Source organism: Terrapene carolina, unplaced genomic scaffold (genome assembly GCF_002925995.2).
Source record: "Terrapene carolina triunguis isolate 2854851 unplaced genomic scaffold, T_m_triunguis-2.0 Scaffold130, whole genome shotgun sequence".
NCBI classification, from domain to species: Eukaryota; Metazoa; Chordata; order Testudines; family Emydidae; genus Terrapene; species Terrapene triunguis.
The window spans coordinates 39,969,164-40,041,252 of NW_020664481.1; the positions used below are offsets into that span (position 1 = coordinate 39,969,164).

Consider the following 72,089-nt stretch of genomic DNA (forward strand, 5'->3'; position numbering starts at 1 on the left):
CTGCCTCCACAAGCCTCAGGTAATACACTCGAGCATGACATAAAAAGTGAGCCTAGCAGGCTATAACAGCATGATGTTTGCTAGCTTGGAAGAGTCTGTGTTCTTCTGAGTTCACTGTCAGGGTATGAAACAGACTGCAGTGTTAACCATTATCTAAATAAAATATCATGTGAGCTATAATAACAAAACTGCAAAGAGCAGGTGCCTTATGCTGCTGTAGCATGGCCCAATAGCTAGGAGAGAAAGCAGATTTCTGATTGCATTGTTCTGCACAACATATTTTGAAATGTAATTATGTTTTTCTCCCATGGTATTGCTGGAATTGAGTGCCACCAGGTGTTCATTGATGAGTATGACACAAAAATGCTGATTACATTTAGTGGCCTGTACTGTAACTTCACCAGCTTCACTGGCGTTAGATCAAGGTGAATTTGGCTCACTGCCTCATCTTGCTTAACATCTGTAGCATGGAACATATTGCTAGTATTGTGGAGGAGGAGTGGTAGCCACACCATAGTTAAAAATAAAGATAGCTTACCATTATAGCCCCGTTTACAATCCCACAGCCCACCCAACCTCCTTTAAAAAGAAATCAGTCCTGAAATTTTGCATGCTATATCTCATCTTAGGGGTGACTCCCTTGCTGGGAAGTTTTCAGGGAAAAAACAGAATAGGAGATTTAAAGTGATGGGGTCAGACTCATGGCATGATCCCTCTCTGGCTTCTTTAGGCCACTCCAGTAGTACAAAGGGAACACAAACTAGTCAGATCTCACTCCAGTTATACCCTCAGTTATACCCTCAGTGTAAGGAGGGTGTCATAAGAGCAGCTGGAATGGTTACATGCTGCCCCCACTTGAAACCTTTAGTGCAGAGGGCGTCAGTGATGTAGGGGACATTGTAGGTCATGGCCAGACCATTCTGGCAGCCAAGAATAGCCAAAAGGGTGAGCCAATTAGTTCATTTTATCATTTAATTGTGTTGTTAACTCACATGTTATTTCATATGTAATCAATGTGTGATGAATAGCTAAGTAGGATAGGATTATAGCAGTAGAAGACTGACAAGTATTTAGGAATGACAAGTGTGTATTAAGGATATAAGTAAGGTAAAGCTGTAATGCAAGGCCTACAAGCGGATGTCTGTAAGATTTTTTTTTTTTTGTAGCTACACTAGGCCACAGGCTTACGGAGACTTGATATGGGTGGGTAACCTAACACTGACCCTCTGCCAATAAGATAGGGTGACCAGACAGCAAGTGTGAAAAATCGGGGGGAAAAGGGTGGGGGGTAAGAGGAGCCTATATAAGAAAAAGCTCCAAATATCGGGACTGTCCCTATAAAATCGGGACATCTGGTCACCCTACAATAAGATCACAAAATTACTGTAAAAGGTGTGCCAAAAAGGTGACACTTCAGAAAAATAGACTGCATGATACCTTATTGTAACATCATGGGAAGTTCTGTTCTGACCCTCTGGAAACAGGTTGACATAAATATTAATAAGATGCTAATAAGGAAAAGGGGGAACGAAGAGAACAACCTATGGCAAGTAGGACACCCCAACCTTTATGGGGTGTGGAAGTACAGATAAGGAAAAAGAGCTTGGAACCCTCATGCATAGGAATAAGGTGTTTAGGCATGGTCAAAACAACAATATAATAGAGGTTCCCTGGTTGGGTAAAAATGGGAAGACCCCAGCAGGAACCACCTGACTATTGATGACCATCTGTTGAGAGATCCACCAGACTCTAATATCTTTGGGGATGTGAGTATGAATACAGCATTGGCTATGGCTTGGGCTCTGTCAGGTTGGGTAGATGTGTATGTGAGTATGACATATAACTTATAATACAAACAAGACTGTTTACTTGTAACTGTATTCAGTCTTCATGTGCTCCTAAGAGTCTCCCAGCCTAAGAGTAAAGGGTAACTTTTGATTTGGAAACTGTAGCAACAGGAGCCGAGCCCATTGTAGGTTAACACAGAATGATGAATTCAATTCAAATAAAGAGGCTACAGGGTCCCCTGGGGAGCTGCTGTAGCCCGTCTCTCATTGACTTTTTGAAACCTGTCCCATTTATCTGGCTTATTTGCTTCCCTCTCCCTCTTTCTGCTTTGCTTCCCCCTCCCTGCTAAACCCAGGGTTGTGAGTTCAGTCCTTGAGGGGGCCACTTAGGGGGATCTGGGGCAAAATCAGTACTTGGTCCTGCTAGTGAAGGCAGGGGGCTGGACTCAATGACCTTTTGAGGTCCCTTCCAGTTCTATGAGATAGGTGTATCTTCATATATTATATTATTATTTCTGACACAAACCAAAGCTATTCCTTTGTTTGCTCATTATTTGGACCAGATTGAAGAAAGTCCCAGTCTTTGCTCTCTGTATGTTGGATCATAAACTGGTCATTGAATAAAGAAAACATAATGGAGCTGACGCTGTAGCCCTATGTATAACACCACCAAATTCTGTTCACATTTACTTTGGTGTAGATCCAGAGTAATTCCCTTGACGTTAGCATAGTTGCTCTGGATTTATGCATGTGTAACTGAGAACAGCATTTGAAATGTAATCTGTAAAGCACCTTGAGGTACTTCTGGATAAAAGGTACTGTATAAATTGAGGGGTTATCATCACTAGCAGGTGCTTTTCTTGGGAAGGGAGGTTTTCTTAGACTTTTCTTCTTGGCAAGGCAGGATCATAACAAAAGCTTTAGATCTCTGAAATTTGACAGTGAATTCGCCTGTCCATGTGCCTATGATTCAACACAAGATCAAGTGATACAGTGAGCTGTATGCGCTCTCTGACTTGCAGCTGTAACTCTTTGCATCATGAACACACAAGAAGAGACTATAACACAAGTTATTGTTAGCACCTCAAAGCCTGGTCCTGACAAAGTGGCCTATAATATTTTTTTGTTTTGCTTTGTGCATGGCAGATATTAGATGGGGCAGTTTTATTTGTCCCTTTAAAAAGATTCAACTAAGGCGTTAAAAAGTCAGAAGGAATCCAGTTAGCCCTTCTCACTCAGACTTCAGATCTCCTCCTATATGCTGGGTTTAAATTGCTGTTTGGGTTATTTTTAGAGCTAAATTTAAATAGGCTGACGCAGGTTGGTCATACATTCATACGTTCTACTTGTTGAACTACAACATGCATTGTTTGGATGTTGATTTATAAATAGTACATAGTTGCAAGTGTAACCCACATCCGGTCTTGCCCTCTTGTAGTGGCTGGGCCATGTACAGAGATCAAGAAGCCCGCTACAGTGTTGGATGACAGAGCTAGGTCTTCTAGCTCAGGCAGTAGAGGATCGTGCTTTAAGACCCAGAAGTCCTGGTTTGATCCCTGTTGCCAATGATCTACCCAGAGACTTGTACTACAGCATTAGAATGATGAAAGCTGGAGTTTGTTTTTGTCAACATCCTGTTTCATTTACATAGCTCTCTTGTTGAGCATGATGCTTTGCAGGGGAAGGAGAAGGCAAAGTCCTTGGTCCAAGGAGCTTACAATCTAAATAGGACAGACATGACCAGCACAAAAGATGACAACAGGCAGGTGAAATGCAGGGGGTAGGCAACAGAAAATGGGTTGGAGGAAACTGTTCTTAGAAAAATCTTATTTCTACAGAATAAATAGAATGACACCATGACCTAATGGATAAGATGTGGATCTAGTGGGCAGGATAGATGGGTTAGGAGGGATAACATGTCTAATCTGAAGTGGTATAACATTCAGGAAGAGGTTCCTGATTGGCAGGTGGAAATGTGGGATTTTGGGGAAGGGCAAAGATTCAGCACAGATGCAGATTTAATTGTTACAGTTTCATCAGTGTCAGGTATTAATGCCTGACCCTGAAAGAGATCTGATTGCTTCAGAATGCAGTGACTTGCCTGCTCCCCAACACAAGCTGCAAGTGTCCATCTCCACAGTCCTTTGCTTGCTGCACTGGCTCCCCACACAGAGATCAAAGCTTCCACTTTTTACATTCAAAGCCTTCTGTGGGATTGGCCTGAGCCATTTCAGAGGCTATCTTGATCTCTCACAACGGCGATGATTCACCAGAACAACACCACCCTGCCTTGAGCATGGCAGACAAGCTTCCTTGGCAGCTGGCCCATCAGTGTGAAACTTCTGAGATGAGAATGAGCCTTGGTGCATTCGGAACAAACTGTAAAACTCACATCTTTGGCCTAAACCAAAGAGGACAATTCTATTCCACAGGGATGAGGTGGAAAGGAACATAAGGGCCCTGACTTCCCAGTGCCTTGCACCATCATCTACTTCTGCACATTGGGAGTAAAATGCTGTAAACAAAATGGCAGCTTTTTATCCTCACTTTGCACAGGTGTAAATAATGTGAATGAAGTGAGGCAGATTTTGGTCTAAAATCTTTTGAAAATGTAATCTTGTAAGTCACTCAAATACCATTGATGTGCATAACATACATGTGTGGATAGACTGAGGATAGATTTGTGAGCCATGAAACATCTGTGTGCGTACTGCTAGCCATTCACCACTAGACAGCATTACATAGCATGTGCAAGATGTAAGTGTCAGAAGGGGAAAATATGAGATGGGTTTAGGGAGGGTTCTTGGATCAAAGCACTAAACTCCAAAGGAGACCCTGTTGCTCTTCATGACTCAGGCATCACAACTAGGGCTGACCAGAAAACAACAACCCATTTGATATAAAATTTCAAGTTTTTGAAATTTGTTTTGGTTGCAATGTGTGGGTGCTCTCCCTCTCTCTCTCTCTCTAGGTATTCCGTCATGAATCCACAAAACCTTCCAGATGCATTTTTCATTGAAATTGATACATTTCCATGAAACATTTTGGTTTTGATGAAATGACATTTCAGCTCTAATAACAATGTTGACTGGACCCCTTCTAGAATTAATTTGTATTGCTGCCGGGGAGGTAAGAAGAGAATCCATTAACAAGGGAAAAAAAAACCCCCAAGAACAGTTAAATGCTTTTTTTCCTTCTCATTTCTCGTTTTATGTCCTCTTTCCTGGCTTTTATGTGTTTTTATATTTCTCCCTCAGGTTACAATAGCTGTGCTGAATGCTAATAACATAATACTTGATGCAACTACAGGGTTCATTTTTGAATTATTCTTTCCCTTGAATATTGAAAACTCATCTGAAATATTTGGAGTAGTCGCGGGGTCAATTCACCAGATTATTTTGGCATACAGAGGGGTTCAATAAATGTTGTTATTTTAACAGGTATTCCTTGCTAATTTGTTTAGCAAGGATTTCAAGCATAAATGACTATTTCAAAAAGGATCCCGAATGGGCGGCCATATAAAAATCTTTATTAAATGCATTAGTCCCCTGGCATGACCTTTTATTACATAAAAATAATACAATAAAAATTCATGATAGACTAAGAATAAAAGTCAAATGTATGTTTTAATTAAATAAATAACACTTAAAATATTGGGTAAAAGCAAAATTATCGCAGATAGATATTTAATTGATCTTTCTTTGGAAAAATACATTTCATTGTAACTTAACTGACATATGTATTGTGCTTTTAATGCAATGCATGCTAAATTTGCGTAATCTGAAACTTTTATATTATTCTGCTCCTGACAGCTCTGAAAGCACTGACAGTTTTCATTTGATTTATATTTGTATAAATGTCAACAGACTGGGCAAGTCTCTTAAAAAAAAGTTTTGGCATGAACTTTCTTTGAGAGTGAACAAAGAAAAAAGATGATAAAGGACTGTTGTCTAAAACCCTGAATTTAAGGTTCTTAGACTGTGAGACTTAAGTATTCACAGATGGTTAGTTGCAATTTATAGTGCAATTTAAAACAGTTACTACTAACTTCTGCAAACATAGCTTTCTCTCCTGAGTTGGTCCTTCCCTTTCTGCTATGACTGTCTACTCATCTGTTGTGTGCTAACCCTTAAATCCAGGGTTAAGGGCAATGTGGGGAAATGACTATCTGTGTTGTTTTGTACAGTGCTATGCACCCCTGCTCAGTCCTTTGATTCTGGTGTGGCAGGACTAGAAATATTAGGGAGACATTGGGCCATGCCATTGCTGAGGGGTGATGGGGAAGAGTGCTTTGCATTGCTTGAAGGGATGAAGATATTACTAGGGAGTAATGGTGTTGAGTGCAGAGGAAGTTGGGATAGGTGCATTCTGGCTGGCAGTTAAGTCATACACACACGACATGAGGGATAGGAGTTGGGACTTTCATCTCCAAAACCAAAGCCCCCTATCAACTGAAATAAGAATTTCTCCTCTAACTGTTGTTAATGCCTCAAACAGTTATGCAAAATTCCCTGTAATCTCAATCAAATTCATATCCCCAGCTATCTGTTAATTACACTGAAAATGCCCTCCATTTGGTCATCTAAAATTACCAGGGGACACACTGAACACATTTGATAACTGAGGATGGAACTGTTCTAGTGGTAGCTAATGGAGACTCCCCTTTAGTTCAAACAACAGAAGATTGTGTTTTTGGGTGGGAAGGTCCTGATTCCTGTGCTCCATCCTGAATGTGTGGGATCTGACTGATACTATAACAGTATTCTCTGTATATTTGTATCTCCCTCTAGAACCGCATAGATTCTATAGGCAAACTTTCAAAAGATTTCCACACCCCCAATTGGGGGTGAGTTCTCTTGAAAATCTGCCCCACGTGACAAGAAAACCGGTGTGTTGCACAGCTCTGATTTGCCTGGAAAAGGGTCTCTGTGAAATCAGACGTCTGAGAAGGGAAGATTCTGTGGGAAGAAGGTTTTAGAGCAGGGGTTCCCAAGCTTCATTGCACTGCGACTCCCTTCTGACAACAAAAGTTACTACATGACCCCAGGAGGGAGGACTGAAGCCTGAACCCACCCCATCCCTGCCTCCCTGCATGGAGAGGCCAAAGCACCACTCCCCTGGGCGAGGGGGCAAAACCAAAGCCCAAGGGCTTCAGCCCCAGGCAGGGGGCCTGTAATCTCAGCCCCACTGCCCAAGGTGGAAGCCCTCAGGCTTTGGCCCCAGACAGTAGGGCTTGGGCTTTGGCGCCTGGCCCCAGCAAGACTAAGCCAGCCCTGGCGACCCCATTAAAATGGGGTCATGACCCACAGTCTGAGAACCACTGTCTTAGAGTATAGCTTCCCGAGTGCGTGAAAAAAATCATTTTTACACAGAGCTCCTCCATGAACCCATGTCTACTGTTCTCTGGGTTTGGTGACTTCCTATTCCCTTCGCTAACAGATTCCAGCATTCTGTTGACTGAATTCATTGCAGCAAGTTCACCCAAAAGCCTATTATTGTCTTATGCATGCAGCTTATTAATTCACAGAGAAATAACACTACATTTGAATTTGGCTTTTATGTAAGTAAAAACAAAACAAGTACAGCAATATTAAAAGAAAATATCCAGTGCAAACATCTTTGATGTATAGTAGAGATCAGTACAATGTTCCTTAGAATAATGTTATAACGCAGACTGCAAAACCCCCCACAGTGATTATAGAAAATGTTATCTGGATGTTGTTTACAGAAGACTCTTTAGCTATGGCACTGAATAATTCTATACCTAATCTTTCCTGTTGAATAGCAACACCTTATTACACATGAAAATCTTAAAATATAAGTATTAGTAAGAATTCTTTATAACACAATCATCAGTAGAACCTCACTAACTTGCATTGAGGACTGGATTTGCAAATTAATGATTAAGTGGACAAACACAATTTAAAAAAAAAGTACATTATTTATAAAGGGCCTGATCCAACCACCAATGGGAAGACTCCCAATGGGCTTGGATCAGGCCCATATTTGGAAAGTGTACTAGAATTTGAATAAATGATGAAAGTGTCCTACTAAATGTTGTATAGTGTATCTTGAAAAAATAGTGAAATACTAATAATGAGACCACCCTGCAGATTTAATACCCTTGCTATTAAATCTTTGCTGAAAAAGGATGCTGGTTTTTGTGTATCAGCTATGGATGGCTTAGTGAAATGCAAATCAGTGAAATTCCACTACACTGGTTTAAAAAAGACGACTTTAGTATTTGGATTCGCGACTATAATATAAAATCCAATCTTAAATCAAGAGATCAGCTAAACTAATTCCTACAGATCCTGCAAAACTGGGTATCTCATTGGCAGGACCCTGCTCCCATTAAAATCAATGGGAGTCTTACATCAGTGGGAGCAGGAGCCAGCCCATTGTCATCACTTGCCTAGATCCTGAAAAACATACATGTTTGTTTGACTTGATGCACTGTGTGCACTGGCATTCAGCTGAATGGGATGACTCCCCGCTGTGCGTGAAGTTAAGTATGTGCATGTGTCTTGCAGGATCAGGGATGTAGTGGAGGTGGCACCCAAAACCTCGCTTATGCTCATGCCTTGGGCTTCCAGACAGACAGTAGAGTACACAGATACAATAGTCTGGTCTGGAAGTCCCCAATACTTTCCTAGGTGGAAAATACCCATTTTACAGTACCTGTTTAAAAACAAAATTCACAGTAATGAGACCCTTGAATTTTTTTTCCTGAAATAGCTGAATACCTTCAACTATGTTAAAAAGAAAACTCCTAGAAAAACCCACACCAGCTTAGCCTGTAATGTTGCAATCCAGTGAGACCTACAGTTCTGGAGCCTTAATATTCCACCTGATCTGCAGGTTTCCTGCCCAGCAGGGTATATTCCATTGAATAGCACCAAGATCCTAGTTAAGAAAGGAAAATCTTTTTTTCTGAGGATAAAGAGAGATTTTAATACTCCAGGACTGTGCCAGAAATCCCCACAGTCAAGCTTTTCAAAAATGACCAGTTAAAACCACTCTGGTGGTCTTCTAAAAATTCCAAAAAGTTCTGCTATCTTCCTGCAGTAGCCCATTTTTGGAGTGGAAAGGTAACTAGTGAATTGGGAAGAAGGGAGAAATCATGCTTCTCTTTGAACATAACGGAATCATCTTTAATATTAAATGATGATCCTCCCCTTTGCTTCGGAAGCAAAGGCATGGATTATTCATGCAAGATGGTACTGGAGGCAAGGCAGACTTGAGGGGGAGGTGGCTACAGGTGCCTCCATAATATGTTCCTTCCCAGAGTCGCTAGACTCCTCTGTTCTTAATTTCACATTGATAAAAGGGTGTGACACCACATGGAATGGGGAAGAAATTGGGGGCATGCTGCAGTAGGCATCAGCATATATATATGGAAAACTTTCACAGGTGCTGGGCAGTAATGACTCAAAAGACATGCTCTGTGGAGCCCACATGTGGGTCCTAGAGAACTAGTGTCAGTGGAGGAGCCAGTGTGCTAGCTGGGCTACCCATGCTGGGGGAATGGGACAAGAACAATGTCATTAATTTAAAAAAAAAAAGATTTCATTGTAATTTTTTAACCCAAAATGCTTTGAGTTTTTGATGTCTAGAATCATAGTTACAACCTGCGCTGCTTGTGTAAAGATCTGTTGATCCTCCTTTTGCATACTGGTTGCATCTTGGCTTTACTATCTGTCTCTATGGGGAAAAAACTAAACATAATTGATTTGAACTTAATACACAAAGTCTTCATTTGGCTCCAATCCGTAAAGCTCAGCTAACATTTTAAATCTGGGACCCCAGTCATTTAGAAAGTCATAGTCGATATCTGAATCAGAGGATCCTGACTCCAAAGAACTAAGAGATTCTGCAATGGACTCAGCACCTTCATAGCCATAAATGTGAAGAGTGTCATATGGCAGCAAATCCCCATCATTATCAGCTTCATCCTTCTTCACCTCAATCATAATTTCCATTTCCCCTGTGCCAGAATTTCCTTTTCCTGTTGGCTTCCGGACCTGTGCATACAGGCAGGGCCCAGGCTCCAGGTTCATGCCATTCTTGCGGACAGAGTTGAGCACAGACACATCGTAGCTGGTGGTGTCCATTTCACCACCACCTTCTTCATCATAGGTGACAAGCTGCTCATGAATCTCTGCCACATGCTTCCTGAGTACAGTCAGCTCTTTCTTGTGCCTCTTTCTCAGAATGATCAGCAACGTGATTACTGCAGAGAAAACATATCCCAGCAGTTGTAAATAAAGGCAAATATAGGGAATTGTAGTAAACCAAACTCAGTGTAGTTAAAATTGAACATAATCTGAAGTTCTTTCGCAGGAAAAATGCTATTAAATTCTTTTTTGAATGTTATCTAAAACATTCCTAATGTAGGACTGATGTGTTCACAAAAGGGGCCTGTTTTTGCATTCTATCAATCTGCTTTAGTGTTGATTTCTTCATCTCCTTAGAACTTTATTTTTACAGCACCAGACTGTTAGTCCTGGAGCCTGAAGTCCTATATTCATGAACAGAGAACAGGCAACAGCATGCAAACTTTCCCTATGCTGCCCTACCAATATGCCTGAGCCCTGCCCTGGAGGGTCTATCTCTAGCAGAGAGACCATAGTTCATTCTCCATAATCAGCTGGCGTTTGACCTCTTTTGCTGAGGCGGACTTATGGGTGTGGCGTTGTGATGTGGACCCTTGTCCACTAGGAACTGAGCTTGGACCATCCAATCATTTAACATCTAGGCTACCAAACAATACCCACTTTCACACTTACCAGTTCATGTTAAACTCAAACTGATGACCTAGAGGTGAACAGCTCCATCACCCAACCAATCCCCACATGTCAGCCAGTTCACGTTAAGTGCTATATTAATATTTTTTTAACATTATGTGTTCTTATGGCACCCAAGTTACAATCCTGGATACCAGCTTTCCATTCACAAAAGCTTCAATATCCATACATCAAGTACAGCAGCCTATTGTCACACCATTAATGTATTATGTAATATCATTTCTATTGGTGTCTTATTGCATTGTTACATGTTGTGCCCACGTGAATTCAGCCTTTTGAGATAGGGGCCCTATTATTTCTCTGGCTCAGATCTCAGGTACAGTTATATTATGCCTAATGGTGCTAAATAATATTAATACTTGGTGAAATTACAACTGCTCCTTAGTTACAATAAGACAACTATTCTAATAGGCCAAAAAGAAAGTAAATGCAAGAGTTTACTGAATGTGACTGACTCTCTTTAAAATGTTCCTGTCGTCTTGATCCTGGATAAGCACAAAGCTTCAGGTACCTCAATTAGAAAGAACATGTCAAGAGCAGAGTATGCTTGAAATATCAGATATTTACCAAGGATTGTGAGGATGCAGATAAAAATTGCCACCAGTGCCTGAATGCTAACTCCAACTTGCTTAGCTGCTTCTTCGCAAAAAGTGAATTCTCCTTTCTCATCACACTTGCAGACACTGATGGAAAGTGTGTTTGTGCTGCTTAGCTCTGGCGTGCCATTGTCTGAGATGATGACAGGTAGGTAGTGGATTTTCACCAGCTCACGATTAAACTGTCCATATTTGACGGTGACATTAGCTGTGTTATCTGGAAAAGGTAATGACATCTAATTAAGTGATGGTTCAACCTCTGACTTTCTTTATAGATTATCAATCATCTGACACAATCCCCTGAGGCTAACTGAGCCTTTAAGGAACCCCACAAATAGTTGGGTGGGCATGAACAACACTTTATCTGCTGAAAAAGCCTTAACTTGTTTATAAATTACAATAGCCCACTTGGACCCATCAGAGATTATCTCTGTAGCTTTCACCTCATGTTTCCTGGTGCCTCTCTTTTGCTATCTACTGACATCTACTGAGGGGATACACTACCGTGATTGTCAACCAATGTGAAGTTGCTATCTTCCGTGGTCAGGGAATATTTGAAGTTAACGCCAGGCAACATTTCATCCTTGTCAGTAGCTGAAATCCTGATTATTACCTATAAAGATTCCAAAGTTCAAATTTCAGGTATGCAGTGCACAGTGGTAAAAACACTCATTATGTAATGCAATAGCTTTGTGCTGGTCCTTTCATGGACCATCTGCAGTAAGAGGTCGTGTGAAGCTGCATCGCTCCAGAGGGAGCCCCTAGAGAGGTGCAGTGCCTCCTGGGGCCTCCTATCCTTCTCAGTGCAATAGGAGTAATTTGAGTATAGCCCTCTTCAAAGGACTGCTTCCTTTCCCCATTGCCTGACTAGTCAGACCCACTGGCTGGTGTGGAGGGAGAATCAGAAAGATGGGTGTGCCTATTCCCTGCTTGCTTACTTTCTATGGAGAGCAACTGGTGCAGAGCCTCTATACTCCCCCACAGTAGCAGGTGCTAAGAGCCAGGTAGCTTGAATCCTGCCACACAAAGAGGAAAGGGCTTCTCTGTCCTACTCCGCTGTGTGGCTGTGTCATGGCTTGTAATTAACCATAAAGAGAATAAACTAATGTTCATTTAAATATCTTAGGTGGAGTTTTTCTAAAGTGCCTAATGGATTTAAGAGCACTAATAACACTGAATGTCTGACTTCTGCTCCTAAATTCCTTGCTTGCTTTTGAAAATCCCCCCCAAATACCCAAAACACACAATACAGCTACTGCATGTATGGCAGATGAATAATATATATGACATCAATAAATAATATACCAAAAGTATTTCAAAATCAAGTTAAAGGTCAAATACTACCCCTGGGTCTGTACACACAGCTCCCAGGTAGAATCTGGCTTGAAGACTGTAAATTAATGAATATAAATAAAAAAAACTTACATGTAAAGGCTGCAGCTGAGGAACCCATGACATCTAAAAATACCAACTCTATTTGTTGGCACACAAATTGGGTGCTGATGAAATTTGCAATCTTAATATTTACTCATGTTTTCTCCTGCCTATTTTACATAGCTCAGGTTTTGCATGTATGAATATTAGGTAGATAAAAATGAATTGCTGGTGATAACTGCCACCTTGTAGGGTTAACTGAACTGTAATGTAATGGCTAATGTGCATACATTCTGCTGACCTTCTGCTTGATGGGAGGGAGAGGGACTGAGGAGAGCGATGCAATGTGTGTGTGTCAAGTGATAGAGGTCTGTATTGTAGCTGCAAAAAGACCGAAGCAGAAAAGTCCTGAGTGCTGACAGCTCGGAGATCAATGCAATCATGGAGTAGTCACTGGAAGCACACGCAGATCAGTATTTAGGATTAGCAAACATGATAACTCTTATCAAAAGAGTTGTGGTTTAAATTGTGGTTGAAGGTATATGGTTAAGTATAAATGGAAACAACCCTCTCATGTATTACCTACCTTTCCCGGTGCAGCATTTTCACACACTTTGGGCTCATAAGGATAAGCAAATTCTGGAGCGTTGTCATTTTCATCAAGAACCTGGATATAAACTTGTGTATGTGATTCTATGTCAGACAGTCTATCTGAAACGATAACCATAAAATAATGGATGATTTATCATTCAATTGGCTACAGACTGAGCCCCATACAGAACTCTTGTCCTGTGCTTTGTGTCATTCATGGAACTTCTTCATAATGAGCATGAATAGTACAACATATCACACTTTGACAAATTTACGCTCATCTTACTTTTACTTATTAGATGTGAATTTAGGCCCAGATTTGTTCCTGCACGGAGATCTGCTAGACGGGGTGGAATGGGATGGGGGGGAGCTGGTTATGGCTCCACGAGTCACTGTGCTGGATTCTGTGTAGGTTATAACAACCATGGGGCTGCTCTAAACTGTGCCAGCTGTCTATAACCCCAAAGGAATGTATGTCAGTTGAAGATTGCCAAAGTGTAACAAGCTTTGGCTATCCCTCCTTCCCACTTGCTCCTTGGCTCTTATGGCAGGACTTAGAGCTGTTGAAGGGTCTGGCCTAGGAAGTGGTTACGATGGCTCTACATACTTCACCTTTTAATGCTCACCAACCAGTGTTCTTGAGTATCATTAAAGTGCCATATTGACAGTTACATTCAGCAAATCCAGTAGGATGTAGGTAATGTGGAATTTTTCCTCTCCATCTCCTTCCCCCTTCAGTTTTACTAGTACTTTGAACTAAGAGGAAATTATTAGAGGTGAAATTGCCTCTGATGGAGGACTGGGACAAGGGCACTTTAGAGTGACGCTATGCAGGGTTGCTGCTGTCCCAGCAGTTGTGTAGTGGGATTCTGCCACCTTGCATGCTTTGGGGGGGGGCTCTGTGCCCTTCCTGCAATAAGTAGGTGTGAATGACGATGATGTGGCAGGCTCTGGGGATGTCTCTGGGCAAATCCATTTGCCTTAACATCCTGGGGGAATAGTTCCTATTCCAGACTGCTTGTTGAGTGTCAGCCATGCACTGGCTCAAAGGTATATCTAGCTCAATGGTTCTCAAACTGTGGGTCGGGACCCCAAAGTGGGTCATAACCCCATTTTAATGGGGTCACCAGGGCTGGCGTTACACTTGCTGGGGCCCGGGACTGAAGCCAAAGCCTGAGCCCCACCACCCAGGGCTGAAGCCGAAGCTCGAGGGCTTCAGCCCTGGGCAGCGGGGCTCAAACTTCAGCCATGGGTGGCAGGGCTCAGGCTACAGGACCCCTGCCTGGGCTGAAGCTCTTGGGCTTTGACTTTGCCCCTCCCCCCACCTGGGGGAGGAGACTGGGGCTTTAGCTTTGGCCCCCCCAGCTGGGGTGGTAGGGCTTGGGCAGGCTCAGTCTTTGGTCCTCCCTCTTGGGGTCATGTAATAATTTTTATTGTCAGAAGGGGGTCGCAATGCAATGGAGTTTGAGAACCCTTGACTAGCTTAAGAGGGAGAGAGAGAAACAAGGTATATTCTGGTTAATGAGCTGAGCGAATTTGCATAATAGTAATAGGCCAAATTCCAAAAAAAGGATACTCTGCTCACTTGCTGAAGTAGACATTTGTTGGATTTGAACATTTGCAATGCAAAATCATTCTAAGGCAAACATAGGCACTTTGATCAAAGGGGTGCATTAGCTTGTGTCAAATGTTGGCAGGTGGGTGTTTTGTTTTTTTGGGGCTTTTCTTTCTCTTTTAAATTACGACAATTCAGAAGAAACATAGTGATTTTTTTTTCCCCTCAATAAAACAGGTTTCTAGTTAACACTTACTGTCTGCCATGATTTCTTGGGCTGCCACGGTTAGGTTATGCCAGGCGCTGGCTTCTCTGTCCAGATGCTTTGAGATGAAGATATCTCCACTATTGGATACTTTGACATAGTCCCCACTAGGGCTGGATCTTCGGAGGGTATATCTGTGTTTTGTTTAAAAAGGATAATCCTCAACAAAACAAGAATAGTAATACAGTGTGTAGGATTTCAGTGATTCATAGCAGAAGGTCTGGAAGTTGTTCAAAGTTGTATGATAAACTGCAGATCTGATCATTTGCATTTACCAGGAGCTTTGGTAACTGTTCTCCTCTAGGACTAACATTTTTAAAAGCTTCAAACACATGGCAAAGAACTATTTTCTTCTCTTCCAGTCCTCCTCACCGGATAGAATTTCCCCCCAAAATTACCTGGGCCAGAATAGAGTAAATAGCCTAATATAGCTTACGTCAGCTAGAAAACTTTCCCAAATTTGCTGTTATATAAATTTATTTATTTATTACTCCTTTGCTGACTTTAAATTAGTTCACTTTGTTTTAATTTTGGAGCCTATACATGCCAAGGCAATAGTTGCAATATAAAAAATTGCAACAATAATTGTACATAAACATGAAGTAAGATGTACAGAATTGTGCATTTTCACTTGTCTGCTAATCTGTGTAGGAATAATGCGCATGTGCTATCATAGTGACCGTATGTGGTAATTACACGTGCAAATGCCCAGATGCTTTACTTTTGTGCAGTTATTGCACGTGTGTGTGTGTGACTGCACATGCAGATCATGCATTTTTGCATATACAGTTCTGAAAATTTGGCCAACTTCCTTATGTCCTTAAAATGTTGAGAATTTAACAATGTTGTTTGCTAGAGCTAGTTTAGTATCCAGGCTCATTTACCTAATTTTCCGTTTTGCTGCATCAGGATCTACTGCCAAAACTCTGCCAAGTGGGTTTTTTGTGAGGTAGTTTTCTTTTACTTCATAAACATAGGATGGCTGAGAGAAGATGGGAGGCTCGTCAACATCAACAACTTCAATGGTAACGGTCGCAATGCTCTTTTGCTCACCGGGCTTGAAGAAACGCATATTAACCGTTGGATCAGTTGCTTCAATGTCAAACTTGTACTCTTTTATTTTTTCATAGTCCAATGGCTAAATGAAAAGAGAAACATTCTCAGTCAGTAGTAAAAATGCTTTATATGCAAACTAAAGCATTGTACTGGAACGTGTGATTTGGAAATGCTAGTATGTTGTAACAGAACTACATTATCAGGGAATCATTTATTCAGTGAATTTCTCCCTTTTTCTGTGCATTTATTACTTGAGCAGCTTATGACTTTTTTCACAAATCCAGTCTTTATTCAAAATTCAGCACATAAATCTCAGTCTGTAATTTTATGTCTACAGTTCTGTGGCTGCAAGCTTCAGTCAGAGCCAGCTATCTCTGACCATAGGCAGGATAGCTAGCCTAGGGTGATCTGACCTAGCTCCTTTCTTTGAAGGTGAGACTGAAATCCACATCTCTGCCCTTGCCAACTACATTTCTCCACATTCATTGAGGGCAGGAGATGGGGCTTTCTTGCCTGAGAGCCAAGACCCTTAACTGTAAACTACAACCAGCAATCCAGCCAATAGTAGCATGCCCAAGGTCTGTTGGTGCTCTGCCTACCAAGCTCGCTGGCCATGATGGGCCTCTCAGCCAAACTTGTTCAGTGTATGCAGAGTAGATTGCAGTGTTAGTGCTACATGTGTGAGAGCAATTGAACTCAGGAGAGATTTGGACATTTTGCCACAAGTTTGGAGTGGTGCAATATTATCAGTGCTTTAATGTAGCCAGAAATGCCTGGAAGTCAGCATGTCCAAGAGAAAACAATTTAATCTACAATGAAATAAGAATCTGGTATAGTTTGTTTTTTGCGGGGGGACAGAATTGCTTTTCTGTGTACTATTAGCACCATACCTTCAAGTGCTGTTTTTTTTATTTTTGCTTTTTTAAAAGCTGCATATTTAGGGCAGTAGGAATGCTGCAAATTTCATCTCATGCCTTGCTGTAACTCAAACTCACTAAGGCTATAAAGTATGTATATTCAGGATTCCTACTGAAAAGCTGCTTCAGTCTGGAGGGACAGTTGAGAACCATACTGATAGTTTGAGTGATTAGATGTGGGCCTGAATCAAAAAAGCTTGGATCTGACTTGAACTTCGGAGAGAGATTTCACAGCCTGCCCAGGATTCAAGAAAATAAAACACCACCTCCAAACAGCTCTGAACGTTGAGATGCTCATAATCTGAGTTGGTATTCTGTCCCAAGCATTCAAAAACCATCTAACAAGTCATCAGAATCATGAGATTTTGATAAGTAAAAAATGTGGGTATATTTCTTTGTGTTCTCATTTTGTTTTTAGGGTTCACATTTTCTTTTTTTCCCTCTTCAACCATAAATGCTAGAAATCTATTTTTTTAATGAAATCTGAGATTCTCCTGCAATCACATTACTCTAAGAGCTGGGGCTTTAAGGAAAACACCAACCATCCCTAATTTCGCAGGTTGAGTCCATCTCCACCTTGTAGATAGTGTAGGTGTAGACCCAGAGGTGTGCAAACTACGGCCCGCGGGCCACATCCGGCCTACAGGACGGTCCTGCCCGGCCCCTGAGCTCCTGGCTGGGCAGCTAGCCCCCGACCCCTCTGCTGCTGTCCCCCCTCCCCCGCACCCACTCCGCCAGCGCTCTGGGTGGCGGGGCTGCACGCTCATGCAGTGTGTTTGGCTCTGGCCGGGAGGCGTGGCTCCAGACATGCTGCTCTGAGTGGCATGGTAAGGGGGCCGGGGCCAGGGGCTTGGATATGGGGCAGGGAGTCCTAGGGGGCAGTCAGGGAGCAGGAGGCAGTTGGATGGGGCAGAGGTTGTGGGGGATGGGGAACAGGGGGATTGGATAGGGGGTGTGGATAGGGGTCGGGGCAGTCAGGGGACAGGGAGATGGGGGGGTTGGATGGGGGTGGGGTCCTGGGGTGGGGTTAGGGGCAGGGGTCCCGGGAGGGGGTGGTCAGGGGACAAGGAGTTGGATGGGTGGGGGGTTCTGAGGGGGGCAGTCAGAGGGCGGAAAGTGGGAGGGGTCGGATAGGGGGTGGGGGCCAGGCTGTTTGGGGGGCACAGCCTTCCCTACCCGGCCCGCCATACGGTTTCGCACCCCAATGTGGCCCTCGGGCCAAAAAGTTTGCCCACCCCTGGTGTAGACAGCAGTGCTTGAGATACCCCGTTATTCCTTATGTAATACACTAATCTGAAACATGCTAATTAAATAGTGATAAAGGTGTTAAACTTATGACTGGACATAGTGGCAGAGACAATAACCTTGAAACTGTTACATAAGCATTGACGTTTTGCCTTAGATGACAGAGTAAACTTATCTCTGAGACATAAACATGGGGACAAATTCATTCTTCTGGAAACTCCACCAATTCCAGTGAAATCGCACCATGGATGACTCTTGTCCATTATGTGCTTCAAACAATGAACTGAGCCTTTAAGTAGTTCAAGTCCTGACTCCTCTTTTCCCCCACCTTCTTGTAGATCATGTGCTAGAGCAGGTGAGGAAGAGCCATGCCTGCTTTGTAATAAGCAGCAGCCTTTTCCCCACTATGGGAGAGGTCTGCAGGGAGTAGGAGATGCTGAGAGACCTGGGGAAGAGCACCAGTTTGGTGGAGGTGTGCTGGGAATTGCAGTACTAGCGGCTGTGCCTTTAAGGGCACCTGGGTGGGGCATTATGAAGCTCGTGTTATGTTCAGCCAATTGGAAACAGACTCAGAATAAATCACAATAAATCTTGCAAGCACTTGCCACTTTCAGCACTGTGGGATCACTGAACACTACAGGAAGAGGCCATGGATGAGGCTTAGTGACAAGGCCAATGTTACCAGCTCTTATGATTTTTATGAAGTCTGTCTGTGTTTAAGCCCCTGATGCTGAAATAGAGGGATCTGAGAATCTAGGCTTCACTTAAAAATTAAAAAAAAAAAAGCTTCTAGTCCTGTTGATGACACAGAAAAGCTTGAAAACATGAAGCGAGTATACTCGAACAGCTCAGGAACCAGGAGGCCAATAAAAACTAAACCAAATTTATAATTTAAAGTAGTATCATGATTTGGGGGGGGGTGTCTGAGTCATGATTCTTGGGGTTGGTAGTGTTGGAACTAATGAGGAAATGTCCCTGGGACCAGTGATGCTGGTTTGGGAGCTTGAAGGCAGGTAAGGTTATGGAGAAGGCCCAGGCTCCTGGAGCCCCTACCACAGTACCTGGAGGTAGTATGGAAACCTCCTGTTTGCAGGGGAAGGGATGGGAGAGGCAGTGAAGGTTCAGGGAGGCTGTAAAACCTTAGAGAAGGGAGAAGTAAAGAGATTAACTGGAAGATTTTGAATTTTTCATTTCATTTGGACTTTGACTCCAGAAGGGGGTCCGGAAAGTCAAAACATTAAAATCACTGGCCCACCAAGCTATCCAAATACCTAAGGACAGGGGAAACTAAGACACCAAGCTGAGGGGCGTCTGAGGTGTGCAACCTGACATCTGATCAGGTAAATCTCAGTTATACACTGTGGGAAAATGAGTTTTTATCCTAGTAATAATACTGAATCAATTCACTTAATATATATCTGTTACCTTGAAACTAAAAAAAAAGAATAATTGGATTTTTCTGTTCCATACTGTTTTTAGAGTATAGCTAGCTTAGATATCAATTGTCAACACGACAAACAACACTTTTCTTTGTCACTAGGAATTGTACCTTCTTTGGCTTAATTATTCCTTCATTGGTGAATGCATTTGGTATAATTTCAAAGGTATCTCTATAGTCTCCTCTGACAAAATTGTACTTTGTATTTCTGTTTTGTGGCTCATCAATGTCTTCTACTTTCAATCTGCCGACGTCACTTCCTACTCGAACGTTTTCATGGACTTTAAAGTGGAACGATTCTGTTTAAAAAAACAAACACAGCCCCCCCAACACCACACATGAAAGTGAGAATTCTGTTAATTGTTCATCTCAATTTATGTTTAGTAACAAGAACATAATTTCACAGAGAATACTGAGATACTTTGTCTGCAGAGACAAATAACATTTTTTTTTAAAATTTAAAAACAGCATTGATGCTCAAAAATGTCAAGATGCAGTACAGAATGAGCGAGATACCATAGAATGGATTTATTCTGCCCTAGCTGTGCATCATAGCTTCATTGCAAAATTCAGGGACTTTAATCAAACTTATGTATATACAGTGCTGGGTGGGTGGAGGGGAATGGGGAACCGGGAAGGGAGGAAGTTCTGTTCAATTCAAGTGATATTTTAGCAATTTTTATAAAGCAATACATACATCTTGATTGGATAAACTCTGATGAAACCATTTGGTTTTAATCATACCTGTTCATGCCTTTCAAACAAAAATTCACTCTCACAACTTACGCTGTTTAAATGTTGGGAAGTTGTCATTGATGTCAGACAAAGTAATGATGACTGTAGCAGTGCTTGAATCCCCACCGTGAAGCCCTGGAGAATCTTTTGCTTTAACCACAATTTCATATGTAGACTGACTCTCTCTGTCTAAATCAGCTGTGGCTGTAGAAATCACTCCTTTAAAAAACACATTAAAAAGGATCAGTTTGTGACATTACGCCCCATATTTTTCATAGAAATATTGTTATGAGATGAATATGGCATAACTAAGATATATTTTACGCAAGATGGGTCATGTGAGGTATATTGGAAAGGTTATGATTTACTGAATGTGATTATCCAATTTGTATGAATGTATCATTTCTGTATCTGAAGTTAGAAATACTGACTATGTAATAATTACAACTGTGTTTTCACCTGGGGAATGCCCACCAGACAGTATGCAAACAGCCTGGATGGGCCATTAGGAAGGACAATAAGACTTTCAAGATGCTAATCTAGCCTCCTTCCTGAGAAGTTTCCTGGGATGCTGTTTTAACACTGCAGGGTCAGGTGATCATGTCACCTGGTACTGGACATCATTTTGGACTTCTGCTATTTTTCCACTAGAAGGGGTGGGGGTCAAACTAGGAAACAAAGAATTCCTGCCATGTGTAAATCCTATTTAAGGCTGAGGAATAAGTTAATCTTGGCTCTTCTCCACTGCCTTCCTCCCCAAGAAGGAAGACTGCTGAAGAAACAAAGGAACTAAGCTGGGCAGGGGAGCCCAGGCAAGAAAGGTCAGCCTGTGAAGGGTATACCTGGAGATTTAAGCTGAAAGCAGTGCAGTTTACCTTCAAGAAACTCTACAACCTGCATAAAACATTTAAGGTGAGAAATTACTATTTGTAGCTAATTTCTTTAATGCATTAAGCCTAGTTTGCACGTTTGTTTTTATTTGCTCAGTAATCTGCTTTAATATGTTTTCTATCGCTTATAATCACTTAAAATCTACCTTTTGAAGTTGTTAAACTTATTTTTTGTTTATTCTAAAACCCAGTTTGTGCGATTCATAACTGGGGGTGGGGGAAGCGGATTTCATGAGCTTACGCTGCATAGATCTCCATACAGCACAAGACAATATCATTTTGGGTTTGGACTCCAGAAGGTGTGTGCACTAGAGTGCTGGGCAATTCCCTGAGCTGAGTCTTTCCACACACAGCTGATTGCAGACTCTGTGTGAATCTACAGCTGGGTGTGTCCCTACGTGTGTGTGCGTGTGTGCATGTGTGTGTGCGCGCAGCTGCAGCAGGACAGGGTGAGGGAGCCTCGGCTGGTGGAACTGGTGGGCTCAATGGGACCCCAATACATCAGGTGGCACCCTGAAGTGGGGGGGGGTCCAACCTGCCACACATTTATTCTAGCATATTTCCTTCACGGCAATCATCTGTTAGATGTCCCTGTGTGTACTTTTGCTGTTGGCTTTAACTAGCATTTTGGCTATTGCTTCTAATGCTGTGGTTAGAAATCTGATTTCTAGATGATGGAATATTTTGGATGTTTTGTATATCTCCATGCACTATTTGGAATTTTTGAATATTTTGATTATAAATCCACAAACACTGGCTAAATAGAATAATACTATTATAAATATCCTTTGTAGAGGTACTGCAGCTGGAAAAAGTAATGGATCCTTGCATAGTGTACTGCTGGCAATAATGTTACTGGTTTAAACATGTACATCTAATACCCATATTTATTGTATGATGAATGAATCAGGAAACAAATGTAGAGGCCAGATGGTCAGGTATTTGGGATTAAGGGTAAAACCCCTTAAAGCGTGTACAGGTACTCTGTAGAAGCAGTGTTTTATGTGCATCTGAATATAATCAAGCTCATGCACTTCCCCCTATTTCTACTTAGTATGGGAATAATCTGAAGTGTGGCTGGACACAGAGAAATTTGGCAGATCAAGCACATTCACGTGTAACAATAGCTCCCCAAAGGTCCGAGAGGGCCTGCAGAGCAAGGTCTCCATGAATTTATTGGAGAAGTCAAGTTTTAGTGCTATGTTGCATGCGTGTACATCCAGCCAAACTATGGTGCCATGGCTTTGTACGTGAATGCATCTAATGTAACAATGGAAGTCATATGGCAGTCAACAAATGATGCATCCTTTTTCTTTAGTGACGATCAGTTGACTGTGGGTGGTGAAAAAATGCACACTATACACTGTCTCAAAGGGTGTCCGGAAAAGCTGTCACACTTCCTTTTAGTTAATCTATAGACAAAACCTCAGCTTGATGCTATTATTTTTATGCATAGATATTCTGGGAAATGGTAAAGTTTATTTACATAATTCAAATAATGTATTTCTATAGTTTGAATATTTATAGGACCCCTTCTGCTGTACTATATCATCAAAAAGGTGACAATTGCAAGAAAGAGAAGAAAACTTATTGGAAAGATTAGTGAATCTATGCCTTGTTATTGGTATGAAGACGTGGGAGATAACTCTTTGCCCCATATAGCAGACAGCATGATGGTAGTCATAAAATAGACAGAGGTAAATACAGTATTTATATATACAAAAAAATAGTTAACTACAATCCTGGGTGGTTTTATGAATCTCCAGGAAGGCAGATAATGACTAAATCAATTGCCAGTACTTAAGGGACGAATCAATTGCTGGAAGTCTACCTCTTATTCCCCTCCCAGTGAGATGCATAAACTGGATTAGTTAGGTTCAGGGGTCCCAGGACAAAGACACTTTGACACAGATAAAAGGATTGCCTCTCTATGAGCTCTGTGGGGGGAGACGACGAAAGTCAGACTGAAATGGGGGCAGAGGCTGGAGAGGTGCAGACTGTCTCGTCCTGGGCCAAACTTGCACGTTTAGGCAAGTCAAGGTTTACGTGAGATAACAAAAGCCTATATGCATACTGTTTTAACCTTTTCCCTCCGTTATGTTCCTATGAATAAATTATTAATACTTTTGTTTTGAAGAGGCTGTTCTGTGTCACTGCGTTTACCAGCTGGTCATAGCTGCCAAAGGGAAATCTGTAGCAGAGGACTCATGGGTAGCGAACAGGGATACTGTGACATGAGGACCCCATCTAAAAGTGGGGTTATTTTTGGGATTCCATCCTGGGAGAAATACAGGCATGGGCCTGTCACTTAGTGGTGCCCATGGAGAGATTGAGTGAAGGGTCTAGGATACAGCCGCATCTTGCCCTATAACAGGTTTAAGAATTTCAGTGATGTACAATGTTTCTGTGCTATCTTGTTCTTATTCCTGGTCAGTGGCATGAATGATATCTCACTCGAAACTGAAGTTGTTGGCTAAATTCAGCTCAAACTCATTTGCAAATTATAGCCTTTAACTATTGTGCCTTCACTGCACCTGCCTTCACCAGAGGGAAATGCACTCCTTTACCCTCCCCGCTCCAGCATTTAGCACACAAATGCCTTTTGGTTTTTCAGTTCACTTTCACATTCCTAAATAATATAGACAGTGTCACCACAACAAAACCTCTCTGTAAATACATTCTTGCTGATAACTAAACGTCCAACTCATTCTCCGGCTTGGCTAGAATGATAAAGGCTTAAACGTGTGACATTTTGTAAAGTATATGGTAAAAGCTGAAAAGTGTGTGTCATGCCTACCAGATTGATCAACTGTGAAATAGCGCTCTCCTTGAATAACTTGGTATATGACTGTGGCATGACCTGCAACTGTTGGGTCATCAGCATCCACTGCTGTCACTTTGGTGACTGAAGTTCCTAGAGAAGGAATTATCAAATGATACATTTACTAAAAATTCCCTCTGTTAAACAGAAACATAAGGAGAAATGAGTAGTCAAAGAACTTGCCTACTGGTGACATTTCTGGGACAGAACCATTGAACACTTTTTGTACAAACACAGGAACATTATCATTAACATCATAGACTTTGATGATAAATCTGGATGGTGGCTCCAGTGATTTGTTGGTTGTTCTGTCAATAAAGAGAGCTGTCAGCTCATACTCTGATTTCTTTTCTCGGTCCAGCCTCTCAAATGCATACACATCTCCGGTGTCTTCACGGACTTTAAAGATGGTGTTGGCATATTCCCCCTCAAGAACATACATAGCATTTTTATTCCTTGAACTTGATGTGATCTAGAAAGCATAATTGAGGGAGTTAAAACTGAGTTTTAAAATCTGAAAACAGAACACTTTCTGAATGACGATGTACATAATATTCATACAGATAAATTCAACAACTAGCTAAAGCCATTACTTTAGTTCAGTGGTTCCCAAACTAGAGGCGCGACTTGTTCAGGGTAAGCCCTCGGCCTGCGCCACTTCCTGCAGCTCCCATTGGCTGAGAACAGCAAACTGTGGCCACTGGAAGCTGCGATCGGCCGAACCTGCGGACGCGGCAGGTAAACAAACCGGCCTGGCCCGCCAGGGGCTTACCCTGAACAAGCCGTGCCTCTAGTTTGGGAATCACTGCTTTAGTTCATCTATAAATAATTTGCAATTGCTAGTTTGCACAAATCAAGTATAAATTAGGGAATTCCTGCCTCATTTCCCCTTTAAAGCATAGGCAGTTATCCAATTTGCTATCAGAACTGTGTGTATAAAATCTCACCTAAGTGCACCACCAAACTTTACAGTTGGGTTTTTGAGGCCATTTGATGCCTATATCACCTTTCCACTATCACCTCTTCCTAGCTACTCTTTTCATAAATTCAATCCAACTATTAGCAATATACATTGTCCCACTGAAGATGGCCTAAATTTTCAGACCTAAATCCTGAGACTGGAAACACTCACTAGTTTTGTTTTTCCAATAATGTTGTCTTATCCCAAGACTTTCAAAAGTGACTAATGACTTTCTGATTTCCAGAAAGTGCCCAGCACCTACCCTCTGAAAGTTTGGCCCTCTCTAATACGGTTTCCTAAGCTATCATCCGAAATCACTAGTTAATTTTGAAGATCTGGGCTTAAGTTTCTTGGTTTTAATGCCATTTTTGTAAGCCTTACCCAAATGTCACCTACTTGCTCTGTATCAAAGGGGTAGCCATGTTAGTCTGGATCTGTAAAAGCAGCAAAGAGTCCTGTGGCACCTTATAGACTAACAGACGTATAGGAGCATGAGCTTTCATGGGTGAATACCCACTTCTTCGGATGCTCATGCTCCTATACGTCTGTTAGTCTATAAGGTGCCACAGGACTCTTTGCTGCTTCTACTTGCTCTGGTTCAACATTTCAACTGAATAAATAAATGGACTTGATGAAACAGTTGAGGATTTTTATAATTTCTGTAATGGAAATCTTATGCAAAGACTTAATTTGGGATTGCTATGATCATCAGGCAAGTGTTCCACTTATCACAGATTTTGAATCATGGGGTCAAATCCTGACCCCAGTGAAGTCAATAGCAAAACGCCCAACGAGGTCAGGATGTCACCCATGGAATCCAGGGCCTCTTGGAGTGGTGGATCATCTGTCACACCCTGGTGGTGGTGGTTTTTATTTTATTTTTCTTCCTTCCTTCCTTCTACTGCTATTTGGGTTATAGTAGTAACCTCAATGTGCTAGGCACTTTCAAAGCATGTAATAAGAGTCAGTAGTTTACAATTTAAGAAGATGAATAACATAAGAATGGGGGAAAAGGGATAAAATATACAATCAACTTTTAAAAATACTGAATTCACTCTCCCTACTGGTTCTGTACATTATTATTAACCTGGAGGTAACTTTGATTCTTCTATTTCGACATCTTATCTCCCGATTCCTGATAGGAGATTTAAACCACTTAAAATAACATTTATTGTATAAAGATATCTGCACTCGATAGATTAGCACTCTTATTCCATTTATTGCAGTTGGCCACTCACCAGCAGTCCCTATAATTAATCAAGAATTTCCAGTCCTACATTTCTGATGTTATCAGAGGTTGCATTTGCTTTTGTGTTTAGCATTTCTGCTTTATCTTGCTGATGGTCAGGCTATTGCTGTTAAACAGTTTTTTGTTTACATCTGTCCTTTTTGTCGTATGTCATGGAATTCTTCTTCTTCCTTTAGTCCACATTTTACGTCACGTTTTTTGTGGCTTCCTGGTCCTGGGGCTGCTGAGGAGTGACGTAGAACTCCTGAGATGCAACTGAGGGCAGCTTGAATTGTGCTGGCTGACAGTGATCCCCAGAGGTCATTCTGGTAGCCAAGGCTTCTCAGGTTGTCAGGATGCCGCAGCACATCCCCTGCACCAGGGGCCATACTGGTGTGGCCCAGAGCCTTTACACCAGCTCTGCACCACCTATATATTTCCTTACTGAAGAGAGATGCTTATGATGACTTTAAAACTATTCCGATTTAAAAAAAAAACCCTTCAATAAGTAGATCCTATGCAGGTATTTGTATATTTCAACACGTTCCTTAGAAGTTTATTTTATGATTGGGTTTGTGGGAAGAAAGTTCTCTTCACTGAAGGGCTTCCTAACTTCGTAAAGTGGTCTTAGGCCTAGGGTGCTATGATTTTGATATTAAAGCCTAGCTAAAGCGGGAGAGAGATTGTAAATTTTGGTGGTTCTAACACTTTAACTTTTCATTAGCTGTTACTTTTCTCACTGGTAGAATCTACCCAGATAGATCATGGTCTGATTAGTGGAAAAAGCTTGTTAGATTGGCTAGTCCATCCCCACAGGGACTGATGCCGGATTGTTCCCTATAGCAGTCTTATTTTAAATGCGTCAGAAAAATTAGGCTTTTTTCATATTGCTGTGGGTGTTTTCTAGCTCCCAAGCAGATGCCTGAATATTATTTCTTCATAGGATAAGTGCTTCTTCACTGAGGTTTTTTCTTTGGATCATCCCTTTCCCCTTGTAATGCTCCAAGGAAGTGCCCTCTCTTGATATGTTTGCAGGTGACTGATAAGACAGTCTCACAGGATTTTGGCTAGCATCCCATTGCTGTGTGCATTCCTACTACAAGTGAGCTGCAGAGAATAGAAGATTCTCTGCTTTACTGTATGAATTCTTTTCTTATTATACTTATACTTGGTGATGTAAATAATTTGCCTATTTCCCATCCCACTGTTGTCCTAGTAGTACATGGAAAAAACTCCCACCACATATTAAAGGTGGGAGCATATGCTGTGTCTTCTCTCTCAATCTCTATTTTACTGATTCAATGTAAAGCACAGAGACTTCCAAAATTGCCTTTGTTAAGTCCGTGGGGATGAACCTACAGAGAAAGCATCCTGGGTCATAAAAAATAAAGTAAAACTATATGACCATATTCCTGCTGCTGTCACTCAATTCTACATGCCTGCTGCTGTGGCCTTTATTTAAAGACTTATCAAGTGTTCAATCCTGCCAATCCAATGCATTGCATGCAGACTTTGCAAAAGTAATCAAAAGCATTCCATTGCTGGAAGACCACAGAGCACCATACAAAGTGAATTATTCTCTTATTTAGGACAGCACCAGGAATAGAAGTGTTCTCCTCAATCTCCTATTGAATTGGTCTGAAATGAAGCAGAAATGCCCCATGTTAGCTGAGAATACCCTGTGGCCTCTTTCTGTCTCTCGCTGTCCGCCAGTAAACAGCGCTGATCCAGAAAAGTCTGTTTCATTTTACCAAGGCAGGCTGACAGATGCTGATTGTCGTACTTGGGAAGAAAACGTACAGCTGCATTTATCAGAAAAGTGTCAAACTTGTTCAGATTGAAAGACTACATTTGAAGAACTTTGCCAGGGTGATGTGCAGTTAATCATAGGATTTCATGAGCAATGCCCTATAGAAAATGAGTTTGCAAGTAGGTCAATGCTCATTTTTTTTAAACAGTTAATTTTTTACTAAATTGTGAAAAAACCTGAGGGCTACAACATTTCCAACTACAGCCCCCCTGTTTCGATCTAATCTGAGAACTATAGGCTTTCTTTTAAAAGAAACAGAACCAAACAAGTCAATACCATAACTGCATCTAAGGCGGTATTATCAACTCACTGAGTGCTGGTATAACTCTTCTGCCTTTTAAAGTCCATGGTAAACTTTTACATTAAGTCTAATGAGAGTGTATACCTAAAGGGAACCTTTCAAATTATGTTCACTCTTGCAGTATATAGCAGGTATGTCAGGTTTAGCTGCCAAATTTTCATGGTTCTAGTTTGATGGCTCGATGAATAAAAGAATAAAACAAAACACAAAAATTGACAACCTGTTTGAGATTAGCCATGAACACAGCATGCCTGGAGAATGGCTGACAGGTTAGAATTGTATCCCTTTAGTATATTTAATTCATCTAGTGTTCATGAGACATTTTATATGTCATGGTGACTGATTTTTCTTATTACAGAGACTTGAAGTCAACACAGTTGTTTAATTAGAATATGCAAATTTGCCATGCACACAGAAGTAAGTTGATTGAGTGCTGATAATGACACTAGTCTAAATACAGTATAACTTAGGCAGCCTGCAGATATAAGTGGTAGGACTTAAACTCTTCTGAGACTATTAGAAGCTGAAGATCTGATAATATATTTTTGGAAAGGTAGTTTTCCCCTGGATTTGCAGTAAAATTGTAGATCTGACCTATGACTTTGAAATTAGGACCTATTAATGAAATCCATAAAGCAATAAGCAGAAAGAACTCTCTTCAGATTTGCTACAATTGTATTTTGGGCCCAATACAACACAGATTGAAATCAATGGAAAGACTCCTATTGATTTCACTGAGCTTTGAATCAGATGCTTGGTGAGGGTAAAATCTATTAATAAACTCATTAACTTCTGAATTCTGATTTATTTACACTGACTATATCCATTCCTTACCTATGTTGCTCTATTAGCTGTTTATAATTCATGTGTGCACAAATAACAAATCATCAAATTAAATGAGCACACAACACAAGAGTTTTGTTTTTGTATCAAATATACTCTGTGCATCTTGACTTTTGGCATAATTAAAAAAAAGATGTGCACAAATAAAGCATCTCATTCAAATTACTCTTCATTTTTTGATCTGCACAGATTGGTATCTACAGTTAATAATGAAATGCAGACGCATGAAGCTACAATTACACATATTAAGCATATCAGAGCTTTATTGTCAATTTAAAAATGAAGCACAAGTTCAGTAATGTCATATGTGATTTTTAGGGGGCAACCATGGAGTAATTAGAATATGCACTTCTGCTGCACAATGAACAGATTAAATCTATTTTCAGTAAAACTGGATTCTCAATATAGACATGTTGCTTGTTGGTGGATCAACTGTTGTCTCAAAATGCTCTGTAGGATAATTTCGTGACTGCCACATAAATCTATCAAACTTGCAGATTATAGGTTGTTTTAGCAGAATTGACTTCGGAGAGTCAGAGTAGAGGGTAAATAAGATTAGCATAGTTTGATACTTAAATTTAAATGAGTGATTTTTGTGTGTGTGTGTGTGTGTGTGTGTGTGTGTGAGAGAGAGTGTGTGCGTGATTTATTAAATAGTCTTGTAAAACTATCCATGCTTACGGCAGGCATTTTCAACTAACTCTACAATTCCCAAAGCAGTCTGTAAATTGGGTTCCTAACTCTCACTAAATAACCAGATACTAATGTACAGTCATTGGGGGATGAGAAGTAGTAACATGTATCCAGAGAGAGAGACTGACATGCTAAACTACCTAATCATTTCTCTCTTGTCTATAGAATTATACAGTTTCTCTGGTAATCAAGTTTTGTCTCTGATACTGAACCACCCACAACCACTTCCTCATGCTCACTTTCCCTCTAAAAGGAGAACAGCAGTCAGAATTTATGAATATTGTAACAAAAGCACAAGTTCACTTCTCAATACGTTTATTTAGAACCTAGAAACATGAGCTAGATCCATAGCTGGAGTAAACTGGTGTAGCTGCACTGAAGTTAACAGAGCTGGGCCAATTTACACCAGCAGAAGATATGGCCCTTAAAAGACAGAATTCTGGCCTGTGCTTCAGGAAGAAGATAAACTGAGATGCGGGAAAATGGTAGTGTAATATTAGTGCAACTAATTTACCATTCATCCCATTACACCTGTATGCCACCAAAATACTCCCCAGTTGCACAGATGCCCAACCAATCTATAAAACCTATTTGTATTTTACAAATAAAGTAGATTTTCTTTTTGTAATATTATTCTTGGTTTACTATAAGTCTTCAAATTGTTACCATTACCCCTATCCTGTAGTTTGGGATTAAAACCACATTACAATTCTTCTTTCTTCTATCACACCTACAGTGTCAAAAAGTAACGCTGTTCATCATGCTCTTGCATGGTATTAATTCACCCTAGTTAGTAACTGCTGACTGATTGCTAATACATTGTTAATTACCTTCCCAACATGATGTGGTAATGGTGAATTAATCTCTTCCATGATATGCAGTTGATTCCAGATCCATTCTCTCTTAAATCGTTTATGACTGTTATTGCTTGGTGAAAGATTTAGTTTTGTCTTGAAATCTTCTGTGTAAACAGAGGCTGGAGCCAAGATCAGGGAGAAAAGGAGAATAAGCTTTTCCATCTTCTTTTGCAACCTAGAAAACATTGTAAAATATGAACAGTAGGGAATATAGAACAGAGATTTCTTCAGCAATGGTAAATTGCTGCTAGAGAGAGCCAAACTCATGAAGGCTCAGAATTGGCTCTGGCTCAGCTCAACATCCAAGCCAATAAACCTACAGAGCCTACATTTGTTCCCACACCAATATAGGTCACAATTAACTCCACTGAAGTTACTGGATTTACCCTACAGTATCAGGCCAATTAATTACAGTACAACTAAAGCTGATCAAAAAACGGAATTTCCATCAGTAGTATATACCTTGATAGCATTCATCACCATGTATTTTTGATAGGTTTCCACACCCCATTTAGGGCTTATATCCCATCCTCTGTCCCCGTTTCCATTGGCGTCAAAGTTTGGCGCTGATGGCCATTTTGATTTTTGTTGTTGTTGATTATTTTTTATGTTTGAATAGGGGGTATGTTGCGTGCTTGTGCTTAGATACATTTGACTGTTTGTTTAGAGAAAAGGGTTGAAAGAATAGAGTGAGAGAGCATAAAGATTAAAAAAAGAAAGATTTGGTAAGGTTTAGAAGAAAAAAGGAAAGAAAGGTTGTTTGGTGAGGTTGAGTAAGGAGAGATGAAGTGGGCCAAGGGAGGTGCTGGCTGCCACTTCCTGCAGCCCCCATTGGCCTGGAATGGTGAACCGTGGCCAGTGGGAGCTGCAATGGACCAAATCTGTGGATGCTGCAGGTAAACAAACCTGGCCCAGCCCACCAGTGGCTTTCCCTGACCCATTCACCTCTATGGGCTGTGCTTCCTTGCCAGACTACATCTCCTGTGATGCACAGAGCTTCCCCTTGTGTCTAAGCAGTTGCTCCCATGATGAACTGAGGCAGCTCACGTGTATAAAGAGTAATATCAGCTGAACAAAACCAAATAGGAAGTTTTGATTCATGAATGTTGAAACGTTCTTATGAACAGTATCAAAACAATGTTCTAACAGAAATTTAACAAAAACAGCATCTGTGAGTTATTGGATCAGAGATAAGAAGGCTGCTTCTTCGCCTGCTTTTCAACAAATACAAGTGAAAGTTGTATTAAGTTTTTTGTAAAGGAATAATCACTTGAAAAGGCAAACCTATATGAAGAAACAGCCCTTTATTTAGCACTTTTGCATGTGTTGTAATAAAAAATGTATAATGTCTCTTCATGAGAGGCTTGACTGCAAGTGTTGGCCAGGGCCTTCTAGGTGCAGCCATATTTAATCATCAGACCTGTTTAAATAGAAGCTCCTCCTTACTTAGGGGAATATAAACTGGCTGTTACTAAGGCCCTGTGGTTTTAAACCTGGGGTGTTTCTGCTCTATTTTATTGAAACACACCTATAAAAATGTTAAATGAAGGGATGTGTCTTCATATAGGCTTGTCTTTTCAAGTGTTTATTCCTTTACAAGACTTAATATAACTTTCACCTCTATTTGTTAAAAAGTGGAGGAAGAAGAAATCTTCTTCTCTCTGATCCACTGGCTTTCAAAGGCTGTTTTTGCTGAAAAAGCACGCTGCTTCAAATCGTCTCATTAAAAAGTAACCAATGTTAGTCTAAAACATAGGGGGAAACTTTTAAAAATTGTTTGTTACTAGGGGCTTATGGTTTTTAAACAAGAGCCATCTCTCCTCCCCCCCCCCCACCTTTAACTGCCTTATTCTTATCTAAAAACACAGACCCCAAGCATTTTCCCCGCCAGGTAGCACTTTTACATAGGGGCTTTAATAAAAGTTAAAACCATAAACCCCTAGTAACAAACAATTTTTAAAAGTTTCCCCTATGTTTTAGACTAACATTGGTTCAGGAAAATGAATTCTATGACACTACTGTAGAACAACATCTGATTGGGCCAATCCAAAGGTGGTGATAACAAGCCTGAGGGGCTGTGAACCTGGGAAGTTGTCTCTTTCCGCAGAAACACTTGGAAGGGTAAGATCTCTCTCTCTGACTCAACCACGTGCTGTCTATATTTGCCCTTTGCAAAGGGGCTTTCTTTTCCCTTTTCTTGCCCTGTTCTCTCTTTTAACCTATCTTTATATGTTTCTCTTTTATTTAACTCTTATTAAATGCTCTTTTCTTAACCTATCCTTGTATTTAATAGTTTAAATGCTTTACTATTAACCTCCCTTTATACTTTTTACCATGTGCTTACTAAACAGTCTCTGCTTTAGTAAATGCCCTTTTTTTGCCACGTGTGTTCTTTTTAAATCTATTTTTCAATCTTATTTAATATTTTTAAATGCTTTTTTCTTAACCTACCCTTATATTTAATAGTTTAAATCAGGTATTGGCAACCTTTAGCATGCGGTCCGTCAGGGAAAGCTGCTGGCGGGCCGGGCTGGTTTGTTTACCTGCAGCATCCACAGGTTCGGCCGATCATAACTCCCAATTGCCACGGTTTGCCGTTCCAGGCCAATGGGCCTTCCTTGGCCCACGCCGCTTCCCGCAGCCCCCATTGGTCTGGAACGGTGAACCGTGACCAGTGGGAGCTGCGATTGGCCGAACCTGTGAAAGCTGCAGGTAAACAAACTGGCCTGGCCCGCCAGCGGCTTTCCCTGACGGGCCGCGTACCAAAGGTTGCCGATCCCTGGTTTAAATGTTTCTTTCTTAACCTGCCTTTATATTTTTTACCATGTGCTTACTAAACAGTCTCTGCTTTAGTAAATGTCCTTTTTTCGCCATGTGTGTTCTTTTTAAACCTATTTTTCAATATTATTTAATGTTTTTAAATACTCTTTTCTGAACCTACCCTTATATTTAACATTTTAAACGTTTCTTTCTTAACCAACCTTTATATTTTTACCATATACTTACTAAACAGTTTCCTTTATATGTTTCTCTTTTATTTAACTCTTTTTAAATGCTCCTTTCTTAACCGACCCTGATATTTAATACACCTTTTGCATTTATCTCAGTTTTTTTTATTCTTTAATAACATACCAAACTAGTCCTTTAAAATCATCTCACCTTACTAAACCTCACCAAAAATCTCTTTTCTTTAATAACTCGCCTCTATTCTTTCAAATGAACCCTTTAAAAACAAATTTTTAAAGTTCTCTCTTTGTAGTCTTTAATAAAATGCCAAACTAGGCCTTTACTCACCCTCACCAAACAACCTTTCTTTCCTTCTTTCCTCTAAACCTTACCAAAGCTTTCTTTTTTAAATTTTTATGCTCTCACTCTATTTCAACCTTTCTCTAAACAAACAAGAAAACGTATCAAAGCACAAGCACGCAACATACCCCCTATTCAAACATAAAAAAAAATCAATTTTTTAAAAAAAAAAAAGGCCGACGGCGCCAAACTTTGACGGAAACGGGGACAGAGGGTGGGATATAAGCCCTAAATGGGGCATGGAAACCTGTCAAAAAATACATGGTGATGAATGCTATCTAGGTATATAGTACTTTCATCCCATAGGAAATTCTGAAATTTTGACTTTCATTTTCATCCAAATCAGAAAAATATATGAAATATCAAAACTTTTCATGAAAGAAAAAAATTTCTGTTATGAACAGTATCAAAACAATGTTCTAAGAACTTTTCAACATTTATGAATCAAAACTTCCCATTTGGTTTTGTTCAGCTGATATTACTCTGCATCCACCTGAGCTGCCTCAGTTCATCATGGGAGCAACTGCTTAGACACAAGGGGAAGCTCTGTGCATTACAGGCGATGTAGTCTGGCAAGGAAGCACAGCCCATAGGAGTGAATGGGGGTTTGAGGCAATACGACAGTTCAGGCAGATGCAAAGATTAACGTCAACCCAACCCGAAACAAAATGTTCTGACTCGATGAAATGAAATGTTTTGATTTTCCCGACAGTAAATTCTGCTGAAATCAGTATTTTCACATGGAAAATATTGACTTAGACAAAACCCCATCTTTTGAATGAAAAAATGTTTCACGTGAAATGTTTCAACCAGCTCTGAGTACAACACAGGAACAAATGAGCCAGCTCAGAGAAATCTTTAGGTATTGCTTCAGTTCCCTGTATTTGGAAAAGTTTAAAACCAAACACTCAGTCCCCTCTGTCTTTTTATTCTTAAATTGTACAAAGTATAGAGTTGATGTTTCTGAAGCTGTTCTCTAGAAAAATATTTAAATCACGTTATTACTAGCTAACTTTAGACCTGACTTTCATATCAGATTGAGAAGTTTGTATCATGTAGCAAAGCTGCCAAATTTTCCTTCTGAATTTTCACTTCTACAGTACAAAGGACTGTCAGGGAAAGTTGACATTCAAATAGTTGGAGAACTTGAAATTACATGTAAATTGCTTCCCATTACCTCTTATCAACTGTCAGTAGGTATATCGAAAGAAAAGCAATTATTAGTGATAGAAAAGTAGACACCACACAATTAGCTGAATGTTCTATTAAGCCAATATTTTGGGAGGTAAGGTAGTTAGACGTATTCCAAAGTTACTCTTCAGTATTAGGCAGTTACTGTTGTTCTGTAGTGCTGTAGCATGGTTGGAACGACGTGTTTTAGGACCTTTATGTCATAGTGATATGTTTGTTTTTTCCTGTTCCTTTATTCTGCATCTTTGTACATGAGCTACACACACTGCATTCCTCATCCTATGTGAATGTGTAGGAAACTGCTGGGCAAAACGATTGTAGCTTCTTTAACATCAAATGCTCATTGCTAAAGTATGTTTAGGATGCACATCTAGGAAGTAATTGATTTTGTTTGCAATTGAGAAACCTTACACTGCAAAATGTAAAGGATCCTGGGGGGATTTTGATTCTCAAAGTCATGGTGACCACTTAACCGTATCTGTCAACCCTTAATCTGAACTATGGATGGTCAATCTGAAAACAGCTTGTTAATGTCAGTTAGGATTGACTGTAGCTTTGGGAAATACTTGTGAAAAAGACCCCTCCACCCCCATCCTCAGGAAAGAGAACAACAGTCTGAAATCTGTCCTTGCACCAGCCTGTTTTCTCCCTAGGAATGAAGGGAATGGTGCTTTTCATCATTCTGTTCCAGCCCTAGTACAGTAATTATCTTGTTGTTCATTGCTGTATTGTAATGGCTAGTTGAGAAGACTGAAACACTACACTGCAAGCTTAAATTGCTATTAACTTCACTAGAACTGACATATTTACAAAGATGCTCTCAGAAAGTGTTATCTTAAGTGGCCAGCATCTTCATTAGAGTACAAGGAGAGGAGAGAACCTTGTCTTTCACATTATTCCTATCTTACCTAAAGGAGAAGAATTCACTCCTGTTAGTTTGTTTTGCTTTTTACAGGAGAATATCCACAGGCAAGAGAGATGCCTCTGAACCAAAACCACCTGTCCAATGCCAGCCACTGGGAAATTCAGATATGGATCCAAACTTTGAGGCTCTGGCCTGTATCTACCAGAGAACACCTTGCTAAGGATACCTTTCCTTTCAATTAACCTTAGAAATATGCTGTCCAGAGAGGCATAGGTGCTGGCACTAAGGGTGCTGGGGGGGCTGCTGCACCCCCTGGCTTGAAGTGGTTTCTATTATATACATGGTTTACAGCAGGGGTAGGCAACCTATGGCATGCATGCCAAAGGTGGCACGTATGCCAAAGGTGGCACGCAAGCTGATTTTCAGTGGCACTCACACTGCCCGGGTCCTGGCCACCGGTCCGGGCGCTCTGCATTTTAATTTAATTTTAAATGAAGCTTCTTAAACATTTTAAAAACCTTATTTACTTTACCTACAACAATAGTTTAGTTATATATTATATACTTATAGAAAGAGACCTTCTAAAAACGTTGAAATGTATTACTGGTGTCTGCTCTGCTTCCACACTAGCATGCGAAACCTTAAATTAGAGGGAATCAATGAAGGCTCGGCACACCACTTCTGAAAGGTTGCCGACCTCTGATTTACAGTTTGGTTCCATGGCTCTCAGTACCCTTACTGTACCAATTGTTCCAGCAACCCTGCAGAGTGGTGGTCTCTTTTCTGAACATCCTACTCTTTAAAGAGCAGTTGCTAGAGAGAGAATATTTTAATCTGAACAGATAATCAGTACCTTGGCTATGTCAATGTTGTGGTGTTCTGTGGGCATGGAAATTGAAGACCTGCATCCAGAGAAGTCTGAGTGGACGGGTTTATCTATTGTATGAGCTCTGGGCCTGCTGCACTGTCCTGATCCTTCTAAAGATTTATCAAGCTGGCACAGAGCTCCCTGCAAGGAAATATGGAGCCTTCACCATTTGGGCCTCATACAATATGTCAATCATTAACACAGAAGACATACAAGAAGAAAAAGCAAGGAACATCCCTGGGCCAGAGGGGGTGGGGAATATTGCTGTAGTTTACAGTAATAACCCCAGACATAGTGCAGAGCACAGTAATATTTTTAATAAGTGGTGAATATCCCAAAGCACTGCATTTGATTTAGGGGCCAATGTCACCTACGTATCAGACTGAACCTCTTAAACGGATGTACAGTTTGGTTATAATACAAAATGTTTCACTTCACTCAGCAGATCCCTCTTTCCATGTTCTCCCAAGTTTAAAATGATTTCACTTGTGCTGGCTGCTGGCTAACAGACTCTATGTCCCCAAATGAAATAGTTTTGCTGTCTCTTGACTTGCTTCAGAACTGCAGCTCCGGCTCCTTCCTCTGTAAAACAATTTCTCCAGTTAAGCTAGTACCCGCCCTTTGGTGTATCTTTCAAGTCAAACATATAGTGAAAACAAAACCCCGGGACTCCTTGCAAAAATACTTCCTCTTTTCTCCTTGGCAGCTTTCATCATTTCAATCAGAAGTGTCACTGTCTACTCTGCAGTTCCTTTGTATGGTATAGTTATGAGCGATGCTTGGCGCCATAGCACAGCTGGAGTCTGCAAAGAGATACTCATTCCTGGCTAGTCTGTGAACATCTCCTTCAGCAAAAAATCCTCCCCTTCTGGTGAACCAGAGCTCCTTTCCCTGAAGTTGGGGATGGAACCACTCATGTTCAAGTATAACAGCCCTCGCCCCTGTCCTAGCTTTAGAGGTCCTTCAGAAGTAACTGGGTAAGGGCATGAGGATCAAGTTCTGCAGATGTTGGACTCCTGAAGAAAGGCTAGGTAGTGCACTATTTCATTCAACAAACCCCAGAGATAGTAGCAGGAGGGAGGAGTTGTTGAAGCTGAGCAAGAGAAAGTACGCCCCATGCAACATGGTACAGCATGTTGGAGTGGCCAGAAGCAAGCAGCTAAAAATGCAGGGCTAGATTATACCCATGTAAGTAGGGGAGTAAGCCTCCGCAGATGCCCTCTTGCTCAGCCTATCTGTATCTTGAGTGTGGCTCAGGGGTGGAGTGCACTCCGCTCTCCAGATACTTGCTGTGTCAGCAAGCGGGTGGCAGTGCATAGGGCAGAGGAGTCCATCCAATCCGTCCCATCCACTGCCAGGAATAGTTGGCCTGGCTTTGGGGCCTGGTGGGGCCAGGAGAAGCAGGAGTAAGCTGCATCCATGTAAATGTTGCAGTAAATTACTCCCTCCTCCTATCATCCTTCCAGAACAAGAGGATAATAAAGGATGAGCTATGACGAGACAGTTCCTTCCCAAGCTGTTCCTTTCATCAGATCTGAGACCATAGGCTCAGGCTAGCTTTTGTCTGACTACTTGTACCAATAGCTTAAACCCCATTTATTTTAAGCAAGGACCTTAAATATGCCCTGAAGAGAGCAGGGGAAAAAATTCACAATTAGTTTATTCAATTAACTGAGCTTCTCTCTCTGCTCATAAATCTTCTTTGAGCAGATCATGATTTTCTCAAATGTATTATTATTTGAAATTGTGCTGGATAATTTCAGCAAATAATTCTCAGCCTGCAAAGTATAAGTGGAGAGTGATACCAGACACCTCTGTGTTCTTGGGGAACCAGGGTGCAGTATTCAGCCTGACTCATGAAAGACCCGCCCCCCACTCCCCCCAGCCTCTGCTTAAACCAAAACCCATCAGAGGAAAAAACTTGCAGAGAGCAGTGAAGGGCGTTGGGAGACGCACCTAGACCCCTCCTGACAAGGGTGACAAGATTAAGACATCTCCATTAGCATACAGAATGGAGAGCAGAGACAACTCCCCTAGCCTCATCTGCATGAAAGATGGGACAGGAAGACATCTCAATTTACATACAGAATGGAGAACAGAGAACCACACTGAATTCTGGGACCAGAAAAAGCAGGGAAGCACTGCATCATGGGAATCTCTGCTCCAGATGCTAATGTACCTATGTCTGCACACACCCAGCTCAGCAATTATCAGACCAATTCTAGTAATGAATCCTTAATTGATATCCAAATACTGAAGCAGCCTAGTTGCATTGTGAGCTCCCTGGAAGAAAACACCACCCATAACCAAGAGTGATCAGCTCCTATTGTCTAGCCTCAAGAAAACCCTTGAGTCATCATCTTACCTATAAATAAATCTATTGTTCTCCCTTGAACAATTGTATTTTCTCTACAAAAATCCCTACTCACCCTCTAGTCAGGGTTCTGATGCTTAGATCCAAACTATGCATCAGTTCCACTGGGACTCCATGTTCTCCTGACTGATCGTGCTGGGGGCTCTGCCTGTCTCCAGCACTCAGGAGCCTGAGCTACCACCATCACCTGGGAACACCGACCAGTCAAGCCTCATGAAGTGGGTGAGACCCCCCCCCCTTTTCTTTCTCTCTCTCTCTCTCTCTCTCTCTCTCTCTCTGTTTTCCTTTCTATCTTACGTATTAACCTTTAATAATGTATGTTATGTTGGTTTAGCCCTCCTTGTGTAGTTATCACTAGTCTTCAATAAATAACTTTTATCGTTAACTTGGTTGCTTCTCTCGCTCTTGCTGAACTTTACTCTTTTGTGTTCCCCCCCTTCACTCTACAGCAATGCTTCTTTTACCTAAGCTAAAGATCCCTGCAGTGCCCAAAATACTCTGGGGTTTGCTCATCAAGTAGGTTACTGCCAGTACAATTGTGATGTGAGAGTGGGGATAGGGACGTGCTGAATCTGGGACGCATAAGAGTAACAGATTGAAAGTGCTGCTTGACCCAGTCCATGGAGCCCAGGGGCATATAAGTGTGTGTGTGGGGGGGGTCAGCTTGAAAGTGCTGCTTCATCCAGCCCAGTGAGTCCAGAGACATATAAGGGGTCAGCTTGACAGTGCTGATTGACCCGGTCCGCTCAGACTTGCTCTGTTAAAGTATGTGTGGGTGTTGGGTGTGTTCATCCAGTTTTGGGGCTGGAGAAACCCAGCCCTAGGGAACCTAGGTCCTGCAGGATAGCTCCTTTGGGAGGGGACTTGCAGAAGGGAGAAGTAGAGCTCTATATGAAAACACAAGTGACACAAGCAGTACATTGATAGAATTACAGAATCCCCTTCCCCAGAAGAGTAACCCAAATAAATGAGCATACCCCAAAGTAATGGGCAAATCTGGTAACAAGAGTTCACGGAAATATTTTGATATTCAAGCTGCTTTTGAGATACATATGTCACATGGTATGGTTTCTTTTCCCAATTGGAAGAGTATAATTCTTTAGAATCAAATTTTTGGTGCAAATGCAGGTAAATACTGTACTAATTAGAAATTTGCTTTCTGCAAGTAGTTCTGCAATATTGGCTTTAAAATGTCCTGTTTCAGTGATGGTTGCTTCAGAAAATGTTTGCAGTCCCTGTCCAGCTCTCATCTGTTTTCCTCCCATTCTTTAAAGTTAATATAATGCTTACGTGAAGTTAGTTTAGTCAAAAATAAAAGATGCATATCTAGGCTCTCAAGTGCACTGTTCTATAGCTCTGTCCTGGTTAAACCAGTAAGCCAAATCTAATGTATGGTTGATTAAATAAATGACTAAGCAGTCACAGTTGATACAATTTTTATTGCCCTGGCCAGGGAGGCCAAAATATCTCACAATGATCTTATGCAGAGAATCATTTTGATTTTTTTGGAATGAAGATTCCTTTAAAACAATATCTCTAGCCCAACTGGAAAATAATGATAAATATCCCATGAAAGAAATTTGACTAAAAACAACAGACATGAATCAGACTCGCAACAGAAATTTTCTGATCAGCTCTAGCAGCTCTTAAAAAAGATCTTGTCAATACAAAATTTAAATTGAAGACAACTTTTTTTTTTCTTTTTTTCCTCAATGGTTTTCGTGGAATTTTCTGGGTTATTGTTGATAAACCGGAAACCAATTTTTTTTTTGGTTGTTGACAACCTAAAAATTGTAGGTTTCCTCCCCCTCCCAGTTTTTTAATGAGAACCTGAAAGATATTTATAAAAATGGCTGTTCTTTTCCAAAAATTTAGAATTTTAGGTATAAAAAACACAATCAAATATGACAGGTTTCAGAGTAGCAGCCGTGTTAGTCTGTATCCGCAAAAAGAACAGGAGTACTAAGGTGCCACAAGTACTCCTGTTCTTTTTACAATCAAATATATACCTAAGAATATTTCAACCAGTTTGAGCTCTTGTATGATGAACTGCAGAAAAATTAAACCTTCCCATCACACAAAATATTACTATAAGTTACTGAAGGTGGTAATAGAAATGTTTGCCAGTATTGTAGTAAGAATACTTAAACTGCATTGGAACTACCAGATACGTATAGTGCAGGCATTTCATTGATGTAGTGCCCAAGCCCCCGCTCGCTGATCTCAATGGAAGGACTCCCATTGACTTGGCATTGGACCTGTAACTATATAGTGGTCAATACATGTAAACTGAAATGTTGCTCAAAAATACTGGACCCGATTTTGCTCTGTTACACCGATGTAAATCCAGAGTAACTACTGAACTCAGTTAAATTATTGGATTTATACCCATGTAACTGAGAGCTGATTCTGACCCGATATCTATCTGTACAGTAATCGTATGTATTTCCATATAGAATTTGCACTAAAAAGTTCTCACTTTGTCATCTAATATTATATCTATGAACTTCAAAGGGTAAAGGCTCATGAATAGAATAACTGGCAATAAATAATACAGCAAGGTAACCACTAAACAACATAAGGTGAATAAATTTATCTTTTTCTTTCTAAGGAGAGTGCACATCCTATTTATGTAATGAAGAGACCTTAACTGCAGCACTTAAAGGGATAAAACCTTAGTAAATGAAAACAATCCTAGTAATACTTTGCACTTTGAAAACACCTTTCATTCAGGGACCCCAAAGCACTTTGCAGAAATGAACTAATAAAGCCTCCTCAAGCTCCTGAACAGTACAGTAGATACAGCATGCATTATGTACCTCTTACAGATTGGGGAATCAAAGCACTTACAGGTTCAATGACTTGGCAACGTTCTCACAACGGATCAGTATCAGAACTAGCCATAGAATAACAGGCTCTGGTCTCCTAGTCCCTTGATCTAATCATTAGACAACATTTCCTGGTGAAAGACTAACAAATCTAATTAAAAAGAGAGGCAGCACAGTACTATAATAAAAGAGCATTGTTACCTTTACTGTAGCTTCTGTTAGAGAACTATATCTAAAACCGTAAAAATGAGCTACTTCATTTCCTTGGGCTTAACATGTAGCAATAGCTGAGGCAGTACATTTAGTTCAGTGCAAAATGCTAACTGGGTAGTTTTTTAAACTCTAATAACACTTTTTTTTGGTAGGGATCCATGATATCTTATGTGACATGAGAGTCTTGGGACATTCATAACTTTACAAAACCATCATTTTCTGATATTCCAAATGGGATAAACATTGTTTTTTATATAAAAAAAATTATTAAAACACTTAAATGTTCTAAGCAATATACAGAAGTTAAAGCATTTGTAGGAAGTGACCTGTTTTGGCCTTTCTTTTATGACAATGGTCTGTCTCTTTGTGCTTATTAGATTAATGTGCTGATCTCAACGGTGACATGGTGCTTTCCTTCATTGTATCATTTTATTTTGGAATGTCATTTTCACCTCCTGGTTTACAGATCACAGAAGTAATCTCTTTGGGTAACCAAGCATTGTGGAATGTTTGTGACTATCTAAAAACTACACCTCTACCCCGATATTACGCGACCTGAAATAACATGAATTCGGATATAACACGATAAAGCAGTGCTCCGGGGGAGCGGAGCTGCGCACTCTGGCGGATCAAAGAAAGTTCGATATAACGCTGTTTCACCTATAACGCTGTAAGATTTTTTGGCTCCCGAGGACAGCATTATATCGGAGTAGAGGTGTATTGTAGCATCACAGATTCTCAGACATCCTAAACAAGCATGTCTTTACTTGGATCTTTATAAGAAAGATAGTGCTACAGTGGTATACATCGGTACCTAAATATCCTAACCATAATTCCTCTAAAAATCTGGTCACACAACATTACTGCTTTTGCAGTGTCCTCTGCATCATATTCACTCAATTCTGGGTCCCAACAAGCAAGGGCCATGTATAATTATGGTTGAGGAGGCAATACACTGGTGCTTGTATAATTTTTCAGAAGAAATTTATGGGCTGAAATTTTCCAGGCCTGTTTTATCCCTTAGATGATTCCTGGGAACTTCAGAAAAATCCTTATATTTCTGAATTAACGGAACAGAACACTGTTTTTGTACATTCAAATATTATTTAGAAATGTCTTTCTACTTAGAACTCAAACAATTGCATTTAAAACTTCAGGCTTTCCATGGACTGAGTCTTCAGTCAGGACTGGTGTTTTTTCACATCTGAAGAAATTTGGTTAAGATGGAGCTGTAAGCGTTTGCAATCATGTGCTGTGCATGGTGAAGATTTATTGCTTATCAGATATAGTCACAGGCTTTATGTTCATAAAGTCAGACCACAAGAAGGATATTTGCTTTCTTATCCCAGGACACGCAAAACATATATAGGCCTGCTGGAAAGTAGATCAAACAAACAGAAGTACGACATCTGGTCTTACTACAACTATTGTCTAAAATATAGAGCTGATAGGGGAATAGGGGAGGGGAAGTGTTGACTATTGGGTTTTTCATCAACGTTTCAATTTTTGTCGGTTTTCCAGCTGGCTCTAATGAAATGTCAAAAAAAGCACCAAGCAACTGGACAGATAAAAAATACTAAAGATAGGTTGGTAGCAGCAGCCAGAACTACAGCAAAAATCCAAATGACAGTACAGAACGGGAGTCCTCTGTGTGCATTCTGGACCTGATTTGCTGAGTCTTGGACTAAAGAACTGGAGAAAACACTGAGGGGGCAAAACAAAACAAGGTAGAATGAGCCATCCACACCAATGTGGAATGAATTTAGCAAAGCCCAATGAAAGAGTTCTCAAGGTCTGTATGTAAATGAGTAATTTCAGAGTAAGGGAGATAAGCCAGGAGGGGGGGAAAAAAAAGCTCTTACAAAAGGCTCATAAAGGTCTCTTTTCTTCCTCTCTCCTGGGAATTTTTTTAATGAAACTGGATTGATATTTTGTGTGATCCTTTTCACACAGGAAAAAAATGTTCTTCAGAAGTAGCCCCATTACTGTGGGTATAAACCAGGGGTTGGCAACGTTTGGCACGCGGCTCGCCAGGGTAAGCACCCGAGCGGGCCGGGCCACTTTATTTACCTGCTGACGCGGCAGGTTCGGACGATCGCGGCCCCCACTGGCCGCGGTTCGCCGTCCCGGGCCAATGGGGGTGGCGGGAAGCCGCGGCCAGCACATCACTCGCCCGTGCCGCTTCCCGCCGCCCCCATTGGCCCGGGACAGCGAACCGCGGCGAGTGGGGGCCGCGATTGGCTGAACCTGCCGCGTCAGCAGGTAAATAAACTGGCCCGGCCCGCCAGGGTGCTTACCCTGGCGAGCTGCGTGCCAAACGTTGCCGACCCCTGGTATAAACTGTTATGTGTCGTCCCCCCCCCCCCCCCCCCCCCCAACCCTAAAAAGGGAAGACAAATCCCGAGGCCATATTTAGTCTAAGGGTCTAATCCTCCTGCATTCCTGGTCCAAAGAACTCTCATTGAATTGATTAGGAGTTTAACCTACATCAAGAGTGGGCCCAAAATATTTTAGCCACATAGGCAAAGAATAGGATAAAACAACAGTGAATGGAGAGGGATAGTAAACGGGGCCCTTTGCCTTTTGGTTTGATTTTGAATGAGACGCTCAAAGTCAAATGAGAGAAGTTGCTCTGAGTAGCACAGCATCAAGCAATGCCATCTCATCAAGCCCAAATGAGGACATTTTGTGTCATTCTGTGATTGTCCATCTCAGACTGACTGACTTTTGCTCACGTCTGTCTTCCCAGAGAATCCATTCCCCTTTCTTTCCCAGCCAGTCACTGTGTAGCTGTCACACTGAGGAGCACAGATATACCATAAACTGTGATCTTAAGCAAACATCCAATTTTGCTGACAGTCCTTGACTCAGATGAAAGGATTTGGCAATGGGAATGAATGCTCAGCAACAAGCACCACCAAGATTGCCCTCTCTCCCCTGCCTCACCCCCATCCCCACCTCCAAGTGGTCAGCCATGAACTGCAACCTACTAAAGTTATCTCAATTCTTAGAGCAAGTTAATGTGTGGCAGCCAAGTAAGCACACGTATATGTTTAAATTGCAATCTCTCTCACTTGGATTGCTGGGGAATGTTTGAGACTATGAGGGAAGGGGAAGAGAGGAATTAAAGTTCCTGAGCCAGGGATGAGGACACTTGGGGCGTAAACCTTTGAAACCAATGGGAGTTTTTTCATTGATTTCAATGGGGTTTGGATCAGGGCCTTAGATACCATGGTGACAGGCACTTCTGATCTATTTTAAATGGATGAGAAGCCTGTAAGGCAGGGGTCGGCAACGTTTGGCACGCAGCTTGCCAGGGTAAGCACCCTGGCGGGCCGGTCCAGTTTATTTACCTGCTGACGTGGCAGGTTCGGCCGATCGCGGCCCCCACTGGCTGCAGTTCGCTGTCCGGGGCCAGTGGGGGCCGCGATTGGCTGAACCTGCCGCATCAGCAGGTAAATAAACTGTCCCGGCCCGCCAGGGTGCTTACCCTGGCGAGCCGCGTGCCAAATGTTGCCGACCCCTTCTGTAAGGGGTAGTTTTGCAGTATCGTACGGGGATGAACTACATGAGAGACAAGGAGGTTATTTTATTCCTTCAACTCAAACGTGGCTCTTTCCTGAGCAAACTATTAAAAGGAGACCAAGGGCCATATTGGAGACAACTGGTGCTAAAGAACAGCAGGGATTTTGTATGGTATATAGGAGTTAATTCTGAACTGATTTATACCCTGTGCAACCCACCTTGATCTCAATTCTCATTTGGCCTGCAAAAACTCCTCAGGGCTAAGTATTTACTTTGTTGTTGAGAGAGTTCAAACTAGTGTTTCGTCTATGGGGACAGCTATACGCCAACTGCTTCTTCATTGTCTCTAGATTTATAATGAATAGTACACGTGGTCTTGCCTTTTTTAAAAACCTCTAATATCTGAAGGGCATGTTTGGAGTTGAGTACTATTTGTAGAACTGTGGTGTTTTGGATGTGATGGAAAAGGCCTATTGTTAGAAAACCGGTTAATATGTTTTTGCTGGCATACACTCTTAGGGTTAGCTTCATGCTCACAAAAATGTGTGTGTTTGGCTTATGTTTTGATTAATTTATCCACCTACACTTGCATGTATGCCTATGGCTATGGGACAAGCTTTTTACAAACTGTGAACCCTAGGAGGAACATGATAGTTCAAGTCTGACACAGCCATGAAATTCTTTGTGGAAGCAAAAACCAAAGCATGTGATAGTTCAGTGAATTCTTCAGACTAGCAGACTGCATCGATTTCCTCCTTTCTAGATATAGAGGGCCAAATTCACCTCTGCCTTAACTCCGTTAATTTCAGTGCAGCTGCACCAGCTCTGAGCGTGGCCTGTGTTAGAATAAAATGCAATCACCACTTGCCAATTACTTTATTTTAAAGTTATTATTGGAAAGCTTGAAAGCGATGAAGATACACATGGTCCCTTGAGAGCCTGTCAGAACTTTTCAGGGGAGATTTGTGTTTACTCATGGGATTTGTTTTGTACATGCTGGGTCTACCAGAAGCAGAACTCCCTTTTTTTCTTTTAAATGCTTTTATTTGCCTATACTTATGAACATGGGCAGTTACCAAAATGGGATTAGGATGTTGTATAGGGCATATCAAATAGCCTTGCATAGGAAAGTTTCAAACAAAGCTGTGTAGATTTATTCAGAAATCTACATGCACAAACAACATCTAATTAAACAATTATTATAGAGAATCAGTTTTTTTTTTAAACAGTACTTCCTTATCTGAAAAGGTTGCTATAGAGTAATAGAGATTAAGGCCAGAAGGCACCACTAGATCATCTAGTCTGATCTGCTATATATCACAGTCCACCAGCACCCACACACTATGTCCCTGAACATGAGCGTAATAGAAGGAAATGGAATGGTGTATGTTTTATTCATTGAACTAGGCTCTTTTTCTAGACTTTGCAGAAGCACACGACCTAGAGACTAGGTAAACTAACATTTTTGGGAATCATTTCAATGGTTTAAAGGGGGTTAATGCTGTCACAGAGAAGTGAGGCATTGTTTACTATGGTAAAAGTGACACATGTATCATGCAGGCAATGAAAGAATTTCAAATCACAAAAATGAACAGTAGTGGCATTAACCAGTCTCGCCCATTTCTCCCCACATCAGTTATGCAATGTAGTTGTCATTAAAATGGACGACTATTTTCATTTTATATGAGAACCTCAGCATGACTAGCAAGCAATTCACCAGATTTTATGAGACTGCTGGCTTTCCATCTGTCCCGAGAGACGGACGCACACAAAAGGCTATTAGTGCACCACTGCATAATGAGGTGAGTTTGAGGAATCTCACATCATTTCACTCTCTCAGTATGCAGATCATGTATCATTCCAGGTGCAGAATCAATGATGTCCTTGCCCAGTTTCCAGGATAATGTTATTTGTCATCATAAAGACTAGGGAGACACTTGGGAACTGGTGGAAACCCATTTGGGGCTGAACAGGTATAGTGCCTGCTGTATTCTGTGTACATTTGTTTTGGCACTGACTAAGAGTTCTTGTTCCCTGTAAGCTCTTGAATGATATATCATAATGCCTTATCCCAGAAGTGATCTGCAAATCGGATTAGAACACTCTAAAGGGTGGAGCAAGCGTTATTATTCAAAACAGTGCAGGGTTTCCCTGTGCATACAGAGCTTAACTTCACATGCAAATCTATTAGCACAAAGAATGCTGCATGAGTATACTGAAGAAAGACACTGAAGGCTCCTGAAGGGGAGTACTGGCTAGGAAAAGGGAGTAAAGCGGAAAGAAAAATCTATCTGTTTTGGAAGGAGAGCAGAGAAGGGGATGGTGGGGGTCGCAGGGAGGGAGAAGAGGGTCCTAAGAAGGTTAGGCTCTGCTTCATGTGCTGGGACTGAACCCAGCTGCTGAATGTTTTGAAGTTCACTACTTAGCATAGCACCAGCCCAAAGTGATCATTATTGTATATTTGTGACATCATCCTTCATTTTGTAGTACTGAATGTAATGTCACAAACAGAGGATTTTGACCACTTGCATGGAGTTAGTGGCATGACCAAGGGATCACTAACAAATTCTACTCTCTGATCTGCATCCACGGCTTCCAAGAATGGGCCACAAACATCTGAGAGTAGAAAGGACTCTGGAGAAAGTAACTGAATATTTTGCTAATGCACATATAATTAAACAGATCAGCAGAACTTTTGTTTCTGATACAGAATACTTTCACTTAGTGCTCTATATTATTCATACTGTCACATAGCGCTTTGTATTTTGTTGATTCAGAGGATTCCATTTTTAAAATCAGCAAGTGCAAGGGACCTGTGACTAATGTGATTTCTTGGCTTGGAAAATATTGTAGGAAAAAAGTAGCAAGCGACACAAGATTTACATTTTGACCACAAGCGTTTTGATGACAGTGGCCAAATGCCATCAAACTCCAGGCTGTGTTTTCACGGTCAGATTACTCTGCACCTCCACCCGTCTTATTAGATCACTCTGGAACAAAAGAGCTGTATTCAATGCACACTAAAAACAGAAAGTAAGCAATGTTCTTCTGATGAATCCTTCGTCAGAAGTGATAAGGTAAGGAAAAGATATTGTTAGGCAAAATGCTAGTAACTTATTGGACAAGGACAGATGTATAAAAATATGATAGTGACCTAATGAGAGGGAGCAAAATTGCAAGGGATATGTTATCCTCTATATGCTCAAAACAGAAAAGGTAGTTAGGGATGATGATTTGGCAATTTAGGTTCACTGATCCATGAAGAAGACCTCACCTCATTTGGAGAGAGTCGCTTTGGTTTAAATGTATTTCCTGAAGGCTGGTACTTAGTAGAAATTCTGAAACAATTAGAGCCTTTTCCTTTCCTTCTCCCTAACACTAGCCCTTGCTTCTAAATATACCCCGCTTAATCAGGGCATTGGACTACAAGCTGACTTCCTGCACATCAAGATTTCCAGCTGCTTACGACCAAGGCCTCTTGCGTCTCTAAATGCAGTGACTTGGGAATCCTTTAAAAATCCTTCAGTTTTGGGGAGAGCATTTATGTGGGGCCTACTGGGACTCTGTTCTATCAGCTGGGTGCAGGTTTTGCCCGGATAATCTTACTGATCCAGCAATCCCTGGGGCTTGTTGATTAATTAGGAAGGTGTATGCTGACATATCTAAACCTTTACAAAGGTTCTAGTTCATTAAGACTGGGAGATGGATTGAGATTCTGTCCAGTAGAATGATCTAAACATTGACCATCTTTATTTTCCTTTACACAGCCTTCCCGCCAAAAGCCTCATTGTCAATACAACAGCCATGAAATTTAACTCTGAGACCACTGTAATCATGAGGGATGACTTTTTCCACCATGTGGCAGAAGCATTTTAGTAAAGCTTGTGTTATAAATAATAAAGATCTATATCTATATGCCTCGCCTGGCTAGGCTGCTATTAATAAGGACCCCAGCCAAAATATTGCAAACCATTTTCTGTTCTTGCTGCAGTGAATTTAGTGTGTGTTTTAGAAATGATCTAAGTTTTGTGCCTTCCCCTGGTTAATTCTGCTGGGTACAGAGGTTAAGTATTAGCTAGAGTTGTTGGTGAATGTTGAGACCTTGTATAAGCCAAAGCAGAATAAGGTCCACTCTGCACAATTTTAATAATGTATAAGAACCTATATAGAGTACAACAGAATGAAATGTATTGCAAAGCTTTTATTGCTCCTCCTGTTTCCGAATGGAGACAGCCTTGAGTGGTGCAGAGGCTTCCCAGCACAGTTTAGTGTGGAACGCGAGCTATGTTCTTGAGCAAGGAAAAAATCTCAACATCCCAAGACCTGTGTACAATAATTATCGTATATATTTAAAAATAAACCCTACAGCAGATAAAATTGTAACTCATTCATTCAACAAAGGCTTAGTGAACTGAAACATAATATCTCCCCAGTGCAAATACAGTGTATGATCCACAATAACTGATATTTATTACACAAAATATCAAAATAACCGATATTTATTACACAAAAGCGCTGAAGTTTTGTTTTCTCAGACTGCAGTTAAAACTGCATCAGCTTGTGATGGGATGCATACATGCCACACTGGCAGCAAAAAGGTTAATGGGAGCCTGAAGGCTCAGTTAGCCCACCTAAGGGCACCTGGAGGAAATATTAGGTACAATTCCTTAGCAGACCTAGCTAGACCTTCTTCGTATAGGGAGCAACTCAGCACAGTGGTGGAAAATATAGTGCCAATCTATAAAAAGAGAATTAAGGACAATCTAGAGAATTACAGACCAGTCAGCTTAACTTCGGTACCCAGAAAGATTATGGAGCAAATAATTAAGCAATCAGTTTTCAAACACCTAGAAGATAATAAGGTGATAAAGTAACAGTCAGGATGGATTTGTCAAGAACAAATCATGTCAAACCAACTTAGTAGCTTTTTTGACAGGGTAACAAGCCTTGTGGATAGGGAGGAAGCAGTAGATGTGATGTATCTTGACTTTAGTAAGGCTTTTGATACTGTCTTGCATGACTGTCTCATAAACAAACTAGAGCAGGGGTCGGCAACCTCTGGCACGCGGCTCGCCAGGGTAAGCACCCTGGCGGGCCGTGCCAGTTTGTTTACCTGCCACATCGGCAGGTTCGGCCGATTGCGGCTCCCACTGGCTGCGGTTCGCCGTCCCAGGCCAATGGGGGTGGCGGGAAGCCGCGGCCAGCACATCCCTCGACCCACACCGCTTCCCGCAGCCCCCATTGGGCTGGGATGGTGAACCGCGGCCAGTGGGAGCCGCGATCGGCCAAACCTGTGGACGCGTCAGGTAAACAAACTGGCCCGGCCCGCCAGGGTGCTTACCCTGGAGAGCCGCGTGCCAGAGGTTGCCGACCCCTGAATTAGAGAAATACAGCCTAGATGGAGCTACTATAAGGTGAGTGCATAACTGGTTGGAAAACCATTCCCAGAGAGTAGTTGTCAGTGATTCACAGGCAAGCTGGAAGGGCATATTGAATGGGGTCCCGCAGCAATCAGTTCTGGGTCTGGTTCTGTTCAATATCTTCAACAATTTAGATATGGCATAGAGAGTACACTTATAAAGTTTGTGGACAATACCAAGCTGGGAGGGGTTGCAAGTGCTTTGGAGGATAGGATTAGTATTAAACATGATCTGGACAAACTGGAGAAATGGTCTCAAGTAAATAGCATGAAATTCAATATGGATAAATGAAAGTACTCCACTTAGGAAGGAACAATCAGTTGCATACATATGAAATGGGAAATGACTGCCTAGGAAGGAGTATTGCAGAAAGGGATCTGGGGGTCTTAATGGATCACAAGCTAAACATGAGTCAACAGTGTATCATTGTTGCAAAAATAGCAAACATCATTCTGGGATGTATTAGCAAGAGTGTTGTAAGCAAGACACGAGAAGTAATTTTTCCACTTACTCCGTGCTGATTAGGCCTCAACTGGAGTATTGTGTCCAGTTCTGGGTGCCACATTTCAGGAAAGATGTGGACAAATTGGAGAATGTCCAGAGAAGAGCAACAAAAATGATTAAAGGTCTAGAAAACATGACCTATGAGGGAAGATTGGAAAAAAATTGGGTTTGTTTAGTCTGGAAAAGAGAAGACTGAGAGGGGACAAGATTCTAGTTTTCAAGTACATAAAAGGTTGTTACAAGGAGGAGGGAGAAAAATTGTTCTCCTTAACCTCTGAGGATAGGACAAGAAGCAATTGGCTTAAATTGCAGCAAGAGAGGTTTAGGTTGGATATTAGGAAAAACTTCCTGTCAGGGTGGTTAAGTGCCTAGGGAGGTTGTGAGAGCTCCATCATTGGAGATTTTTAAGAGCAGGTTAGACAAACACCTGTCAGGGATGGTCCTAGATTATACTTAGTCCTGCCATGAGTGCAGGGGACTGTACTAGATGACCTCTTGAGGTCCCTTCCAGTCCTATGGTTCTAAGACACCTTGGATACAGGAGGCCCAGGGAGAGAATAGGCCTTGGGATCCTCTCCCAACAAGGGAGCTCTGGCAATGGGCCAAAGTTGGGAGAGGCACTGAAAAGCTTCTGGAGTGGACTGAGTTCCTGTGGTGGGCACTGATAAAGGGAAAAGGCCACAGGCAGGCAGTCCTGTGGGGTGGTGCTCCAGGAGAGGTGCGGGGAGCTGGGGAGAACCCAGAGGGACTGCAAGCTGAGGCCTGGGATGGGCAGAGTGGCTGAAGTGGTGTCTGGTTCCGTTTCAGGTTTGAGTTTTGCTGGGAAAGAGTCTGGGAGCCCCCTACTCTGAAAGAAGAGTGGGCTTGAAGAGGAGCCCTAGAGGGGCAACACGTCATATTGATAACTAGTGTCGTGGGATACTGACGTGGGACATTGATACCCTGTAAAGGAACTATGGCGTGACTTGTCCTCCAGCCAAGTCACCACACCAGACCACAGGAGCCCTGAGGCTGAGAGGAGGCAGAAGTATTGCAATGTTGGGTCTCAAGACGAGGGACGCTCTGGGACGGTGAGTCTGTTGTGCAGCTATTAGACCCCCTGTTTATATGTTGATACTCACTCATGGATAACTAAATTTATTATGTTATAATTTGAAAAGGAAATATTAAAGATTTCTGATTGCACATACATAAATATCTTTTGAGGAAGGGGGCTACAATGTATGGAGAATATGGATCCACAGTGTATTTTGTTGAGTACATAACCACTCTGTAATCTTTTCCCTTTTAAACATTCAACTCAAATCTCCATCTCTTCTCTACTTCCTGGAGATAGTCAACCAGTTCCCCAGATCATGCCTATTTAACCCTTCAGACCTTCCTGGTCCCCCACTTATATTTACCACCTTTTCCAGTACCATTTCTATTGTGACCACTGTGCATTGTGAAATAATGTTATGAATTACACATCAGTGAAATGTTACCAGTTTTGCAACTCTTGTGCTTTTATTGTGAGTCTTGTCATTTTTTCTTTCTTAAAGCCCCAGCTCCTGGAGTCATGTTGTTCTGTGAGAATCTCTTTTGCCTTCTCCCCCCCTGTCCCCCCCCCCAAAAGTTTTTCACCCTCATGGTAGTGGAGAAAAGCTTGCAAATGAGAAGCCTAAAGGCTCAAGAGCCAGGAGGCAAAAAGTAATTTTCTAAAAAATGTTTTGTGACTTCGTTTTCAAGTCAGTTTCATTCTTTTTTGTTGCCTGACTAATTTTTGAATGGTTGGATATGGCGATACCATGTTACATTGTACTGCAGTTCAAGTGTCCGTATATTGGTTGCTAGGGAATGGGGTGGGCTTCAGAGCCCAAGCTCCAGCCCAAGCATCTACACAGCTATTTTTAGTGCCATAGGGCAAGACCCATGAGCCTAAATCTGTAGACCTGGACTCTGAGACTCTCTTCTGCAGATTCTGCTTGTGGTGTAGATGTACCCAAAGAGGCCTGTGCCCACTCTGGGAAACAGGACTGAGGTCTCCCGCCTTTTCCACAGCTGGAACACCAGCCACTGATGCTGTGCCACTTCCACAGCTTGAGACCTCAAACAACCCCAGCATTTATAATGTTCTTATTCAGATCTAGACCCAAATCCAAGCTTTGTGGCTTGATTCTGTTTAGAAGGTGGGTTTGCTCTCTGACTCTGAAAGATTGCTAGCTGTATTTCTTATGATTAGGAGGTAATTGTTACTACCTTTGATTAATATGAGAATATGTGGTAAGTGTTTATGCCCTAGCCCGGTCTTTTAGTTATAAATTTCGTATGTAACTGAAGCATTTGTTTTCATTTAGAAAAATCAAAACTGAGACCATATAGGGAAAGTGGAACAACTCACAACCTCTCTGAGTTAGGTCAGCACAAGGGAAATGAGACAGCGTGTTACGACAGGAAACTTACTCAATTCCTCCTCCTAGAGATTTTAGTCATCTTTAGTAATGTTACCAGAAGATGGACCTGTACTAATCCGAAGATACTAGCAAACTCTAGTGGCAATTCTGGCCACAAGTGTACAGAGCTACTGTATTCGTTAAACAGAATACTTTGTTCCGTGCAACATTGTAATGGTTTAGTCGTCTTCCCAAAGGGAAACTACATAAGATTTACTCCCCTTCTACTCATTTCCATATTGGACGAGTCTTTGTTTCGTGATGTTTAGAAGCATATTAACCCTATGCTGGCTGCCCGTATAGGCAGTGGCATTTGTTGACCTTTCATAAGGAAGATAAAATACCAGAAGAACTAGTGAACATATATCAATTCATTGCAGGTTTGGGCCCCTAGATACCACAGTAATATAAAACTGAGAATACATCAGTTGGTCATAGTTTTAATTTTGACAGTACTGTCATATAAAAACTGTTTTTCCTAAAACCAGATAGAAATAAAGCAAATCTCAAATCTTCTTAGTAATAAAAATGGAGTACTTCAGGCTAACCCCAAAATGTTATTTAAGTAAATTGGCATTTTCAGATAAAATTTCATTTAGTTTGAGTGGATTTTAAAACAAATCTTATGAATCTGGGAGATGACCATGACCAAGATGCTAATGTACCATAGTGGATGTCCTCCTCTGAATGCAGGCTGAGTTCTAAGGGGGAGTGGGAGTGTTCCACAAATAGAATGGCATGACTAATTCTGAATCTCTGTCCCTGAGGAGATTAATCTTTGTATGAAGGCTGTCCATTCATACAGGGCCCTCTCCTGCTCCCCTGGCAATTAATGGCAAACTCCCCATTGTCTTCACTGAGAGCATGATCAGGCCAACAACCTATCTGAACAGAAATCACAGGCCCACACGTAGATTGGATGGTGTCCTTTGTGCTCCTAGAACATTTTCAAAGCACACGCTGAAAGTGGGTAGCATGGTGTGAGGCAGAAGAGAGCGATGGCAGCTGAAAGGTGAAATCAAGCGCCTCCTCCAAATACCATGTGGAACAGGAATGCCCTTCCCCAGCCTTACTGGAGCAGAGACAAAGAGCCAATGGTTGCTGTGCAGACACCATGTCTTTACAGTCTGGTGAGCTTCCTGTGACATCAGGAGCTTCTATTCTAAACTCTGCATATGCAAAGGGGATGGAGATTTGTTCAGCGGGAGGGGCTGATCTCAGGAGGGAGGTGTGGGGAGGATGCAAGGAGCTTGTCTGGGGCTCACTGTGTTGAGGGAAGGCCAAGAGTTATTTTGTGGGGGAGAGACTGGAGGGTGATGGGTCAAAGAATAGATTGTTTTGATTTTTAGCAGTTATGGGTTTAAAGGTTTAGGTTTTGGATCTGGTGTGGAACCAAAACCGTATAGGAGGGTTTAGATAGCAACTCCTACCTGAAATTCAAATGGGGTCAGATTCTTCTTTTGGCCCATCTCTAACTGGAGTGAGGCTTTGCAACCATCCTTCTCACTTGAGACCCTGGTGCTAGTGCAGCACAACACTCTTGGTCTCTACTGGCCTGGGAAAGAGCTGACTTTATATGGTGTCTGAAGTGCATCTCAGGTGACCATGCTTTTGCCTCCCTCTCAAATAGCAGGCTTTTCACTGCAAGCTCAGTGTTTCCATACCTCCAAATGTAATATTTAGTAATACTTTTACCTGATAGTCCTAACCTTTGAGAGCATTTGCTTACTTGGCCACACAAATATATCTGTGCTGAGAAAAAGACTGCTCAAATGTTTGGGCTGGCAATATTGCTTTGCTAGAAAGGTTAATTGCCAGATGACTGAATGACTGTAGTTTTACACTATCACAGACAGACAGGTAGAAAAAATAGAAAGCCAGAAAAAAACTATACCTCAGGGAAATTATATCCTTGATCTGTATGTTCCTTTGTTCCTTAGTGCAGCTACTGTTTTCAAGAGTTATGAAACTCAGATGTGAATTGAAGTGACTCAACAGTCTGATTGCTGAAAGTTGACTTTTTTCTCCAAATTATTTTTCATATAAATTATAGTAAGGCCCATATATACCAGGGCATACTAAGTTCAGGCAGTGCCTGAAATGGGCATGAAATAACAGCTACTGCTTTCAGCAGAATCAGCCAAGGACAAATATGGTGTATGTGTGGTGTATATATTTATATATAAAATATCTTTCTAGCTCACTGACTTCCATGAGTTTCATGGAATTTGGACTTACACAGGGTCTGGTTCTGTAAGGTGTTGAATATTTCCTATGGATGTTAATGGGAATTAAGGATCCTCAATGCTTCAGAGGGTCAGGCCCCAAGTACCATCTCTGCCTGCCATACTGATATTTCATGCAGTACAATGAGCTCCCGGAGATAGTAATATATTCTTGAGAAGTATGTTGTAGTGAGAGCTGTGCAAAATGTGTGCAACAAAACCACACATCCCTCAAAATTTGCCGGGATTTATGTTTTGTTACGAACTTGAAATTCAGAGCAAGTTCATTAAAAGGTATATTTAAAGCTCACATTCTTTTTGAGGAAACATAAGGTCAGTGAATGGGCCAATTTATGTTTTTGCAATGAAGTTGTAGCCTTTAATGGAAAACTTGGCAGTTTTGATGGAGTTTGTTTGGGGGTTTGAACAAACCCCAAACTCAAAGCAGAACTTGGGTTATGGGTGGTTGTGAACTTGAGAGAGGCTGAAACCAAAGAAAATGTTAATGGAACCCCTGATAAGTGAATTATGTTGAGTTTTATGCAGCCCGAAACATGGAAAGGAATGATGCCATGGTAACCAATTTCCCAGCAGTATTTCTGAGAATGGATCCCAGAGCTATGGAGCTGCCCACAGGAGGTGACATGGTGGCTTCAGATCACCATGTTTGCTTGTGACTGGCAGTATGTTGGCTCCCGGTGTTTTGGTGTTGCAGTAGTCATGACACTAAATCAATTCCCCAGACTTGATCGCTGCAAAATGTTGTAGGTGTTTGAAAACTAAATCCAGAGCTGAGTTTAGCAAACTGCTGCTATCTTTGTAGTGGGCCATACCCATATCCCTGGATCTGAGTGTAGCCAAGGTCTGTTGGGAATCCAGATATAAATTCAAATTCTTGGGAGGATTTTCAAAGGCACAAGTAGGAGATAAGCATCCAGCTCCCAATGAAAGTCAATGTGGCTTAAAGTATCAGAGGGGTAGCCGTGTTAGTCTGGATCTGTAAAAAGCAACAGAGAGTCCTGTGGCACCTTTAAGACTACATCTGTTAGTCTTAAAGGTGCCACAGGACTCAATGTGGCTTGAGCGTCTGTCTGCCTTTTGTGCCTTGCAAATTCCCTCCCCCACCCCAACCCTCCATGTCTCCAGTTTGCACAAATAATCACTCTGACACACAACAGTGCAAGAAGGAAACTAATCCTTCCAACATGTGTGCTGAGCAGTTGGGTCTCATCTCATTTTAAACATACTGGAATGAAGAATGGAAAGTACTTTGTATACCTTTAAAATGTTTTTCTCTGTCACAAAATATTCCCATTTCACACATCTCATGAAATAAGGGGGAAATACTTTTTCCCCACTTGCCATTAGAGTTTGGACCTGTCTAAATTAAACTCCAAAGTGATCTAGAATGTGGATACTCATACATCAGAAACCACAATGAAGTATAAATGGATTAAAAAAATTATAGATTAAACCTTTTTAAAAACCCAACCACCAGCAATAACCATCCTTTTCCCCAGGCAGAAAACACGAATTGCTTTAAACCCAGACAAGAAATAGGATTATTTTTTCTATTTTTCACTGGAAAAAGGAAGAATTTTTCTTTGAAATATTATTTTATATTTTTACAACCTAGCTCAGCAAAAGTGATCATCATATGAACTTCTAAGGCAGAAATTATACAAGTCCCTTTACCTATATCCTGTTTTCAATTACTCTATTCTACTTCAACAAAAGCAGGATATGAGGCAAACATATTCTTTTGGCAAATATCTTCAAACTGTTAACTGTTTAAGTGAATCTCTTTCTGCTTAAACATCTTCAGTACCGAGCCCTGCACCTGATCCTATAACAAATACCACAATTTGAATACTCTTAATGACTGAAAACTGTTCAGGTTTCCTCACAAAACTATTCCATAATTTTTCTTGCATTTCACATTCTTTCCTTTTCTTTATTACAGCATGGCACGCTGCACAGTAAGATATTGTCCACCCCACAATCCCACCATGACAGAATATAATTCCAACAGAAACAAAGATGCATTGACTCCTCTCTTATTCATAAACGTTTGTGTCTTTGAAAGTTGTATGGAAAACCTGTTAGCTGAGGGACCTGCTACATGAAACATTATAGTTATAACAACATAAAAGCCCTGTTAGCAGATTTCTTGTTTCAAGGCTCTCTCCGTGAAGTAACTTACCAAAAAATAGGTAAGCTTGGACAGCTGAGAGCCAGAGATGTCTACTTCCAGACCAACAGACAGTTGTAAGGTCTAAGTACTGTTAAATGGAACTTGGAAGATCAAGGGTAAAATTTTCAAAAGCATCTAAGTCCCATTTTCAAGAGTGGCCCAGGCACTTAGGCCCCAAAATCTCATTAAAAGTCAATGGGGACTTAGATCCCTAAGTGCCTGAGTCACTTTTGAAAATGGGGCTGATGCTTTAAATCACTTACATGCTTTTGAAAATGTTACCCCTAGTCTTTACACAAATGTAGCTCCAGCTATGTGAGATCTCCATAGTGGTTGCCTTTGAATATGAGAACTCTAACCCTTTGGTACTTAGTCCAGTAGCACCAAAATTCCTTTAATAATTTTAAGTAAGAAAAAAACACCAAGGGCCTCTGCAACCTTGATCCGATGAATTTATGTATAAAGGAAGCGAGATATAACATAGCGTACATTTTTCTAATGGCAAAATAGTAAGCCTGTTACTGTCTGCACTGCAACTGAAATGTCCCCAGGTACATTTTGTAATATTGAACCTGTTATTATGTCTCATTGTAAAAGGCCAGTGACTGCATACCCTGGTATCTCAGTTTGCATTGTGAACCAGAGGTACAAAAAAGATCCATTTCTTAATGTCTAAGTACTCCTTACAGTATGGGAGCATTTTGCTGTAGCCTCAGAGAGCCTGATTTTCTTCTCACGCCAGCGTAAATTATGATGTCAATAGAATTAGGCACAAGTGACAGCAGTATCAGATCAGAGGATGCTGCGAAGATGTCTAATGCACAGAATATTAAGTAAATAACCCATCTGAAAACTTTAAACAAAAATCAAAGCAATTAAATAGGGAATAAAGCCCTTGAAATTAACCGGCAAAGAGCAACACCACCCCATTGTCCCTTACCTGATTCACATGAGTCAATGAAGCTTCAGTTTTATCCCAAGTTAGGCAAACTAAATCAACAGTATCCAGAAATCTACACAGCACTACCCAGAGCGAAGAACAATAACAAAAAGTCAGTTTTCATTTCATTAAGCAATACTGGGAGTGTTCAGCTTTCCAGTCTCCAAGGTTCCCCAGCTGGGAGTCAGCCTTTTCCCACCCTGCATCCCTGCATCCTGTTATTGTTCCAAGCCTTACTAATGCCAGTGAGAGAAAGGAGTGGAGGAAACCAGATAAACTTAGACTTATTATTACTGTGCTTACCTTTTCAGAGGGAGCAAGAAATAAGTAGCTGAATAAACGGAAATGGACTCTAACAGAAATACAAAGCCAGTGCTGGTGCTTAATACGTTGAGTATTAACCAGTTAAAAAAAATTAGGTTATTATTTGAATGTTTGATCACTATGGTCAGGACAGTTTATTTTCAAATGTTTTGTGTTCAGGCGGAACAGGATTTTTCAGCATTTTGGTGAGTCCTAGCCACCAAAGGAGGTCAGTAGAATTGGGGGGAGGATGTTAACTGCGGTTCAGTGGAAAACCGTTATCTGCTGAGGATGCAGCTTAAGCGATAGGTTCTGGTACTTGGAGCACACAACAATCCTAGATATTGTTTACTTTTGTAAATAACTCTAAACAACAGAAACAACAAAGACTGAAGCTCACATCCGTCATATGGGAGTTCCCATAAAGTTCCACTACTTCCCAAAATCGATGAGTCAACCTTTGCTAGTGGCATGAAAAAATATGTAGTAGATTGAAGTATATTGAAATTGTGGGAAAGAAACATGGGCCAAATTCTGTTCTTGGTAACAGTGGTGTAGATTTTAAGTAACTGGATTCACACCAGTACAACTGAGAGCAGAATTTGGTTACATGTCTCCAATTTAGGGCCTGATTCTCCTCTGCACTTTGTATATTCATTTCCACCTGTACGAGAAGGGCGCAAAAATGCTGCCATTCTGATTTAGCTGCAAGGCAGTAAAGAGTCAGGCCAGAAAAAACCTCAGGCTACAGTGACTTTAATGGGCATTGCACCATGAAACTTAAGATAGTTCAATGTGATGAATAGATGGGCCCTCCTAGAGCTCATGTAGAATATTGGTGCTCGGTTCTGGGACAGCAACATATACTTAAATTTCTCCTCCGACCCTATCCACAAAGAAAAAAATGTAGACCCACTATTCCTTTTACCCTACAAGCCAGAGAGGAATTACTTTATTAAATAATTCAGGAGAAACTCCGAGAAGCATGAGATTAAAAAAGAGACCAATTTTTGAGGTCTTACAGGTATGTTATAATAAATGTAGCCAAATGTGCAACATATTTTATAGAAGACTTTAAATAATAACATCCTGCAGTGAAATACGCTCTCACCCCTATTCTTCATCACAATTTAGCAAAGGTAATGGGATTGATTTTTCCAGTTTTCTAGAAGACTGGGCTTTGGTTACATTATTTCACATTTTTATGACATGCAGCGGCAAAGACGAATAGCTCTTTTAAAATTTTGATACATTAATTATTCAGGAAGGTTAAGCAGCTAATGAGGGGACATTTTTCAAAGTCATCTTTAAGGAGACTGATTACAATTAGGTTTCCTCATAAGAAAATAAGCAGTTTCTATTTCATTGCTGAGAGAAGAGGAGAAGGGGACGGGGGGAGGATGTTAACTGCGGTTCAGTGGAAAACCGTTATCTGCTGAGGATGCAGCTTAAGCGATAGGTTCTGGTACTCGGAGCACACAACAATCCTAGATATTGTTTACTTTTGTAAATAACTCTAAATTTGTTTGACTGACAGAATCATCTTTGTTGCCATCAGTCTAACAAAGGATGGGGGATAAGATAGTCCTTCATGCCCCTTGCTTTCAAAAATGCTCATGTCTTCTTTACAGGTCATTTCTAGTCCAGGTCTCGCCAAATCCACACAATCATCATCTACTTCTATCCCTTTAAGGATCAGTCATATAAGGCCTGATCCACAGCCTCTAGAAGTCAATGGGAATCTTTCCATGGCCTTTAGTGCAGTAAGAAGAACAGGAGTACTTGTGGCACCTTAGAGACTAACAAATTTATTAGAGCATAAGCTTTCGTGGGCTACAACCCACTTCTTCGGATGCATATAGAGTGAAACATATATTGAGGAGATATATATACACACATACAGAGAGCATGAACAGGTGGGAGTTGTCTTACCAACTCTGAGAGGCCAATTAAGTAAGAGAAAAAAACGTTTGAAGTGATAATCAAGATAGCTCAGTACAGACAGTTTGATAAGAAGCAAGTGTGAAAATACTTACAAGGGGAGATAGATTCAATGTTTGTAATGGCTCAGCCATTCCCAGTCTTTATTTAATCCTGAGTTGATTGTGTCTAGTTTGCATATCAATTCCAGCTCAGCAGTCTCTCGTTGGAGTCTGTTTTTGAAGTTTTTCTGTTTTAAGATAGCCACCCGCAGGTCTGTCATAGAATGGCCAGACAGGTTAAAGTGTTCTCCCACTGGTTTTTGAGTATTATGATTCCTGATGTCAGATTTGTGTCCATTAATTCTTTTGCGTAGAGACTGTCCGGTTTGGCCAATGTACATGGCAGAGGGGCATTGCTGGCACATGATGGCATATATCACATTGGTAGATGTGCAGGTGAACGAGCCCCTGATGGTATGGCTGATGTGATTAGGCCCTATGATGATGTCACTTGAATAGATATGTGGACAGAGTTGGCATTGGGCTTTGTTACAAGGGTAGGTTCCTGGGTCAGTGTTTTTGTTCAGTGATGTGTGGTTGCTGGTGAGTATTGCTAAAGCTGGTTGCTTTAGGTTGGGGGGTTGTCTGTAAGCGAGGACAGGTCTGTCTCCCAAGATCTGTGAGAGTAAAGGATCATCTTTCAGGATAGGTTGTAGATCTCTGATGATGCGCTGGAGAGGTTTTAGTTGGGGGCTGAAGGTGACAGCTAGTGGTGTTCTGTTATTTTCTTTGTTGGCCCTGTCTTGTAGGAGGTGACTTCTGGGTACTCGTCTGGCTCTGTCAATCTGTTTTTTCACTTCAGCAGGTGGGTATTGTAGTTTTAAGAATGCTTGATAGAGATCTTGTAGGTGCTTGTCTCTATCTGAGGGATTGGAGCAAATGCGGTTATATCTTAGAGCTTGGCTGTAGACAATGGATCGTGTGGTGTGTCCTGGATGGAAGCTGGAGGCATGTAGGTAAGTGTAGCGGTCAGTAGGTTTCCGGTATAGGGTGGTATTTATGTGACCATCGCTTATTAGCACAGTAGTGTCCAGGAAATGGACCGCTTGTGTGGCTTGATCTAGGCTGAGGTTGATGGTGGGATGGAAATTATTGAAATCATGGTGGAATTCCTCAAGGGCTTCTTTTCCATGGGTCCAGATGATGAAGATGTCATCAATGTAGGGCAAGTAGAGTAGGGGCGTTAGGGGATGAGAGCTAAGGAAGCGTTGTTCTAAGTCAGCCATAAAAATGTTGGCATACTGCGGGGCCATGCGGGTACCCATAGCAGTGCCGCTGACTTGAAGGTATATATTGTCCCCAAATGTGAAATAGTTGTGGGTGAGGACAAAGTCACAGAGTTCAGCCACCAGGTTAGCTGTGACATTATCGGGGATACTGTTCCTGATAGCTTGTAGTCCATCTTTGTGTGGAATATTGGTGTAGAGGGCTTCTACGTCCATAGTGGCCAGGATGGTGTTTTCTGGAAGATCACCGATGGATTGTAGTTTCCTCAGGAAGTCAGTGGTGTCTCGAAGATAGCTAAGAGTGCTGGTAGCGTAGGGTCTGAGGAGAGAGTCCACATAACCAGACAAGCCTGATGTTAGGGTGCCAATGCCTGAGATGATGGGGCGTCCAGGATTTCCAGGTTTATGGATCTTGGGTAGCAAATAGAATGTCCCTGGTCGGGGTTCTAGGCATGTGTCTGTACAGATTTGTTCCTGTGCTTTGTCAGGGAGTTGTTTTAGCAGATGGTGTAGTTTCTTTAGGTAATCCTCAGTGGGATCAGAGGATAATGGCCTGTAGAATGTGGTGTTAGAGAGCTGTCTAGCAGCCTCTTGGTCATATTCCAATTTATTCATGATGACGACAGCACCCCTTTGTCAGCCTTTTTGATAATGATGTCAGGGTTGTTTCTGAGGCTGTAGATGGCGTTGTGTTCAGCATGGCTGAGGTTATGGGGCAAGTGATGTTGCTTTTCCACAATTTCAGCCTTTGCACGTTGACGGAAGCAATCTATGTAGAAATACAGTCTGTTGTTTCAACCGTCCGGAGGAGTCCACGCAGAATCCTTTTTTTTGTAGTGCTGGTAGGGGGGATTCTGTGGGTTAGTATGCTGTTCAGAGGTATGTTGGAAATATTCTTTGAGTCGGAGACGTCGAAAGTAGGATTCTAGGTCACCGCAGAACTGTATCATATTCAGTGGTTTTCAAACTTTTTGTATTGGTAACCCCTTTCACACAGCAAGCCTCTGAGTGTGATTCCTCCCCATAAATTAAAAATGGGGGGGATTTAATTTAATGGGGCTCTGAGATGTCAGCCGCATGGAGCTGACAGCTCGTGACCCCCATGTAACCACCTTGAGACCCCCTGAGGGGTCACAACCCCCAGTTTGAGAACCCCTGCTTTAGTGGGCATTGGAGTCCCATAGTGACAATTTGGCTAGGTCTTGGAGAACTTGTTTCCTTTGCCTTTTCTTCCTGTGTATGTCTTGGGACAACAGACAAATCTTTTCCTTTGGATCCTATAGAATTTAATGGAGAATTGTCTGCTTCAGAGTTCTGAAGCATAGTGTATGGGGGGGAAAACAAAACCAAGAAATACTATTTTTCTATTGGTTTTTAAAGTATTAGAACCTTATTAAATTTCCATAGAGCCTTTTCTCACTCTATAGATTTCACTTCTGCTGAATCCCATAGGATTTAAGAGATTATTATGAGGTAATGTGAGCTTGCATATTTTAGGATAAACAACCCATCTTTGGATACTTATCGAAATAGAAACAAGTCTCCTAACCTTTCAGGCATACTCTTCACCAATTTGAACCCAGGCTTTCTTACTGTTGTGCTTTCTGGACAACATAGTTCAGATTTGCAATAGAGGCACCTAAATAAAAGTGGTCTGGTTTTCAAAGGTGCTGAACACTTGCAGCTCATGCTGGCAGTAATGTAAACTCAAAATCAGATCGCTGTTCCCAGACCTGCTGGCATGATGTTTTTCTCTTAGACTGTTTTTTTCCAGCTCTTCTATAGGCCTACAGGGTAAATCTACTAGTCTATGGGGAAGTGCCCTGCTGACTGGCTGCTTACAAATTAATGTAATTGTATGCAAATCTAAAAGGTACTGTGTTTTGTCCGAAGATGTTGGTAGAATCATAGAACCATAGGGCTAGAAGGGATCACAAGGGTCATCTAGTCTAATTCCCTTCCAAGATCAGGATTTGTTGTGTCTAAACCATCCAAGGCAGATGGCTATCCAGTCTCATTTTGAAAACCTCCAGTGAAGGAGCTTCCGTAACTTCCCTAAGCAGTCTGTTTCATTTTCCTACTGTTCTTACAGTTAGGAAGTTTTTCCTGAGATTTAATCTAAATCTGCTATGCTGTAGTTTGAACCCATTGCCTCTTGTCCTGCCCTCCGTGGCAAGAGCGAACAATTTTTCTCCATCTTTTTTATGGCAGCCTTTCAAGTATTTGAAGACCACTATCATGTTCCTCCCCCCTCTTTTCCAAACTAAACATACCCAGTTCCTTCAGCTTTTGCTCATATGGCTTGCATTCCATCTCTTTGATCATCTTTGTCGCTCGCCTCTGGATTCTTTCCAGTTTCTCTACATCCTTTCCATACAGCTGGACACTGTACTCCAGTTGATGCCTAACCAGCACTGAGCAGAGCTGTCCTATCATCTCTTGTAATTTGCATTATATGCCTCTATTAATACAAACCAAAATTGCATTTGGTAGGTATGTTTTTATTTAGGTGCCTAACTTTAGGCACACAAGTTTAAAAATTTAGACCTCTGTGTTTAAATAGAAAAGCTTCTAGAAGTGGATGGGAATGTGCAGACAATGCATGGAATCCTCAGCGAGTTAATGAGCTCCATGCAGAGTGGAGGAGAATTAATGTTCCTTAGGAAATGGAAGGACTCAGAGGATGCAGACTTTGTGCCAGCAAAAGATGCTGAACTATTCACACAGGACCCATGGTAGTTGCCTGTCTGCATCTGTAAATCTCTTCTACCTCAAGGAGCATTCAGCCTTTTCCACTGATGACATATCTCTTCAGCATTTATTCCACAACACATTTTTCAGTTAACTGTAGCCAGCTATTTCACCCTGACAGCTTTGCTCCCTTCCTAGTCTTTGCCCCTTAGATGTTCAGCAGCTGCTCTGCATGCTGTTTTTGTGTAGCACAGTCAGTTTAGTGCCATCTGGTTCAGAGCAGCACCTCTTTCTATCACAAGCTAAGGTTTCAGAATCATCCTTATGTTAGAGATGTTGAAGTATATGCAGACGAGCTGAACTATTTACTCTTGTAAAGTTCAGTTTTTAAACAGTCTTTTTTACTGGACTGGATAAAAAGCTAGCTGTATTGTTGAGAGCTGTCTGTCTCATCCAGCACTGTTTAAACTTGACATTTACATAAATCCTAATAAGTATATATGGGTTTTCTTTTATTAATGAGAATAACACATTGCAGTGGCCTGTAATTGACCTTCCATTTAATATGGTAAATACAGTCAATCTGCTTCTGCACTCATGTCCATAGATGTAAATCAGGTGTAACTTCATCAAAATCAATGGAGTTACACCAGTGTAAAACCAATATGAAATCAGAATCAGTGTGTCTTTTTTTTTTTTTTTTAAATTTGCAAGATTATATTTTATGTTTAAAGTACCGGGCAGGTTGTTTAGTTTATTGTTAATCACGTTTATCGTGATCGTGCCTAAAGGCCAACTCGTAGTGGGGCCTCACTAGACACTGTACAAACACAGGCTCTGTTTATGGTTGGAGCTGGGGCTGGGATTCCTAGCTGGCGCAGATATGCTCTCACCTCATTCTCATCAAGCTAGCACGCTAAAAATAGTAGTGTAGTCATGGTAGCATGGACAGCAGCAAGCAGTGGAACAGCCTAATGACTCCAAATACAAACCTGCCCAGACCTTATGGGTACGTACTAGGGGTGGCTATTCCCTGCTGACACTTGGTGCTGCCTGTGCTACCGTGACCACACTGCTATTTTTAGCATGCTAGCTCAATAAGAGCTAGTGCCAGTATGTCTACTTGAGCTGGGAATCCCACCCCTAGTACCAACGTAGACATAGCCACAGCGTAGTACCGAGTCCCTGCCCTGAAGAGCTGGTAACTTGAAACTCTAAGTCCTCATTTTTGTAGCCAGCACAGTGGTGTGAAATTCACTGTACAGTACAATATATTATGCCAGGTTCTAACTCCTGATAGTACTGTTGCCTCAGTCTTTGCTATTACAGTCTCCATCAACACTGACAGCCGCATTACTTCGTTCGCGTGCTTCTATACAGAGAGCCCCATTCTCTCTGTTACACTAGTGTACATTCAGAGTAACTCCATAACTGAGCACAATTTGGCCCATAATGTTCATACTTTTAAAGTCGCTCTTCTTATTGTTCCCCTTGACAAATGGGGCGTTTACATCTCAGTAAATGACTTTTTGTGCTTTAGTGGAGGGACTGTCTCTTATCCAGTGGCCTGACATGGCAGTTAAAAACTGATGGGGAAGCTTGTGCTGTTGGTCCCTGGGGTAGAAAGCCCTCCCCTTTGGAGACTTCTCCCGTTGGTGGTCACCAAAGCACTGGGGGATAATGATATTCAGGACACGTTATAAACAAAGAACTAAGACATTTTACGCTTTCTTAATATTTAAATAATTGGTTTTGGTGGTATCTTGTTTTGTTTTTAATTTTCATTTTAGTTCTTGATTTGGGTTGCTTTCTATCTCATCTGACTTGTCTCTTAAATTTTGCTGGTAACATTCCTGAGAACTGTAGTTTTAGGGCCAAATTAGCTGCTAGGAGAAATTCTGCTGTTGCCAATGGAATCAAGTCTGCTGTTTGCTAAGAGGGAGTTTGGTTCTTCATGTTGATGTCCCCACGTATTATGAGTGTCTTATTTAATTTATGCAATTTATTTTTTTTGTAATGAAACCATTTACCATGACAGCTATTGGAATTATAGAAACCAATATTATAGCAATTGCGGATTCATTAATCATAAACACTTGCTGTAATAATTTGACTCCCGTTGGACTGGGGCTTTACATTTGAGCAGTATACACATAATTTGTTCCCACTGTATGCCTTGTAACATAACACGAAGACCAGGGCCAGTACACTGTCCTCATAAAACTTATCCACAAGGTACAGTGCAAGTGAAGCTGTGCCAGGAGTTGACATTTAATCACAGCTGTGATATTTGTGTCAGTATTTTTAAGACTAGCTAAGAATTATGGAGAGACAGCTTTGCACCAGTTATAAAAATAATCCCTAAACTGCTAATTTGAAGATCTTGCATAATCATTGTAAAATTCCTCACATTTTAAATGGGGAACAATTGTATGTGACAGCTGTCTGAGTCCTCTCCGACAGCAACATAATTTATGGTTAAAAATAACAATTAATGTGCAATGTGGCAGGTTTAATCTTGGTAAAAAGTTTTGTTGTTTCTGGGATTTTTAATCAGGGCTCTGCAGTGCTATCAGTCATTTCCATTTACTAGCTGTTTCCCTCTGTCACCGATTGAAGTTTATATCCTGGAGCAGGTCTGACTTCAGCTTCCTATAGTTAGATTTGTTAAACAGAGGAATGTAACGCTGGATGTATTTGTAATGTAAAGTTTGTAGAAAATGTGAAGAAATGTCAGCTGAGCAGGCTAATGGAAGCCGACATCTGTATGTGTAAAATAATTGTCTCAGTAATGTCTTCAGTTTGGGCTACTACAGCTGTGACATCTGCATTTGATTAACTGGATCCCAAATTAAGGGCCAAATCCTACACTCATTAATCAGGCAAGCTTGCCACTGATTTATTGATATCTGAGAGTTCTGGCTGCATACAGACTAAGGACTGCAGAATTTGACACTAAAAAATTCACTGGGGCAGATTCCTACCTGGCAAACTGTCCTATTTCCTTGTTTATAAGTGACAGGAACAAATAGTTTTTTTGTTAGAAAAGTGGATTCATATTCCATTCTTACTCCTAGTAGCAGTGTCAGAATGAGCTATAAAAGGAAACTCTACTTTACTGCTGAGTGGCCATAAGAATCTAGCAAGCATGCAAGATGAACATGTTTGATTTGGTTATTAAAAATTACAAACAATGATTGTAACTGAAAGCTGAGCCGGGCCCTTCGATTCCTAATATGCAATATTCATTTGTGAGAGGCAGCTGTACTTTAATGAAGTAGGACTGGTCAGAAATTTTCGATCAAAATTTTTTTTAATGGAAAATTATTTTTTTGCAGAAAGTGACTGTTTTTCGTGGCATTTTTTGGTTTTCTGGTGGAAAACTGAGTTATTTGAAAAGTCTCTCCCCCCCCCCATGACAAATCAAAAATTTGCATGGAAAACTTGAACAAAAATGAAAAATGTTTAGCTTTTGTTTTGTGGACTCTCTCGTACCATTTCTCTGATTAGAGGAGAAAATATGCAGTTAGGAGAGCTGCACTCTTTTCTCAGCAACTGATACTGATTTGGTGTGTGACGTAACTTCTCTGCCTCAGTTTTCCCATCTGTGAAATGAGGAGGATAATGCTCAGCCACCTTTTTAAAGTCCTTTAAGATCTTTGGTTTAGAAATCACCATGCAAATACAAAGTATTATGAATATTATTCATAAAAAACACTCTCATATCAGTGGATAATTGTGACAGACTGTACCCCTATGTTCACCACTTTTATAAGACTATAATAAATTTTGTACAAAGTATGCCTTGTGAGGTATCATTTGAAAAAAAAACATAATTTGCTGATTATTGTTGTCTTGGTAAAATATGTGTGGCAACATTGTACATAAAGTTATAAGATTCTACTGTACGATGTTACTAAGGCATATTCCAAATCCGGGAAAGCAGCCCAAACCAGTTCCTGAGAGAGAAAATGCAAACTGATGCCTCAGCCAGGTGTTAACAAAATCAAATGGACTGTCACCTGGTTAAGCGGCCATTCTTTGGCAGGAAGAAGGGTGTGAATGAGAAATTTACATCTTGGCAATGGGAACAGTTGTTCCCATGTAAACAAACTGGCTGTCACCCGAACCCCATCTGGAGATGATTCTCAAAGAGGAGGAAAAGATATAAAAATGAGGAACAGAGGCTCAGAATCACCTCTCTCCCCTCATCTCTATTCACGGCATCAACAATGTTTGAAAGACAAAAAAAAAAGCAGCATACAACTGTGGGAGGGGTCCTGGCTGAAGGATTCCAGCCAGACTGCGGTAAGCATATGGTGAGAAACCTTTTTGCTTTGCATTCACTTAGCTTGATAAATCAGGTATTAATTTACGTTTTACCTTTTATTTCTTTGTAACCAAATCTGACTTTTATGCCTCATTGCGTGTAATCACTTAAAGTCTTTCTTTCTCTCGTTAATATACTTGTTTTATTGTTTTATCTAACCAGTGTGTGTTTGGATTGAAGTATTTGGGATAACAAGATTTGGGCATATTTTCTATTAATGAAATGACGGACTTTTTATGAGCTTGTATTGTCCAGAAGGAAAGAGCTGGGCAGTGCAAGATGCACATTTCTGGGGACAAGTCTGGGACTGGGAATTTGCTGGTGTCACTCTGCAATATAATTTGAGAGTGGCTGGCCAAGAGCACTCCTATAACTTAGGAATTCACATGCTAGAGGCTGTGTGTGAGCAGGCCAGAGTGGTTGTTCTCACAGCAAAGCAGTGTAAAAGGCACCCCAGGTTAGAGAATTGAGGGGACATAGCAAGTCGAGATTGTACCCCGGGGAATGTCACAATGATGGAGAAGAAAAGGGAGGCAGTACTTGTTAAGATATGTAGTACTCCACATTAATGGGCCAAACTATGCCCTCTGCGATGTACTTTCAGCTCTAAAGGTGGGGTTTAGCTGGACAGTTGTAGTAATCTGGTTCCCTGTAGTCCAGTGGCTGCATCCAGCAATTCAAACTCCACTCAAAGCTAAATATACTTCAGGGTACTCCAAAATGAAAAGAAACTTAAGCAAAGGTTTAAAAGAACTCTCAGAAGGTGCTTACTTTGTTTTCCTTTTATTTAAGAGGTTGCAGGGTAAACCAAAATCTGACATTTCTGCATCTCATTGTTTTCTGAGAGAGGCCAAGAGGGATAAATGTCAGATTTCTGTTTTTGTCCACAACCCACTAAACACAAAATAAATAAAAAAAACAATCGAAGGACCTGGGTTCTATTTCCAGATCTGTCCCTGACCTGCTGGGTGATCCTGAGTTAGAGCTGGTTGGAGACTTTCTAATAGAACAAGGTTTAGTCAGAAAAGGCCAGTTTGTTGAATGCTGCCTGCTGGACAGGGTTTTGTCTGAAACCTACCTGGTCTCCTGCCAGCTTGCCTGGGCTTTCAGAGTCCATCAGACAGACTGCCCAGGGCTGGGGACCCCTGGCTTCCCAGCTCCCTGTTGAAGAGCTGGGAGCTCCAGCTCCAGCTCTAACTCATGCTTGGCTCCTGGCTCCTCAGCGTGAGGCTGGGACTCTCAGGGCTTTCAGGCATCCTACCACTTAGCAGGGAGCCTAGGAACTCCAAGGCCCAGCCAGGGCTTCTGGCTACCTGTGAGTCCACTGGGAGTGGAAATTCCAGCTTTCGACTAGCTCTACATTGGACAAGTCATTTTGCCCCAAGCTTTGTCTGTCTTGTCTATTTAGATTGTAAGCTCTCAAAAGCAGGGATTGCCTCTCACCAGGGGTTTGTGCAGTGCTTGCTGTGTCTTGCTAATTCTTGCCCCCAAATATGCACCTGCAAATTTTGCAGAAAACATGGGCCAACGTTTTAAAAATACAAATGACTCACAGAAAGGAGGGAGGGACTTCTGAAAATGAAGTGTAGGCCTTTGTACTACACATGGACCTGAGCAGCAAAATTGAGGTGAGCCATATTTTGAAAGCTTCCCCTCCTCCCCCGCTCAAATTTCCAAGCTTTATGTTGTCCTATTAGCGCGATAAGGACCAGATGGATTCAGATCTTAAAGCAGAACCACCACCACCCTCTTCCCAAAGCTCAGGATTTCAGACCTGGTTTTCTTGTGCCCATATCTAACACAGTACACAGAAAAGAGAGGCAGATACATGTGCCCTGTATAAAAGCTCTTCATGAATGAGTCCACCTGGTTGTTTGTGTCATTGTGTTTGGGTGTAGCAAA

At 41.3% G+C, this 72,089-nt stretch overlaps 1 protein-coding gene across 1 annotated transcript; it reads right to left on the minus strand.

The window, feature by feature from the left end:
- Window positions 1–7,341: 7,341 nt before the first annotated feature.
- Window positions 7,342–59,916, minus strand: CDH5 (cadherin 5). Its single transcript, XM_024208323.3, has 12 exons — window positions 59,656–59,916; window positions 30,744–30,945; window positions 24,261–24,549; window positions 24,054–24,170; window positions 20,418–20,585; window positions 19,743–19,930; window positions 15,860–16,113; window positions 14,967–15,109; window positions 13,151–13,275; window positions 11,695–11,803; window positions 11,162–11,407; window positions 7,342–10,020 (listed from the first exon to the last, which is right to left on the minus strand). Exons 2-12 carry the CDS (start codon window positions 30,930–30,932, stop codon window positions 9,527–9,529), a joined length of 2,322 nt encoding a protein of 773 aa, XP_024064091.2. The 5' UTR covers window positions 30,933–30,945; window positions 59,656–59,916; the 3' UTR covers window positions 7,342–9,526.
- Window positions 59,917–72,089: the final 12,173 nt, after the last annotated feature.

Bases quoted from the DNA above. Each gene is read 5' to 3' on its own strand.
- CDH5 (XM_024208323.3), bottom strand. From the start codon at position 30,932: ATGGAAAAGCTTATTCTCCTTTTCTCCCTGATCTTGGCTCCAGCCTCT. The intron at 24,550-30,743 runs GTAATTAACAAT...TATGCTTTCTAG, and splicing joins TACCACATCATGTTGGGAAG to ATCACATCAAGTTCAAGGAA. The intron at 11,804-13,150 runs GTAGGTAATACA...GAATCTTTATAG, and splicing joins AAAATGCTGCACCGGGAAAG to GTAATAATCAGGATTTCAGC.